The 71684-nt window shown below is 47.4% G+C and overlaps 1 protein-coding gene across 4 annotated transcripts; it reads right to left on the bottom strand.

Moving 5' to 3' along the window:
• Positions 1 to 19519: 19519 nt before the first annotated feature.
• On the bottom strand, positions 19520 to 64732 carry Wscd1 (WSC domain containing 1). 4 transcript variants are annotated; one of them, XM_074047122.1, is made up of 9 exons: positions 64594 to 64732; positions 54581 to 55223; positions 49140 to 49254; positions 47550 to 47734; positions 44477 to 44598; positions 33150 to 33309; positions 32176 to 32340; positions 29520 to 29720; positions 19520 to 28224 (listed from the first exon to the last, which is right to left on the bottom strand). In XM_074047122.1, exons 2-9 carry the CDS (start codon positions 54996 to 54998, stop codon positions 27872 to 27874), a joined length of 1719 nt encoding a protein of 572 aa, XP_073903223.1. In that variant the 5' UTR covers positions 54999 to 55223; positions 64594 to 64732; the 3' UTR covers positions 19520 to 27871. The 4 variants fall into 4 exon arrangements, with proteins under 4 accessions (XP_073903223.1, XP_020040167.1, XP_020040168.1 ...); XM_020184578.2 differs by lacking the exon at positions 64594 to 64732 and adding an exon at positions 63359 to 63535; XM_020184579.2 differs by lacking the exon at positions 64594 to 64732 and adding an exon at positions 61681 to 63055.
• Between the last annotated feature and the right edge of the window lie 6952 nt (positions 64733 to 71684).

The following is a 71684-nucleotide window of genomic DNA, read 5'->3' as shown; positions in this document are numbered from 1 at the left end:
CCAAGAGTGTGGTTTTGCCCTCATGGTCTCAGGCTGACTGGATTTTCCCTGCATACAAGGAGATGTAAGATGCCATCTCTCATGAAATTTTGTATTGCTTGTGGTAATGTGAACCTCATTGTGTTTCCTTTATTTATTGTATATATTTTATTAGCATACATTTGTTGTACAAAGGAATTTCATCATGCACATAATATACTTTGATCATATTCACCCCCTTTCAGAGTCCCTTCCCCCTTCCCTACCTTCAAAAATAATTTATTGCTTTCACTATTCTATTTTCATACATGCAAATAATATACTTTTATCATATTAACCCCCCATCACCCTCTCCATTCTCCCTCCTGCTAGATATCCCCAAACAATCCCCACTTTATATTCGTGTCATATTTTTAGGTGTAGATTCTACATATGAGAGAAAATATTTGAAATAAGATGCAGTCTGGATTATTTTGCTTAGCATGATGATCTCCAATTCCATCCATTTTCCTACAAATGACATAATTTCATTCTTCTTTATGACCAATTATAATCCATTGTGTACATATACTACCTTTTCTTCATCCATTTATCAGTTGGTAGTACCTAAACTGATTCCATAACTTGGCTATTGTGACTAGTGCTGCTATAAACATGGTGTGTAGGTATCTCTGTTGTATGCTGACTTACATTTCTTTGGATATATAGCAAGATCTATTTTTAATTCTTTGAGGAACATCCATACTGATTTCCGTTGTGGTTACACTAATTCACGTCCCCAACCAATCATGTATAAGGGTTCCTCCCCGCTGTGCTGCCCCACAGCCTCACCAGCCATTTTTGTTCTTTGTTTTCTTGGTGATAGCCATTCTGATGGGTGAGATGGAATGTTGATGTCATTTTGCTGTTCATTTCCTTTATGGCTAAGAAAGTTGAACATTTCTTCATGTATTGATTAACCATTTGTACTTCTTTTGAGAGCCATTCAATTAATTTTCCTTTATTAATTGGGTTGTTTGTTCTTTTGGTGTTTAATTGTTTGAACTCTTTATATATTCTGGATATTAATCCTTTGTCAGATCAATAGGTTGCAAAGATTTTTCTCCCATTCTACAGGTTGTATCTTCACTCTGGTATTTGTTTACTTTGCTATACAGAAGTTTTTTATTTGATGCAATCCCATTTGTCAATTTCCTACTTCTTTAGCTACTAGACACCTATTCAGAAAATCATTGCCTATGTCTGCATCTTAAAGTGTGCTCCCCATGTTTTCCTCTAGTAGTTTAAAGTTCCAGATCTTACATTAAAATCTTAGTCCCATTTTGAATTGATTTTTATTCAGGGTAAAAGATAGGAATCTAGTTTCAGTCTTCTACATGCAAATATTCAGTTTTTTCAACCCCGTTTGTTAAAGAGGCTATCTTTTCTCCAAAATGTCTTTGGTACCTTTGTCAAAGATTAGATGACTAAATGTGTGGGTGTGTTTCTGCATCTTCTATTCTAGTTCACTGGTTTTTGTGCCAGTATCATTCTGTTTTTGTTCCTATGACTCTATACTATAATTGAAGTAAAATTGTGATACTTCTATCATTTATCTTTTTGCTCAGGATTGCTTCAGCTATTTGGGGTTGTTTGTAGTTCCATATGAATTTTAGGATTTTTTCCTATTTCTGTGAAGAATGTCATAGGGATATTGATGGGGATTGTTTTGAAATCTGTACACTTTTGGTAGTATAGACATTTTCACAATAGTAATTCTGCTGATCCTTGAGCATGGTAGATCTTTCCACCTTCTAGTGTCTTCTATTTTCTTCAGAATGTTATAGTATTTGTTGTGGAGGCCTTTATTTTTTTCATTTTTCTTTTATTATTCATATGTGCATACAAGGCTTGGGTCATTTCTCCCCCCTGCCCCCACCCCCTCCCTTACCACCCACTCCTCCCCCTCCCCCCAACTCAATAACCAGCAGAAACTATTTTGCCCTTATTTCTAATTTTGTTGTAGAGAGAGTATAAGCAATAATAGGAAGGAACAAGGGTTTTTGCTGGTTGAGATAAGGATAGCTATACAGGGCATTGACTCACATTGATTTCCTGTGCGTGGGTGTTACTTTCTAGGTTAATTCTTTTTGATCTAACCTTTTCTCTAGTACCTGTTCCCCTTTTCCTATTGGCCTCAGTTGCTTTAAGGTATCTGCTTTAGTTTCTCTGTGTTAAGGGCAACAAATGCTAGCTAATTTTTTAGGTGTGTTACCTATCCTCATATCTCCCCTGTGTGCTCTCGCTTTTATCATGTGCTCAAAGTCCAATCCCATTGTTGTGTTTGCCCTTGATCTAATGTCCACATATGAGGGAGAACATACGATTTTTGGTCTTTTGGGCCAGGCTAACCTCACTCAGAATGATGCTCTCCAATTCCATCCATTTACCAGCAAATGATAACATTTCGTTCTTCTTCATGGCTGCATAAAATTCCATTGTGTATAGATACCACATTTTCTTAATCCATTCGTCGGTGATGGGGCATCTTGGCTGTTTCCATAACTTGGCTATTGTGAATAGTGCTGCAATAAACATGGATGTGCAGGTGCCTCTGGAGTAACCTGTGTCACAGTCTTTTGGGTATATCCCCAAGAGTGGTATTGCTGGATCAAATGGTAGATCAATGTCTAGCTTTTTAAGTAGCCTCCAAATTTTTTTCCAGAGTGGTTGTACTAGTTTACATTCCCACCAACAGTGTAAGAGGGTTCCTTTTTCCCCCCGCATCCTCGCCAACACCTGTTGTTGGTGGTGTTGCTAATGATGGCTATTCTAACAGGGGTGAGGTGGAATCTTAGTGTGGTTTTAATTTGCATTTCCTTTATTGCTACAGATGGTGAGCATTTTTTCATGTGATTTTTGGCCATTTGAATTTCTCCTTTTGAGAAAGTTCTGTTTAGTTCACTTGCCTATTTCTTTATTGGTTCATTAGTTTTGGGAGAATTTAGTTTTTTAAGTTCCCTATATATTCTGGTTATCAGTCCTTTGTCTGATGTATAGCTGGCAAATATTTTCTCCCACTCTGTGGGTGTTCTCTTCAGTTTAAAGACCATTTCTTTTGATGAACAGAAGCTTTTTAGCTTTATGAGATCCCATTTATCTATGCTATCTCTTAGTTGCTGTGCTGCTGGGGTTTTGTTGAGAAAGTTCTTGCCTATACCTACTAACTCCAGAGTATTTCCTACTCTTTCCTGTATCAACTTTAGAGTTTGGGGTCTGATATTAAGATCCTTGATCCATTTTGAGTTAATCTTGGTATAGGGTGATATACATGGATCTAGTTTCAGTTTTTTGCAGACTGCTAACCAGTTTTCCCAGCAGTTTTTGTTGAAGAGGCTGCTATTTCTCCATCGTATATTTTTAGCTCCTTTGTCAAAGACAAGTTGGTTATAGTTGTGTGGCTTCATATCTGGGTCCTCTATTCTGTTCCACTGGTCTTCATGTCTGTTTTTGTGCCAGTACCATGCTGTTTTTATTGTTATTGCTTTGTAATATAGTTTGAAGTCAGGTATTGTGATACCTCCTGCATTGTTCTTTTGAATGAGTATTGCCTTGGCTATTCGTGGCCTCTTCTATTTCCATATAAATTTAACGGTAGATTTTTCAATCTCTTTAATGAATGTCATTGGAATTTTGATGGGAACTGCATTAAACATGTAGATTACTTTTGGGAGTATTGACATTTTTACTATGTTGATTCTACCAATCCATGAGCATGGGAGATCTCTCCACTTTCTATAGTCTTCCTCAATCTCTTTCTTCAGAAGTGTATAGTTTTCCTTGTAGAGGTCTTTCACATCTTTTGTTAGGTTTACACCTAGGTATTTGATTTTTTTTGAGGCTATTGTAAATGGAATTGTTTTCATACATTCTTTTTCCGTTTGCTCATTGTTAGTGTATAGAGATGCTAATGATTTTTCTATGTTGATTTTATATCCTGCTACCTTGCTATAGCTATTGATGATGTCTGGAAGCTTCTGAGTAGAGTTTTTTGGGTCTTTAAGGTATAGGATCATGTCGGGTAATGTTTTCTATAGTGTATTTTATTTGATTTTAGGAGCTTTTCATTTCCAACATTTTGTTTGTTTATTTCTCCACAATATCAATTTCCTTGTTGAATTTCCCCTCCATGTTGATGACTTTCTTGTCCAGATCTTGAATTGATTCCCCTATTGGTTTATCTCTTTTGGTGCACTTTTATCCTCTTTTCTGACTATTTTGTCTTTCTCTGTACATATTTTATTGTGTTCCTTCTCACTGTTATTTCTAATACTGTCATACCATGTTCTTTCTCCCTTTTTCATAACTTGCTTCTTCTCTTTTCCTTTTCCCATTCTTCTTTCTTTTTGTTACTTAACTTTTTAATACTTATACCATTAAAATTTGAAAGTCCTAGTTTATTCTATAAGTATCTTACTTACTTTCCTTCATGTTCTTGTTTGATAATAAGAGTAAACATAAACTTTTTTTACATTTAAATACCTAGTTGTTTTTTGTTTTTGAATTATTGATTTCTCTCCACTGAGTGATTCCCACCTCTCTCAGGCTCCCACCAATTTTCCAGCTTGGTGTTCCCTTGACTTGCACAATTTCCTTGTGGTTCAGTTTTGCATTGAGTCCCAACTCACTCCCCACACCTTGACTGGCATCGAGTCGCACTGCAGGCTCCTGCAGTGGAACTGGAAGTCACTCATAGCATACCAGCGTGGGTTTGTGATTTGCACTCTCCGCCCAAGTTTGTTTGAGTCCATGAATTTGAGTCCAAGTCCCAACTAGTTTCATAGGTCCACGCAGGTTCTCAGGGTGGTTGTTTATTTAGCCTGTGTGTGTGTGTGTGTGTGTGTGTGTGCAGGGAGCGGGGAGAGGAAGCTTTTGGAGTTTGGAGAAATAAAACTGCAGGGTCTCCCATTCTCCCCAGTTGATATGTTTGTCTTACACTCTCTTTAAATGACTCCCAGTGGGTTTTTGGGAAGTGCCAGGGGTCCCTTCTGTGGTGTTGGCCTTCTTTGGAGGAATCCGGATTTCCTATACGAAAGTTTGTTTTTTTTGTTCTCAGCATATGTACCTGTGACCTACTGGGGGACTCTCCCTTTGTTTGTATTATAAATCTAAAGTTTATTACTTCAGATTTCCCCTATTCTTTACTGTCTTCTATTGCCCTTCCTTGCCTTTCTAAACCACTAGCCTCTTCATGGAGTCTCATACTCAATATTTTGTTTCAGATTCCTGGAGACATAGGAAAGTGCTGGATTTCTCTAATCTCTCTTAACCTCTTCCTGAGACTCTGTCCTTTTATTCAGGACATGATGTCCTTACAGGTCCTATCTACCTCTTCTCAGAACTGAAACATGGACACAAGTCTATTGCAGCAAGGGTGTCCGGAAAGGTGAGAATGTTGTTGGGATGCATTGCCACCCAATGTAATACAGTGATATTTGGTCGGCACCTACCTGTGTTAACTTACTTAATTCCCTCAGCAGTCTTATGTTGTAGTTATTGTCACTAATGTAATTTTATGGATGAGGGACTTGAGGAACAAATATGTTATAAGTACTCTTAAAAAGTTTACAATGCTAGTAGGTAGTGGGGCTGGGAATGGCATGTTTATGTATCCTATGAGACCATCCGTAGCCAGAGGGCAGGACCACATAGTTACCATTTTGCTTACGTCCTTGTATCTCCTTGTATCACTTGGCATGTGTGGTTAATTGGCTTGAGAACTTATTGGATGCTTTATTGACATCCTGCAGGAATCTGTACTTGTCTGTCCTCCATCTCATGACAGTGGAAAGAGAGATGAGAAAGGATCTCCTCACTGGAATGCCACTCCTTTTTGGCCAAAGTCAGCCTGGACTTGTTTGACCTAGACCCGTTTCTGCCTATTGCCAGCACAGCCATGCTCAGCTGAGCACACAGGGACTTAACAAGGTCTGAATTGTTCCAAGGAGTGTTTGTAGCAAGTTGTAAATGGATTTCACCAAGCCCATTGCTGTATGTAATTGATGCAGCTGATGAAAAGCAATCATGGCCTGTGAATCATTTCTGCCTATTTACAAGTGCGTTCTATTTCCTATCTTCCAGAAGGGTGCACAAAGCATACTTTACAAGAAATGTATTTGATATTGACAAATGGTAAGACTGTCTTTCATTCCACTTCCTCACTGGCTCATGTGATCTATGAAAAAGAAAAAAGCAAGTTCCTCACCCACAGAGTGGGAGAAAATATTTGCCAACTATACATCAGACAAAGAACTGATAACCAGAATATACAGGGAACTTAAAAAACTAAATTCTCCCAAAACTAATGAACCAATAAAGAAATGGGCACGTGAACTAAACAGAACTTTCTCAAAAGAAGAAATTCAAATGGCCAGAAAACACATGAAAAAATGCTCACCATCTCTAGCAATAAAGGAAATGCAAATTAAAACCACGCTAAGATTCCACCTCACCCCTGTTAGAATAGCCATCATTAGCAACACCACCAACAACAGGTGTTTGCGAGGATGCGGGGAAAAAGGAACCCTCTTACACTGTTGGTGGGAATGTAGACTAGTACAACCACTCTGGAAGAAAATTTGGAGGCTACTTAAAAAGCTGGACATCGATCTACCATTTGATCCAGCAATACCACTCTTGGGGATATACCCAAAAGACTGTTACTCCAGAGGCACCTGCACATCCATGTTTATTGCGGCACTATTCACAATAGCCAATTTATGGAAACAGCCAAGATGCCCCAGCACTGACGAATGGATTAAGAAAATGTGGTATTTATACACAATGGAATTTTATGCAGCCATGAAGAAGAGCGAAATGTTATCATTCGCTGGTAAATGGATGGAATTGGAGAACATCATTCTGAGTGAGGTTAGCCTGGCTCAAAAAACCAAAAATCGTATATTCTCCCTCATATGTGGACATTAGATCAAGGGCAAACACAACAAGGGGATTGGACTATGAGCACATGATAAAAGCGAGAGCACACAAGGGAGGGGTGAGGATAGGTAAGACACCAAAAAAAACTAGCTAGCATTTGTTGCCCTTAACGCAGAGAAACTAAAGCAGATACCTTAAAGCAACTGAGGCCAATAGGAAAAGGGGACCAGGAACTAGAGAAAAGGTGAGATCAAAAAGAATTAACCTAGAAGGTAACACCCACGCACAGGAAATCAATGTGAGTCAATGCCCTGTATAGCTATCCTTATCTCAACCAGCAAAAACCCTTGTTCCTTCCTATTATTGCTTATACTCTCTCTACAACAAAATTAGAAATAAGGGCAAAATAGTTTCTGCTGGGTATTGAGGGGGGGGAGAGGGAGGGGGCAGAGTGGGTGGTAAGGGAGGGGGTGGGGGCAGGGGGGAGAAATGACCCAAGCCTTGTATGCACATATGAATAATAAAAGAAAAATGAAAAAAAAATCACAAAAAAAAAGCAAGTTCCTAATTACTATAGATTTTTGTACATGCTCAGATAATTGCTTTTAAGGATAAACAAGGGTATTTGTAAGAATGATCATTTTATCTCCATTGGTTTGCTTTAGGATAAGAAATATGGCAGGCACCCTGAGAGGTGATTATTTGTATACACATCTTTCACTCTTCCTTAAAAGGACAGAACATGACTCATCCAAATTTCTAGTGACCACTTACATGCCTCCCTTGCTAAGGGCCTAGCGCAAGTACTCATTTGGTGAATGTATGCACCACTGAATGAAGGAAGGAGTAAGCCTTATGGAAGAAATATTTTAAAACCCTAAAGGGAAAATCTTCCTTGTTTAATGTTGCAATGATGATTGAGGTTGTCTAATAGTTGTATTAACATTTGGACTCAAACTTGTGAGGCTGTATCAGTTAGCTAATGTTGCAGCAATGCTGCAAAACAAACACTCCCAAACTTAGTGGTTGAATATAAGTATTTATTCTCACAATCAGGAGCCGGCAGGTCAATTACAGTATGGATGATCTAGTCAGGCTCAACTGGATAGATTTGCTTCAAGCTGCAGTTAACTGAATCTGGCTCCAGGATACAGAATAGATTCAGGTCTATTTCACATGTTTCTTCTGGGGTCCAGTCTGAGTGGTAGCTCTTCCTGGCACATAATCTTTTCATGGCAGATCACCAGAGTACAGAAAGAGGAAACTCAGTTGAACAAGAACATTTCAAGCCTCTAGTTAAATCAAATTCGCTAATATCTCATTGGCCGAAACAAGTCATACGGTCAACAAAAAGTCAAGGGAGGAGGAAAGAACACTCTACAGATCATGGAAAGAGTGTGCAAGTAAAATTCTGTTACAAAGTAGTGAAGAATTGGAACCAAAATTTCTGTCTACCACAAATAAAGCCAGAGAGGTACAGAGAAGGGAAAATGAGAGGATAAACAGAAAATAAAGAGACATTGGGGTAGAGAGAAAGGGCGAAAACATATGCTACATTTATGTTCCTGAGTTGGCGTTTTAGTCCCATGAAAGGACAGAACCACCAGGGTAAACTCAGCCCACAACATCACAAAGATCCTCCTATGTAAAAATGACACAGTACTCACAAGGTGCTCATAAAAAAGGAAAGAGACACAGTTTTCCAAGAGTTTTAAGGTTCATGGATGACAGCAGTCACTAAAATCACTAAATGGAGGTACAGATGGATGGCAGGCATTGACTGTTTATTCACACCAACTGTGTGACTCCAGTCACCCCAGGCCAGCTCACTCCTCTTGCTCTGTCTCTGACCTCTGCTCCTGTCTCTCACCAGCATGACTTTCTCCATGTCAGAGGTCACGGGCCAGACCATCTCTTGTTTTAATTGTCTATGTCTTGGGACACTGTTGACCACTTCTGGAACTCCTGCTCTGTTAGATTCTGCTTTGTAATTTTACTTGCCCTTTCCACCATCCTCCATGAGCCTTTCTTCTCAGCATCTCTTCTAGGCTCATTCAAATTTTTGAAGAGGAAAATGTTGGTGACTGAATTAGAGAAAAGAAGTATTTGGCAGTAAACGGTCCAAAAGCCTTTGCCTCAGAAGTGACTAGAGCCTTGTGATAACAATGCCTGCTATGAGATGGAACATGGATGGTGAGCTCATCTGGAACCAAGTGCCACATTCACACAGTCACCCTGCCCCCAGGAATGCATGCAGAACAAGCTCCAGCCAACATTGGCCACAGCTTCCTTTCTACCTCCCTCTGACTTGCCAGGAGTAGGCTGTGTACCTGATCATCCGGATCTCCCATAGTCCCAGCATAGGTCACAGCACAGCAAATTGATGTGCTGTGCTTCTGCATCCATTCATCTTCATTGCATGGGTAGAGGGGGAGGCGTGCCCAGCCTTGAGCTAAAAATTGAATGTGTGCTTCCCCGACTTCATATAACCTTGGACCTTTCTTTCCACTCTGTCACTCACCCCTTTACCTGCTTGCCCCATCCCAAAATCATGCCCATGTTAGTCTGAGTAAGCCTACCTCTCAAAATGGCCATTTACCACCTCCCTGTCCCTTCACCATTCAAAGTTCAGCTCAAATGGAGCTTCTTCCAGGAAGCCTTCCCTATTTCCCCAGCAGGAGGTGACCACTTTGCTTTGGAACCCTTTTAGCCCTTCTCTGACTCTGTTCTGAAGCATGTTTTGTTGCTGCCCTCGTTATCACCATTTTCTCCTGCTTGCTGCTTACATACACACTTCCTTCCTGGATTGACTGCCTTCCATGCAATAGGGAGTTTGTTTCAAGTTTTGATTGACTCCAGTATTTAGTCAAATAGAGCAGGTCCTCAATTAATTGACAAATAGTTAAGTTACAAACTGGGGTGGGGTAAAAAATCTGGAAAAGTCTGATATATTCTTGAAACTCCCATCCCAAGCTTGTAGTTTTGAAAAGAAAAACAAAATCTATTTTTATTGAATCCATCTCCTCGCAGAATTGTCTTGTGTTCTCTTTCATTGGGCCAATTACATTTATGAAGATGAATTGCGACAGGCGGGAACCCACTTGCATGGATTACTCTATGTTAACTGTGTAATTAGCGGCCGGTGTCTAGAAGGGGAGTTTGTTAGATATTTTCCATAAGAAAAAAAAAGACATTATGATCCATAAAAAACAATGAGCAATGATAATTTCATTTTTATTGGTCATTTAAAAACATTCACTGATAATTTCCCCCATGCTTAATAGGCATATGTTTGCTTCCTTCAGAAAATACCCATAAACTTGTCACCAAAAGCACTGTTAGATAACTGCTCAGCCTTGCTTCCATCATGAAAGCTCTCGAAGATGCTAAGTGCTGAGTCCATCATGGGCATTTAAACAGGTGGTGCCAGTTACCCCTAATCAGTGGGTCTTTCCAGAGAGCCAGCATGGGCCAGGTCCAGCACTAGCTAACTGCTGCATTGCTGCATGGTTCTCAAGCCAAGGGAGTTTCATACCTGACAGGCTTTATCCTCTGGTTTGCATTTGAATTAGAAAGCAGTTGAGCCAGTAGCCCTCCCTGTTCATGCAGGATCCCGAGGCCCCTGGAAATTCTTTCAGGAGGCCTGGATCCCAAGGCCAGCCAAAGGTAGACACGTAGCAGGTGATGATAAATATTAACTACCTGAATGGATGACCAAAGACTGGATGGGTGGATGGGCAACGAGTGGATGAGTAGATGGGTGGATGGAACTGTGGATGGGTCTGTTGAGTTGGATGAGACTTGTTACATACAATCCCTTGAGGTTCTGGCAGACTTTGAGACCCTACTGCTCCTGGTTCTTAGCAATTCTGGAAAGAGGACCTGGGGAGGTAGTTCACAGCCTCTGGTGCCGTCTCTCAAGTTCAGAAAGAAAAATACTTTAGGAAATTGTTACAATCTTCCTAACTAAAAATTAAATCCTTCAAAGTGAAATTTGTTTTCTTTTTCTTCTTGGTCCTTTTGGATGTGTTTTCTTTTCCTTCTTGTTTCTTAGGCCATGTAACTCTGTTCTCTGGCACTTACTAACCTCAGTCCTCAAGGTTCACCTTTCTATTGCCAACTATAAGAGGTGAATGTGGGGATTAATGGCGGCCCTTCTGAGAGAAGTGTGTTGATCACTGGCTTTGGGACGTGCTGGTGTCACTTCAGAAACAAGACCCATCCATTCACTTGTGCTTTGAAGAGCTTGGAAGTCTGATAAACTTTCAGACATAGGGTGTGTGTGTGTGTGTGTGTGTGTGTGTGTGTGTGTAAGAGAGAGAGAGAGAAAGCGTATGTGTGTACACACCTGTGTTTGTATGTGTTCATGTCTGTTTCTGTGTGAATGTGCATGTGTGTATATGTGTGTGCTTATATGTAGGTGTGTATGTGTATGTGCGAGACAAGAATTGTGTGCATGCATTTCTGTATGTATGTGCACATGTCTGTATACTTGTGTGGGTATGAATGTGTATTTGTGTAAATGTGTAAGTTTGAATGTGTCAGAAATGTGAGTGTTATACACACATTTATGTGTGAGACAGAAGGTGTTTGTATGCCCATGTGTATATGTGAAAGTGTGTATAAGAGAGTGTGTGTATTGTCCCTGAGTGTATGTTATTCCTATGTTCCTAGAATTCTCCTTATACAGGGCAAAAGGGGAGAAGGAGCACATGGACCACTCCACGGCCTATCCCTCCTCTGAGCATCAGGAAGGCTGGGGCCTCCAGCAGGCAGGTGGACTGAGCCCTGTTTGTGTGCTGACCCTGGCTGAGCTCCAGGTGACTCATCATTTTCCTGAGTTAGTATGTCTGTCATATGCTCATCAGCACCCACAGCTTCTCTGGGACAGGGTTCTGTATCAGAACCCTCAGTTCCGCCAGCACCTGTAGCTCCTGTAGCTGCAGCTGGGTGTCCACCTTGCTGGGCCTGCCCACCATCCTCTCTTTCTCTTGTTTCCTGAGTCCCACTTGACTTTCTCCCATTCTCCAAACATTTCCTGCCTGGTGGCTCTCTGATGTTGTGTGGCAGCCTTAAGACTAGAGTGTTAATCAGTTTTGTTGTTGTTGCTGTGATGAAACACCGGAGAGAGTCAATTAAAAGGAAGAAAGATTTATTTGATTTTTCTTTGGTCTCAGAGGTTTCAGCCCGTGGCCACTGACCCCATAACTATGGGTGTAAGGTGAGCAGAGTGTCATGACAAGGTGCCATCAATGAGCATAGCATTCACCTTAGCTTCTCTACTGGGAAGCAGAGACAGACAGGAAGGGGCCAGAGCAAGATAAGTCACAGTGGATCACACCACCAGTGGTCTATTTCCTCCAACCAGGCCATTCATTGACAACTAGCCCAGTCAGGATGAACTCATAATGGATTAACCCATTGATGAGGTGAGAGCCCTAGGATCCAATCATCTTTCAACAGTACTACCAGCTAGAGACTATGCCTTCAACATAAGAACCTTTTGGTGGATATTTCATATACAAACCACAACCAGTGTTTACCCCTACAACTTAGATGTGAGGTGTGAATGAGCCCAGGCCACCTACCCCTGCTGTCCTGGGCACAGCTCTAAGGTCCTGTTTTCCTAGAGATAGTCAGTTTGTCTTGGGACCAAAAGGGTGAGACCTTCTTCTCCACATCCCTTGAGAGTGTCCTTGGAATGACACTTGCTGGTGTGGCTTCCTTAGTAAGTGTGTTGATGGAATCTTCCTGAGTGGGAGCAAGGCAAACACTGGTTAAGCAGGCTCACTGTCATTGCTTGGATTCTAGGACATGCCTTGCTTTAGACAACAGAATGGACAATTTTTCTTTATTTGTGTGGCCTCTTTCCTTATTACTCACTCAATCATCAATGTGTTTGCTGATTCATTGAGCAAACATTTATGGACACAGAATGAAACTAGTGGGTCACAATGGCTAGCTCAGGAACTGTCATTTGTCCTGCAATCTTAGGAACCCCCATTTCCACATCTGTTAAATATGAGTAAATGTGATATTTACCTCATGAGATTTGTTCTGGGGATTGAAAAAGTCTAGTTTTCAAGCTCTATTAAGACCCTATTAAAGTTAATCATGTTAGTTACTATTATTTCTGTTGGTGTTGTCACTGGACTACTACTTTGAGCCAAGTGACAAGTGGAGTGCTGTAGAAATGGGTGGATATGGAGTTTTACTCAGCCATTAAGAAGAATAAAATTGTGTTTGCTGGAAAATAGATGGGACTGGAGATCATGAGGGTAAGTGAGATAAGCCAGTCCTCCAAAGACAAGTATCATGTTTTCTCTCATTTGTGGAATCCAGGGGGAAACCAAAACAAAACAACTAAAGTCATGAAAGTAAAAGGAGGATTACAAGGCAGGTAGAAGGGAAAGGGAGAAGGTAAAAATGGGGAGTTAAGAGACAGAAACAGAAGAGTGAATAGTGTCAAAGAACATTATATGCATATATGGAAATGTCATGATGATACCCCTTACTATGTACAATTTAATATGTACCAATAAAAACGCACACACAAAAGAACTAGCTGAGTAACATGGTTCCTGCCCTACAGGAGCTCACAGTTCAATAGCAAAAATAGATACGAAGGGACACCAGTGGTAACCAGAGCCAAAATGATGGAATGTTGCTGTGGGGATCCCACAGAGAGACTTATTCTTACTGGGAGAAGAGAGCTAGCTTGCTGGAGGAGGCAGGTCCATCCAAGTCAGAACCTGAAGAATATTTAAGACTGAAATAGAGAGTGAAAAGAAAGGCACCCCAGGCAGATGAAAGAGTTGCCATCAAGAGTGGCTAAAGCATAACCAGAAGATGACACCTGTGGAAGGGAGGGTTATGTGGATAGGTTACTTGAATGCCAAGTCAAGTGGGGCCTTCAGGTTTTATTCAACCCAGGCTATGATCCATGCCAGGACAAACTAGAGCAGAACAGGAATGAACAGTTCAAATCCCTACCTTGGAAGGCTTAGAGTGAGAGCAAACCAAAGCACATCATGTATTTTTCACCACTTCTCCTAAGAGGATAAGAAGTGTATCATGCATCTTTTTTTTTTTGTAGAACCTTTGAAATGTTAGCTATAAATGGTAAAACACATCAATGAATTTCCCCATGAATATTTATTGAGATAGCACTTTAATACGAAGCCATTTGAAAAGTGATCCTCCAAGGAAAATGCATCTTTTGCAGTCATTGATTTTAAAGTATTTACTATGAATATACTTATTCCAGGAATATCACATACTGCTTTTTATTATTTGTTCTGGATGAAGCCACAGGGATTTGGCCTTGATGGTTTCCACAAGCTGAACAGGATGGGCAAGATGACATTCTGGACTACATTCAATTTCTTGTCTTTCTTGCCCTCGATTTGCTGGTTTCTGGCAAGTTTTTCGAAGATTTCTCTGGAGCTCACAAACAGCTGGTAAAGGGGGACAAAACTCATACCTCTCATAGGTGATTAGAGAAACCATGGATACTTGAGCTAGAAGGGTCTTGGAGGTCACCTTATCCAATGCCTTTCTCATATATGAAGATACTCTTAAAAATAATCTCAAATTGGCTGTCATTGCACAACCCTCCCATTGGACTGACCAAAGTTGAAAAGAGCAATTAACTCATAAAGCCTGTAAATATGGAGAAGAATAATCATTCACATTTCAGTGGAATTCATACTTACATTACTGATGGAAATATAAATTGTCACAGACATTTTAGAGAACAGGCCACCAGTATCAGTTGAGATTAAAACTGCATGTGTCTTTAAATTAGCAGCTTTACTTTGGAAATCTGTCCCACTGATTGCAAAGCACTAGTATATAAATGTCCATTTAGGGCAATGCTTGCTGTATCTTAGTTTATAATGATTCTTGTTTCAGCATCCAGAAACAGCCTGGATCTCCATCAGGAGGGAAATGGGTGAATAAATTGTTCCCTGATTCTGTAGAATCTGCATTTTTGATTGCTCACTTAATGATAGCGTGCACCTCCAAAACACAGATATTTATTTGCATGTATGAATACCTTAAGTGAAGGATAAGCACAAAATAGAAATCTTAAAGAGTTGAGGTAAAAATAAATAGAGATAAAAGTTTGAGTGTCCTTTTCCTCATGTCCATTTTGGAGATTTCCCTACTGGAGAATTTATTGCTGTCTTCTAAAAGAATGAATATAGTGTACCGTTTAGTAAAAAAAAAAAATTAAATTCTGTGCATTGTATGATCTTTTTTTTTCTTTGCAAAAACAAATGATGGACCTCTAAATTGTTATACCTACATTTATGGATACAGAGAGGTAGATACAGATACAGATCTTATCCTCAAAGTGCTGTTATGTATCTGTATGAGTACAGGGAATGGAGTGGGTATCTGTCACTACTGGTTACTATATCAGGGGGCTGAAAAGGAAAGTGAGAAAAGTAGAGGAATTGGGGAAAATAAGATATAAAAAAGACTAGCATACTGGAAATGTGGTTCAAGTGGTAAAACACCTGCCTACCAAGTGTGAGGCCCTGAGTTCAAACCCCATAGACTAGAAAAATGAGAAAATATTCATGACATAAATACAAAACTAAAAGTCTATGAGTCATATTAGTTCATACAGGTGAGAAGCAAGTTAGCATGAAAAGAGTAGAAAGCAGCATGGCCAGATGGGAGGAGTGACTTGATTAGGTGCACAATGTTTGTCTTGGGTTTGGGTTGTAATTTTAACATTAATATTAGCAGATACTATCCCATTCTCTGTGGATTATAAACTTCTTGGTTCTCTTCTCAGCACAACAGAGACTTCCACAGTCCACATGCATATGCCTGCAATTTCACATACCCAGACACAAGGTCTCTCAGGCCCAAACCCAAGTGACTGAAAGATAGAATATGATCTCCCAAGCTTAGGTTACAGGACTCCAGTGGTCCAGGGAGCTCTGCAGGGAGGTGGGATCATGAGGTTAAATCCAGGTGTTCAGCTAACCACCAATTCTGTGTGATAGTTCTCAGGAAATGGGACGGTATCCTCCAAAGGTACACAGCCAGTTAGTGGTAGTCATTTCCAGAACCAGCGTCCCCAGGACCCCAGGCTGGGTGATCTTCCTATTCCTTGGAGTTGCTTCATTCTCCACCTTCAAGGATTGGTGACCCTGAGATAGACTATGGGACTAATGCAAGCTAGATGCATGAAAATGGGGCATCTCTGTGGGAAACTGGGAGTAACTTATAGAGCAGGATGTGACTTTTTTGTTTTAGTTTAGTTTTGTTTTTATTGTGTTGGGTGCGGGTACTTTGTGGCATTTGTAAAAGCTCTTATATTATATATAATATATAATGCTTGGATTCACCCCTTCATCATTCTCCTTTATCTCCCCTACCCCAATTCCTAGACTACTTTCAACAGATATTTTTCCATTTACATACATGTGTACACAGGATTTGCACGATATTCACTCTCCTACATCCTTTCCCCACCTCCTCCCCCTCCCAATGGTACAAACCCTCCAGACAGGATCTCTTCCACCCTCCTGGTCTGCAGTCTCGTAAAAGAAAAAAAATGACACTTATGTTTATTTAATATAGCTCTACTGGGAGTTTCCTTGTAATATTTCCATGTAGAGATGTATTATAACCTGAATTCATTCATTTCCTCTATTTTTCTTCTTTCTACCTTAGTCCCCTTCTTATGGTGATTTCAACAGGTTTAAAAATTCTATATTCATTCTTGTATAGAAAGTATATCAACCAGACCTCTCAACTTCCTTCTTTTACCCACCCTCTCTTGTATATGACATCCCCTTAGCATGACATGGTTTTCATAATATTGCTTGTATGTGTATTAGGTCTCTATTCCACATATGAGAGAGAACATGTAGCTTTTGACCTTCTGAACCTGGCTAACTTCACTTAAGATGATGTTCTCCAGTTCTATAGGATATGGACTTTTAAAGAAGAATAGATAAGAGGGTCTCTTATTTCCATCTGTTGTTTTCTGTAATTAAAAATCTGCATAAAGTTTACATATGGTGTCCACAGACCAGTGAAGCTCTTGAACCTGCCATCTTGTGGATAAATCATTCTCTTCCTGTCCCTTGACCCTGAGAAGCATAACCAAACTCAGTCTCAGAGAGAGAGAGAGAGAATGGCCCTCACAGAGGGTCCCATTGTTTCCTGTGGAGTGAAGGTGGAGCTAAATCAGCTCAGTGGTTAGAAGGGCAGAAAGTAGCACCAGGTCCAGGCCACTGATCTAAACTTGGTGGTGCCAGGGATGGCCCCACTGCCCTTGGCTACTGGACCATTTGAGGAGAAAATTGAATAAAATCCTAACACCCTTTGCACATCCAGAAATTTGTCGTGGTAATTAAATGCTAATAAGGTGAGGGAGATTAAATGGATAGTTTCCTTAAAGATTATGCTCCACCACCCAAGGTCAGGTAGAAATTGTAAGTAACGTAGTGGCATGGTCAGATCACTCTGGCTGAATAAATGTCACGACAAAAGCAAGGAGTCGTTCAGCTTTCTATATTTGAATATCTCATTAGAGTCTGTGTCAGTTAAAGATGTATTGGGTAGCAGAAAGATGACATTTAAGGTCTCTCATGGTAAGCCAAGCCTTTAATTTTCTGATGGAGGTTAATGTGACTACAGAACAGGGGAAGCCTAGGCATAAAGTGAATAATGGATTATATTATGGAAAGAACAGGTTTCATGGGTAGGCCCATGGAGTGGCCATCCATAGTAGATCTGGCAGTTTCTCTACCTTCCTGATTCCCTGTCTGGCTGAATGTAGAGACCAGACAGTTCTCCTTGGTATAAAGAAGTGATGGCTGCAGTTGAACGGCAAGAGGTTGCAGAAAACAAGCCCTTACCCCAACAGTGACATGGGCAGAAGCTCAGCCAGATTATGGACTTGGAGAAGCTTTGCAAAGGATGCTGAAGGCCATGTAAGGTGAGGGCAAGTGCTTGCAGTTGTAGGGTAGACTGCAACTCTAGTGCAGGAGGCTCTCAATGGGCATATGGTAGGTAGCTTTGAAAATTACTGAAGTTCCTTGCCTTTGAGGATTCATACACCCTTGGGTAATCCCATCTCCTGGATGTGAACTGGGCTGAGTAACTTACTTCTAACAAATACAATAGGATAAAAGTGATGGTATGCCATTTCCAAGATGAGGTTACAGAAGGCTGTGACTTCTGTCTTGCACATCCTCTCTCTATCATATTGTCTCACTTGCCTACTCTGATGAGGCAACCACCATGTTGTGAAATGCCCTCTGAAGAGGCCCAGATGGCAAAGAATTGAGGGTAGTCTCTGACCAACAGCCAGCAAGAGTCTGAGGACCTCGTTCTCACAGCCCTCCAGGAAGTGAGTTCTGCAGCTGTGTTATGTGAGCTTGAAAGTGAGTCTCCCCAAGCTGAGCCTTCAGATGAGACTGTAGCCCAGTCCACCTTCTTTTTTATTTTTTTGGTGGTACTGGGATTTGAACTCAGGGTCTCATGTTTGCTAGGCAGGTGCTCTACCATTTGAGCCACTTCTCCAGCCTTTGAGCCGATCTTCTTGATTGCAGCCTGTGGGAATCCCCAAGTCAGAAGATCCAGCTACATTACCTAGAATCTCAAGTTACACAAACACCGAATTAGTAAATATTTCTTTTAGGTTGCAGCTAAGTTTTGAGGTAGAAGTGCCTAACTAATACAGTGAGCTTGAGACTTTACGATGCTTCCAGGATGGGAGACCCATGCTAACCAGTAGGCAGAGCTCTTCTGTATTCTCACCCTCACCCATCCCATGGAGAGGAAGACTCTTTCTGTACCTAACCTGGAGTGGGGACTTTGTGTTATGCATTAGAGACGAAAACAGAAAGGAGGGTTATAGTAAAAGAAAAAAAGTTTCGCTATTGTCTTAATGACTAGTTCTAGGCATGGAGCTGCAGAGTGGGAGGAGGTAGAGAAGCTGCCATTCCCCACCTGTCCTGAAGCACACAAGAACAGTGCCCATCTTCAGCAAGGACTGATGCAGAGCCAAGGAGTGTATTACAATATTCGACTATCTCTCTGAATATCCATGTACTGGGATTTTGACAGATATCTTGCCAATTTCTATTCTGTTCTCTGAGAGCTGGGAACAGATGGCTAGCCAAGAACTGCAATGGTAGCTCAGATCAGCTCTCCAGAATTTGGTGACTGCCATATTTCCTCCCATTTACATCTGCAGCACAGAGCAGTTATAGCTCACTGCAGTCTCTGAGCTATTCAGTAAACACCTGGTGGCAAAAATCAGCCAAGTGTCTTCAGCAACATCTCCTAAATAGGAAGAGCAAGGTATTCTTTCCCAGAATGATATTATTTTCTTGGAAAACTTTAAAAACCAGGTGATTTCAGATTTTCATCCATTGCTCCCATTCCACTAACATCTCTTGGGGCTTCCTGTATACCAGATCTGTGCTAGTGGATGTGGTTACAAAGATAAACACAAAATACCATTATTTCTCTGTCTCTACTGTCTTAAAAATCTAATGAAGGAAATACATAAATATAGCTTTTCAAATGAATCGAAAATGTTAAGAGAATTGTGTGTTGAATTTAAACAAAAGAAAACAAAGAATGGAAGGAATAAACAAAATTTATTTTCAGGGCATTTTATTTTTACCATGACTCTATCCATTTGGGAAGACCTGACCAACACTGGGAAACCAATCTTTGTGAAGTGAAAGACTATCTGCTGTGATATCATTTGTCAGGGCCTGTGTTGTGAGTAGGTTACAAAAATCATTCCTTTTCACAAGATTATGTAGGTAAATTAGGCAGAATTTTAGAATACCTAAGCTGTTTGAGGAGTTGGACAATTCTTATTTTAAACTTCTACTTTTTTAAATGAAGAAATTGAGATTCAGAGAGGGGAAGACATTTACCCAAGGTCACAGAACGAGTAAATTACACTTCCAGGTCTTCTCACTCCAAGCTAGTGTTTTGTATGATGCTCATAGGTCACTGACAGCATCAGAGATCTGAGTTTACACTCAATGACTTGGTTTTCCTGGTGATAGATTAATCACCAGGGATCTGGTTTTCATGCTGGCAGGTTAAGCAAGCAAATGCTTCACTCCCTAATTAACTCTACACAATACACAACCATGCTTGGAAACAGAAGGGGCCCTGGACTGGATCCCAAACTGTGCAAACTCTGAAAGATGGAAAATAGATGGAAGCTTAGAAGGAAGTCCGCACCCAGGACATAGCTGGGAGTTCTGCCCCAGAAATACAGTGCTTCCTACTGAGCAATGTGGAATTGGAGGGCAGGGCATGGCCTGGAGTAATCAATAGGGTCCCTAGTTAAGGCATCAGACTTAGGACAGCCAGGATGGGGACACCTGCAACATCTCCTCTCATCTCATGAACATACAATTCACTAAAATTTTGATAAAAACCCCAAAGCCATGAGACAGCAAAGTCCATAAATGGAAAAACTGAGACCCAAGGAAACCTAGTTAACAAAACAAACAGCCATAGAACACTAACAAAAGTGTAATTGGTATCTTCAGAGAGATTGGAAGGGTACCATATCAATGAAACAAGTTCAGGTGATCAAAAAATCAACTAGTGTTCTCAGGAATAAAAAATCCCCCAGATATAGTAATCAACAGGTGGGATGCAGAGCAGAGTACACAAGAGGAAGAGCAAGTTATTTGACTTTCAAAGTGAGGATTCTCCCAGAACCTGGCACAATAGGCTTGAGAGGAAGGAAATATGGAGAAAGAGTTCAATGTGAAACTAGATTCTTGTATTTCAACATCAGAGCAGAAGAATGCCATAATGAGAGATCAGACAGGAAAGGGAAGGCTACACTCAAAGAAATAATAATCAACAATGTCCTAAAATTGAAAAAAAGAAATCCAGACATCAAAAGGGGCACTCTGTGCTAAGCAGGATGAATTTTATTAAGAAGTACTGTGGTCAATATGAACTGGGGGCATCAGCCTTGAACTCATTCTTATGGCTTCGCTATAACCTGATCTCCCCGGATGGTGACACTTCAGAACATCCACTATATTCAATGCAATCCAATGGTCAGTTGTCCTGTTTGCTGGGCCTTTCCCTTATCGGTGTGGTGGACAGACCCAAAGTGATCCCTAGTGATCCTGCCTCCTAGCATTCAGCCTTTTTGTCACTCCCTCCCCTGCAGTGTGGTGAGACCTGTGACTTGCTTCTACCTGTACATATGGCAAAGGTGCAGAGATGTCCTTCCTGTCACTATGCTACATATGCAAGACTGTCCCACTCTCTGGCCTTGAAGAAGCAGATAGCCTTATGGTACACTGCCTATGGAGAGGGATACTTGTTTTTTTTTTTTTTTTTGTAGTACTGGAGGTCGAACTCGTTAGGCAGGTACTCTACTACTTGAGTCACTCCACCAGCCCTATTTTTGTTGGATATTTTTCAGATAGGGTCTCATGAACAATTTGCCTGGGCTGGCTTAGAACTTTGAACCTCCTGATCTCTGCCTTCTGAGTAGCTAAGCTTATAGGCATGAGCCACCAGTGGCTACTTTGGAAAGGGCCACTTGTTAATTAATGGTAGGGGGCCTGTAGGATTCAGAGTCTGAACTCTACAACCAAACATGGCTGAATTCTGTGAAGAAGTGAGCTTGGAAGTGGATTCTTCCCTCATAAAGTCTCCCTATGAAAACCCTGGTCTGGCCAACACCTTGACTGCAGAAAGGTGAGATCCTGAAGCAGAGAGACAAACTGACTCCTGACCCACAGAAACTGTGTGGTGATCAATGGGTGCTGTTTTAGGCTGTTCTGTTTGTGGTTGTTGTGCAGCAATAGAGAATGAGTTCAGGTGATTCTGTTGGGATCTGATTTCAATCCCATGGTGCACCTGGATGGCTAAAAGCAGGGAAATATCTGTGCTTAGAACCACTATTCTGCTCCACTGGGCTGCCTCAGGACACACTTCAAAGGTGTCCTGCCCTCCAAAGTGGGAGTGAATTTCTTTGTCATCTGGATATAGTAGCTCTGACTGCAGGAGGGATAGCGATCCAAGTGAGTTGATGACAAAGCCATGTGACTGGGATCCTGACACTTGTAATGTTCAGGATGTCCAGCATGTCATCAACAGGGCAGTGGTCTGTCAGCAACTGGAGCGCCCACCTGCAAACACAGAGACTCACAGACACATGCACACCGCTTTGTGGGCTCAGGCCTACAAAGACATTTGCCCACTGATACCTTGGAAAAAAATGGCCTTTCTGTGGTCTGTGATGTTTGAGACTCAGGAAGAAAACTCCAACTGCTATGGTTTGGATAAGTGTCCCCCAAAGGCCCCTGTGGCTTGGTTCCCAGCCCATGGCATTATGGGAGGTGGTGCAAGCTTTAAGACGTAGAGCCTACTCATGCCCCTGAAGGGTTTATTGGGACTCCGGCCCCTTCCGGTTCCTTTCTTTTGTTTCCAGCCATGTGGTGAATGGGCGTCCTTCCATGATGTGCTGCCTCACCACAGGCCCCAAAGCAATGGGGCCAATTGACTGTCGAAGGGAACCTTCAAAACTGTGATCTTAAGTCAACCTTTCCTAGTTTAAGTTGATTATATTGGGTATTTTGTCACAGCAATGGAAAGCTGACTAACAGAGCAAGTTAGGGTCCATTCCTTTGACTTCCCTTCTTCATAAAGTGATGTTTCCTCTGACAGGTGTCTCAGTACTGAAGATGCATGATAAATGGCCTTTTAAAAGTATACTCAGGTCCCCACCAAAAAGTATTTTGGCAAAGAATTAGCAGTGAAATGAGCCAGGTATGGGGGTTCATAGCTATAATCCCAGCACTTGGGAAGCTGAGGCAGGAGGAGCATGAGTTCCAGGCCAGACGAGGCTACATGGAGATCCTCTTTCAAAACAAAATAAAACACCAAAACAAACAAAAATCCCAAAGCAGTGAAATGAACAGAGTGACTGCCACACAAGCTGAATGTGCACACTCATCAAATTCTTGAGTGGTAAGGATGCAGTGCAGAGCAATCAGGTGGTCTTAGTGCAAACAGCCACATTCCAGTCCTAGCTCCAACACCCATTCTCACACACGATCTTATGCAACACCCTTCCCCATGCTGAGTCTGTTTTCTCACCTGTAAAACAAAAAAGCTAAACTTTGGCTAACTCGGTCTCAGAAATGAAATTTTCTCTTCTACCCACATGGAAATAATAACGTCCACCTCACTGAGACACACGTGCCATGCCTGTGGAGCTCTGTGACCCTAGGAACCCTTCTGCTGTTGATCATCAGTGACTGCATCTTCAAGCCATGGGTCATCACCACTGATGTCTGAACCTGAAAACAGGCCCCAAGTACTAGGACCTAGGTAGATGGCCATTCAGCAACCTTCCAGGATTCTTCTCATTTTTGTTTGACACCAAGATCCCTCATTTTATAGAATCCATTGTGTGTATAATTTAGGGTGAATCTGCCCATATTTCTGCAGTGTTTCAGCATAGTGCGCATTCTCAGGAGGTATGGAGAAGTCTATCTTCAGCCACAAAAGGGGTAACTGTGGACAAACACACTCCCATCAACCTCCTCTGGTACTCACCTTTCTCTACATATTATCAAGAGACCATGTATTATGGTCAGGCATTCCAAGGAGAGCTAAAGATAGGGGCGACATGCACAGCTTGCTTTGCCCTCCGTGTTTTGGTTCAGTGTGGGTAGAGGGAAAGATAGATGAGGGGAGCTCCCAGTGGCTTCACCCACTTCTCCTCCAATGGCACCAATCCTGCTCCACCCAAGCTTGCATGTCCCATCCTGCAAAAATCACAGCTGTATGGTTAGCCATGTCTACCATTCTTAGAAGGCAGTCTAGTGCTTATTTGCTGTCATTATCTGCAGTTCTTTGAAGAGGTTTCACTCCAATCCAATAGTTTAGCAAAGAATTCCTTCCAATACCACATGGTATTCTCCATGGAAAGCATTGTACAAAAGAGTTCATGCATTCACAATCATTACACCTTGTTTTATCGGGCCTCTCATGTGTCAAGTAGAGATAATAATCAAATAACTGTACCAAAGGGTTGATAAGGACTGAATGAGACAACTGATGGTTTGGGCCGAGCATATAGGAGGAATTATTTTCTCTAATGGTATCTGGGTAACCTCCATGTACTGACTAACTGAGCAGTTTCCCATGGAGAATTTCACAAAGTCCCATTCCTGTGAAACTCACCTCCCAATCTCACCAGGTCATGCATTACCTGACTTCCAGCTTTACCTACATCAGCCATAGACAGAGAACACAGAGCCCCAGGGCTTGTCAATCCAAGCCTTTTTTTTTTTTTTTTTACATTGCTCTGGGCTGTAAGTAACAGAAGCCCAACTCAACTCAATTTAAACAATAAGGAGACTTTATTGGCTCATGTATCAAAAAAGTCCAGAGGTAGGGGCACTGTCAGGCAAGGCTTGACCCTGTATTCAACTGTCATCGAGGACTTGCTTTCTGCCTGTCCACTTTCCCTTCTGTGGTGTTGGCTTCATGTTGAGAGTGATTCTGTCATGGTCTGAAGGTGGCCATATGGAGACCTAGGATTACCTGCCTCCTCTTTCAATCCAGTTGGGGAGTTATAGAGGTGCTACTCAGCATCCTCAGGAAGTCTAGAAATTCCTTCTGGCTGTGAAGACCTAAATTAGTTCACTTGGTCTTTCCTGGACCAGACTGAAGCCAGAGAGGTGGAATGTGTTGTTGGCTTAGTCCAGGCCAAGAATTCTACCTCCAAAAGTGGTGAGAGCCAGCAATGCCAGGTCATCTGAACCCCCAGCAGAAACAAGGGGCCCTGGGAAAGGAAATGAGGGAACAGACACTGGGGATGCACACACCACTACCAATTTATCACTCATTGTATGGATGAGACAGACCAGAGAGGAGAAAAACCTTGTCCAAGATGACAGCACAGCTGGGGCCACACCCAGCCCAGCCAGCTGCAGACTCATTCACACCACACTTCACTCCTACCTTGTTTGGGCTGATGGACTCAATATAGAGCCATGATCAATGTGAAGTCAGACTAATTGATTTCCCCCTAACCCTCCATAGAGTGCTTTGGAAGCACTGAATTTCAAACACCTCCACCAAGTTTCCCAGGTTAGGAAACCAACCTGGGCTCCAAAGATTCCTGCAGCTGCAAGGATCTTAGTACTCTTCCCCACTTTGAGTCCACTAAGAACTGAGGAGCTCCTGCTACTTTTAAGAGGAAAAAGTGCATTCGGATGTGCAAACATTATTGCATATTCATGCACTCAAAATCTAATTTTAGCTGCAAGAGGCTCATTAAAAGATGCTCACATAATTAAGCATCTCTCTTCCCAGGGTTTGGGAGCCTGTCTATTCTTTTCTCCCATTTACACATCACTAGGATTATCAGAATGTGTTTAGTTTTTTAAAATTATATATTTTGGTTTTTCCAAATTGACCCACAACAGGAGATAAAATCCATGAAAATTGCATGTTTTAACAGAGGTTTGGATAACTCCGTAGCCTTGCTATTAAAGTTAGAATCTGTAGACAACTAGGGTTTTGCTGTTCTATTCTAGTCAACTCCTGATGCTTTGATTACAGGTCTGCCCCACAGACAGATCAGCCTTTACACTTTGGCTGGTTGGGACAGTATCCTCTTTACTGAGAAACTGAGAGCCTCAGATGAGACCTAAGTAGAAGAGAGCCAAATAGATTTTCCCCAAAGGACAGGCGAGGCCAACAGCTGCCACAGGGCCTTTGCACTTCTTTGTCTGTCCAACACAGGAACCACAAGGCCATGTGGGCTGACAGGAGATGTGGCCCTTGGGCATCTGGCAGCAATGAGTGTATTGAGTCAACTTAGGGGAACCCTCGGGCTGTTGCTCTCCCAAGACTCCTGGGGTTTGGAGGAAGTCCAGGGGGTCATGCCCTGCTACAGGACTGGTCAATTCTTCCTCCACACCTTTGTCCTCTCCAGTCTCCATTGCTTTAGTCTTCTCCCCTGGGGTCATCTGGAAGTCCTGGGAATTGTGATGACCTGTTCTCCCCGTTTCCTCATCCCAAAGCAGCCTGGCTCAGTCTGAGGGGCAGTCTCCCAGATGGCCATCCCAGGGAAGCCCTCCGAGCCTAGCTAGGGTTATCCCAGTCTGAAGAAGCCACAGAGAGGCCCAATCGCTACTTCCCCTTGCCAGGGCTGGTGTGCAACCCGATCTCCACTCCCTGGCCCCTGCCAACACACACACCTTCACACCTTGGCCACTGTGAGCCCTGCTCCCAGACTGTACCACCATCCTGTACACTTGAGTTTCCTGGTCTCCAAGCCCAAGACATGCAGCACAGAGCAGTCCAAGAAAGGTTGCAGCAGCTCTTCTGGTCTTAGTGCTGAGCACTAAGTGGCACACAGAAAGAATGGATTCCAGATCTGTGCCCCACCTGTCCTCACTCACTCCCACCCCTCCTCCCACTTCACAGACACAGAGACACCCACCCTACACTCAACTATCTACCTACTTTGCAAGCACACCAGCCTCTGAGCCTTTGCACATGCTGTTTTCTGCCTGGACTCTCCTTTCTCTCTCCTTTGTTGGGATAATACTTACAGATTCCTCAAGAAATTGTGGTGAGGCACTTCCCCGACCCTGAGCACAGTGGCTATGCCCCCTGAGACCACACAGCACACATGCTCCTGTGAAGGGTTTCTCAGGCCTACTTTTGAGAGTGCCTCCCCACAAGACAGTGAGACAGGTGGAGGGGGCAAGAGGGACCTCTTGGATCTGCTTCTCCCCAGGGCCAGCACACAGGAGGTGTCAGGGTCTGACTGCCTTTCCCTTTGGTGGAGGAAATGGACAAATGAAATGCTGCTGGCCATAGAAAGAGACAGGGAGGGCTCTGACACTTAAGGGGTGGGCAGAAGCTGTGCCACAGCCTCTTCCAAGGGTCACACAGCACTTTCCTCATGACCCAGTGGGGGGCCCTACAGGGAGGAGCTTGACCATTTGTGGGGGCAACCAATCCCAGTGGTCCCTTAGACATATCCTCTAGGACCTCCCATAGCCCCCACTCTATTGGTATATTGGTCTCCTCAGATCTCAGGCTTCCCTGGAGGTCCAGTCCTGGCCCTCATACTCTGCTTCTGGGTCAGGGTGTGAGTGTGAATCCCCAGCTTTCCCAGAGACAACTGAGAAAGAAACCAGGCAGATGAGTTGGAAGGGGTGGCGGGCCTGTGCACAAGGCTGGAGCCACTGGTTCTGAGGTCACTGTGTGGACCAGCAAGGTAAGAGTCAGGTTCTTTGCCCATTACAGAGGAGATAAAGGCAGAGCTGCAGAGTTTGAAGTGCTTGGTAGTCACAGCACACACATTTATGGGATGTCAGAGCCGCATGGCCCAACAACAAGCGTGTTAGCCCACCTTCACCCACACCATCCTGGCTGCCAGCCCGGCCTGGCATTCCAGAGTTAAGGACCCTGGTGAGCAAACTGACACTGTGGATGAACACAGGAAGATCAGGACCTCTCCCAGCCCTGGGCGTCTGTATGCACGTGCATGTGAGAGAGACAACTGTCAAGCCTCTGGGAGCACAGAGCCTCTGTGGGCCCTGTGTGTGTGCATCTGTGTCTGGCTGCATTTGCAAGGCTCGGAGTGTCTGGCACACCCTCTATGGGTGGCTTAGGCACATGGAAATGGGCACTGTGAGTGTGGAGTGGCATCTAACATGTGAGTGTCTGGCTAGGAATGCGTGTCCATTAGTGTCTGTCCTATGATGTGTGTCTGTCTGGGCTGGCTTTGCATTCCGGTCTCCCTGCACTGGAGACAGCACACGAGTGACTCCCTGCCAACTGTGCACAAGTAGCCATGACTCTCAGGTCCACGGGACAGTGCGTCGTGTCGAGCAGGAATGCAGCCCTGCAGCGTGGCTGCGTCTTTTAGCAGGGGTGTGTGGCCCCCAGCCAGTACCTATCATCTGGGAACATACTCCCGGGGCAGCCCAGCCCAGTTGTGGTCACGCAGAGCCTGGTCCACTGTTCGGATATAGCCATTGATCAAGTCCTTCATCTCAGGAGTGAAGGGCTCTGGATCATGAGGGTGCCGGCCGCGCCGCCGGAAACTGCCCTCCTTGTTGTTCTCCACGCAGAGCAACCGCTCCTCGCTCACGGACACGTTGAGGAAGGCCACCATCTCCCGCAGAGTGGGCACCAGGCTATGCCGCAGCTCCTCATAGTGCACCACCAGCAGTCGCTTCCCGTACTTGAGCCAGTCTAGGACGTGCGAGGACCACCATGAGGCATAGCTGTTCACAAAGTCTGGCCACTCTGAGGTGGGGAAAAAAGGGCCACAGTCAGTGGCCACCTGCAGGACTGCTGGCCCCACGGGACCTCCTCAGGAGAGGGACTTTGCTAAGGCTTTCTACCTCCACTGCCCATGGCCAGCCTGCCTGGATCCCCATGGGTGCCAAGCTCTGAGGGGTCCTAGGTCTGCCTAGACGGTGACCTTATGTCCTCCTATTCTTTCACTTTCCCTCCCTTCCTCTCCTCTCCCCAGTTCTCCTAGAACTATACCAAGCAAAGACAAATGTCGCCTTCTGTGTGCCAAGAATGGGTTACCTCTCCTGTGTGCTAGGAGATTCTTACCCTCTGGAACTGTTCCTGGTTAGGGAAGGTTGGGGCCATCATGACACAGCAGGATAAGAACCACTGGACACCCAAACATGGCATCTCTGTCCAGATGAACCACCAGCATCTTGACTTCCATCCCTAGCCACTGTGCATGTCCAGTGTTAAGGAGTAGGCAACAGCCAGGGCTTTCCTCTACCCACTGCCTGGGGCGGATCTCCTTGGATCCCCGCAGGGCAAGAGCCTTCCTTTGGTGGCTGATAGTGTGTGCACAGGTGTAGGGCTGGGTCCTGGTGAGACAAAACCGCTGCATCCCTTGGCTTCCTGTGCTGAGCCCTTTCATAAAGCTAAGCAAACGTGGTGCTTGATGGAGGTAGGTGTACAGTGCCTTGGGAGTTTGATTGCCAATTTGAATCTGTGACTTTTTTGGGAGGTGGTCATAAATGAAGGGATAGATGGGAGCAGCCTTAGCTTCTGCATATGATTTACTCCACAGATGCCTTTTCCAGAATATTAAGAAATTAATTTTTTTTTTGAGGAGGAGATATATCTCCAGCCAGGCATGGTGGCGCACACCTATAATTCCGACAGTCAGGAAGCAGAGGCAGGAGGTTCATGAGTTGAAGGCAAGCCTGAGCTACATAGCAAACTTTGTCTTAAAAAAGTTTTCATAATTGAACTACTGATACACATCAAATGCCACAGCTGACTTCCTCTCACCTTCGCAGTGACTATGAGATGGGACCATCCTGGTTACTAAGAGGAGAAAACTAGACCCTGCTTGCCAGGGCCACAGAGCTTATAAAAAGCAGAGGAGGCTCTTCCTCGGCCATCGGGCTTACATTCACATAAAACATGGCAATGTGTGGGCTGAGCAGGCCTGGAGGAGATGGGGAGGAAGTGAGCTCAAGCCAGGAACAGTAGCTGCAGTCTCAGGACTGTGTGTACTGATCCTGCTGCACCTTTGAGTCCCTGCCTGGCTAACCCCTGTTTACCTTTGCTCTTCCAGTTGTGGTCAGGTGCGTAGCCCAGGTGCCCGGCGCACTTCCTGTTGAATTCCGCCACCAGGGACCTAAAAGGGTTCCGGATCAGCAGGATGGCCGAGTCAAACATCTCGATCTCCCTTCGGCCACTCTCATGGGTCTTTACGCAGATGGTGCGCCGGCTCCGCCAGTGGTCCTTCTCACCCTTGAACCCTGTCCAGGAGGAAAAAGGGGCTCCTGTGGAGGAAGGCACTCCTTGCTCCTACACTCCTACATGGGCACTCTCACTTCCACAGTGGCAGAAGGTCTGATGCTGTCCTGTACTTTGAGGGAAAGCCAATATCAAGCTTGAGAGGTCCCATGGAGGGAAGGCAAGGTACACTGGGAGCATCTATGGATGAGGCTCCCATCCACAAGAGCAAGCCCTGTTCCACAGCAAGTAAGAGCAGGAGGTATTCAAGAATGGGGAAAGAGGGCATCTGCAAGAGATCAGGCAAGTTGTCTCCTAAGCACCCCAGAGGTCAGGAGGCAGAGGGCCATCCACACATTTGGGTCTTTTCATGGAGATAATTTTACATGGGCATGGCAGATAGTCTTGTCAGTTAACTATACCTGCAGCCCAGCTGGATCAAAAGACTGAAACTCATATGGGCATGTGACTTGCCCAGTATCACACAGCACGATGGAAAGTGCCAGAGATCTACACATATGCCTCTGTGTGTTCCTTTGAGGCCCCCAGCTTCCACTCACCTCCCACAGCAGGGATAAAACCCCACCATCAGGCTCAGCTGTAAGCAGCTGTAGCCCCACCCTCTGACCTTGCACCATGTCCTGTCACAGGCTCCACAGCAGGCCTGGTCAAGGCTCCTCCACAGCCTCTGAGCCCAAGCCTGAGGACCCAAGACCCAGTGTCTATGAATGGAGACGTGCTCCCACTACTGCTGAGAAGCTTGATGACCAGTGGCTGAGATGGCCCTATTCCACCTAGCCAACAACAGGTTGTGGGCTCACTATGTTGGACTAAAGTCAGCAATGAAAGATAAGAGTCAGACTCTGACTTTAAGTTACCATCTAGGGGTGGAGTAGCCAAGTGCAGAGCATAGGGTCTTATGGGAACAAAGAGTAGGGGAGACTAGACAGTGGGGTTTCATAGAAGGCTTCCTGGAGAGATCTCACTGAACTGAGACTCCAGGCCACATCTTAAGACAGCTCACACTATCCAGCTCTGAAACAAGCTCCACAAATGTTCCTGAGCTTGTCTTGGGCAGGTCCTTTTACTGTGAATAGCTGGGGAGCATCTGTGTCCACAGTGAGCAGCCAGAGCCTCTCTGATGTCTCCTGAATCTGGAAGTCTCAGTTTATTCAGTGAAACTCATCACCACCATGTGCCAAACCCCGAAGCCTTTGCTGTGATTCATTTGTCAAACAGCCAGGAAACACCAGGAAAGGAAGAATCCAGCCAAGGGTTGAGTATGCTCGAGATCCAGTCTTCGACAGCCCTGAGACCCACGGTGTGTTTCTCATGCTGCCTCAGCTGCTCTGCCTCGCAGCCCAGACCACACTCACCTACCACACCAGGCTGGTATTTAGCACTGGCATTGCCTTGTGAATTTCCAGTGCATGTGAGTCATCACTGTGTCAGCTCCCGGGTCAGTGGCTACATCTAACTATACTGGAAGGCTCAGGCTGCAAGGCCAGCATCTCTGAGGCATCCCAACCCTAACAGCTGGCTACTCCAGTCTTTGGGCCCCTCAGAGACTAAAGCACCCAGCTGCTTGAATAAGGCTAAGGTCTTCTGGATGGATGAGTGGGTAATGACAGCCTGGGCACAGAGGATCAGCCGGATCCCCACATGGGAGGGGCCATGTGCTTATCTGGCCACTGTCTGCCCATATGCAGGTGCTCCCAACCCTCAAGACTCCCAAGGAATATGGGTCTGCATTACATGGACTACCATGGCTTTTCCTCGACCAGACCAAGATTGTCACATGTGATTTCAGAACCTGGAGTCAAGCTCAGAAAGTCTTTCTCTAGATTGTCTGATAGTAGCATCTTTTCCTAAACCAAATTCTGGGTAAAGAATCCAGAGAGAATTCTGTGACACTTGACAACAGAGAAATACATTTTGCCAAATTTAGATGTCACTTGACTCATCTGAGGTTCTTCATTCTTAAACAGTGCACAGACTCAAGACATTTAAGTTAATTTACTTGGCATAATGAGTCCGTTTATTTCTATAAGGAAACATTAGAAATCATAAAACTCTTGAAGATTTTTGGACCTATTTAAAGAAAATTGCATTTTGATGAGTTACCCCTTGCATTAAAAAAAAGAAGAAGAATGAGCAGACAGTCAGATCCACCCCCAATGACTAAGGGTTCTAAAAATTAAGGAAAATTGAATCTGGAACAGGATCTTCCTGCTCAAGAAGTGCTCCTAAAAGTGCAGCCGCCCCACCCCAACCTGCCCCATAAGCTTGTTAGAAATGCACATTGCCAGGCTGAGACAAACTGAGCAGTCCCTGGAGTTGGGTGGCTCAGGAATATCTGTTCTAGAGAGCCTTCAGGTGATTCTCACAGTCACGCAAGTTTGAGTCAATCTCCTTGTCACGCAAGTTTGAGTCAATCTCCTCTGGGAGCTGCCACTGAATCCCACAACCTTGACTTACCTTTATTGTACAGGGTTCCATCAAAGTAGTAGCTCCCTGTATAGAAGCCAGTGGCGTGCTCGATCAGGTGTCTTGCCCATGTGTTCCCGGCTCCTGGGAAGCTTGACAAAGCCACAAACACCTTGGATTTGTTGGGCAGGAACCTCCTGTCTGTGCACCGGGTGTCTGAAAGTCCAGAAGCACTACAAGGTTACCATCTCCATCATGACCATCTACTGCTGGACTCCCCTTCCTCCCCATCACACATGAGCACTGATGATCCACAGTCCCATTAACAGGTGGGGAAACTGAGGGCCAAAGAAGGGACTTGACACCTGGTACCTTGGCTGCCCAGGTTTGTGGCTGGCTAAAGAAAGCCTGGTAACAAGGTCTCACATCCCCAAGTGCAGGAGTTGGGTAAAATCAGGGGCTCTGTGGACCTTGCTCTCTCTCTGTCTCCTGGCCACAGCCAGTCTCCATGGCTCCCAGTATAGCACAATGAAATTCTGCATGGGGAGGTGGACAGGGCTATGGTAGGGCTGAGCAGTGCCACATGGCAGGGTGAGCCAGGGCTGTAATCAGAGGCCAGGAAATCTAGGTCTCATCTCCCCAGGGGCTGCTGCAAGAAGGCCAGATCACAGAGGACAGCGCTAGTGGAGCACTCCTTCCTACCTGCCTGTCCTCACAGCAATCCCCAAGTCAGCTGGGGATGCTCACACAAAATGTCACACAAAGGGGACACTAGGTCACAGAGGCCCTGAGGCTCCCTTCCTTGTCATGGCCCTCCCTCTGCTCTTCTTCTTACTTCACCATCCTCAGAGAGACTCAGATTCTTCACAGCAAACCTGGCCTCACCCTTCTGTTCTCTCTACCACCCACTGGGATGCCTACCCACCAGGGACTTCACACAAATGCCTTCTCCGCTCAGGGTTGTGCAGCCCTGGAAGCTGTTGTGACTGATGAACCGATGCCACAGTGGGCGACACAGAGCTCACCTTGCACGGGTGTCTGGTAGACCTCGCAGTAGTCCATCAGCCTCTGTGCCTTGGGGACCTGGCTGCACAGCGAGCTGTCCACAGCATCCCGCAGGTTGAACTGGGGGGTAGGGTAGGCACAGTAGCACTCCCAATCCCGGAGGACTGCCAAGGGGAACTCCTACGGGGAAGGAGAAGGGGAGGCACGATGAAGCCTGAAACTGAGTAAGAAAGGTCTACACCCTAGCCAGCAGAGCAGGGTGGGGATCCACATGAGTAAGAAAGGTCTACACCCTAGCCAGCAGAGCAGGGTGGGGATCCACACAAGAGAGCCTCTGTGTGGGATGGAGAGGGCTCAGTGAGTTGACACAGGGCTGCTCAGGACTCCCTGTGTCATACTGTTAGCATCAAACCTTGAGCTCTGCAGCGACTCAGAGCCCAAGGAAGGAGGACTCCAGTCCTCCTTCACCAGCCTCCTCCCTGGAAAGAGAGTAAAGCTGACGATTGACCCTGAAGTGCCACTTAAGGCGGGCATGGATTCCCATGTCACTTTTCCAAAGACAGAAGGGGAGGGGAAGTGCAGACCCTGCTCCCATCCTGGGTGCTTGGAATGATAGGGGCTTCCTACAAGAAGAGGGGCCCCACCAGGCTGGGATAGGGGTGGTGCCTCACCCTGCTGGCCTAGCCAGCTCCCAGAAGTCTTTTAAATGGGTTCTGGTTCCCCTTTGGGAAGGCTGCACCATACAGTACAGAGCTGGGCACTGGCATCCTGAAGATGTGAATGTGAATTCTGACTCAATTGTGGGGCAACCTTGCCAAGGTGCTTAATCTCTCTGAATCTACCCATTGATGAAAGGTAATAAAATCCACCTTGTAGGTTTCTGGTAAGGGCTAGATGAGATGCACTCAAAGTGCCCCGTACGAGGCGGGACACACTGTAAGTGCTTCACAGAGCACTTGGCCATCCTCAGCCTCCTTACCCTTCGGGCATCAGCCACAGATCACTCAGAAGTGATCTGGCCACCTCCCCTGTATTTTTGACCACCAACTATGCACCAGGCAATAGGCACACTAAGTCTCATTTCATCTTGACCTCTCCCAGGGTCCTGCAAGACAGAGAAGCAAGAGCTCCTGGAGCGTGAGGATGAGGGAGGAGACTAAGCATGAGAGGAGGGGGCAGAGGGTGGAGGACAGTGCTCATTGAGAAGGGAACCACTACACAAACCTTTTTATTTTTTGCCCACAGCAAAATATCTCATAAATAAATAAAGGAAATCAATAGTGTTTCCTGTGCATAGCCTGGTAAAGCTGAGGCTCTCAGCACTCACGTAAGACAAGACAGTGTTACAGCAGAGCGAGGGCGATGCAGAGCCTGAGGGATGTGGCGGAGGTGGGTGGCTCAGGAGGGTCATTGTCACCAAGGCTGGCTATTCTTGCAAGCATGGCCTATCATCTCTGCCTGCCTAGTGGCCCCCGGATGAGTGTGCCCAAACTCCCTCGTCCTTCAAATTGATGAGGTGGCCATGGCAGGCACCTGGGTGGGAGTTCAAGAGACTGACAAGCCCTCTGTATTTCCAACCAGATTCCATGCCCACACCATTCTCAGAAAGTGAGATCTGTGGCCTGACCTCAATCAGCACATGCTGGCTTTTCTGGAAGCAAGTTTTCCTGCCAATGTGAGTTGGTGAAAGCTACTCTGGGGACTCTATCCTCTGACCTTTTCAGTTCGTCCATCCCCTCTCAGGAAACCTTTGCCCCACATCAATGTCTTCACACTGAGCAGCAGGAACAGCAGCCTGGCCCCCCCCACCCACCCCCAAATTCCAGAGTGCCCCAAATTCATGTTGAAGTCCTAACCCCAGGGTCTCAGAATGTGACATTTAGAAACAGGACCTTTACAGTGGTAATGAATGGGCCTAATCCAACATGGTAAGTCCTCTAAGGATGGGGGTTAGGACGGACAGCACACAGACCTAGAGACAACCACGTGAGGACACCGGGAGAAGATAAGAATCTGTAGGCCTAGGAGAGAGGCCCAGGAGAAACCAACCCTACTGGCACAGAAATCTTGGACTTCAGCCTCCAGAACTGACGGAGAGTACACATTTGCTCTGTAAGCTGCCCAATCTGTGGTACTCTGCTGGAGCATCTTAAGCAGCCATGACAGTGGCTCTCCTGCAGTCCTGTGACTATGCTAGTCAGGCTCCTACCTCAGGGCCTTTGCACCTGCTGCTCCATTGGCTCTCTTTCCCACTTATTTTCTTCAAGTCACTTTCTCAGTGAGGCTTTTCCTGGTCACCCTTTTCCAAGTTGCAATGCCCTTCCACTGTCATGGACACATCTTGTTCCTTTGCTGTGCTCTCTAATTCTGTTTAACAAATCCCTGGCCAAGATGCTGTAATCCCAAATGTACAGCTCAGCTGGTGTTGAATGTGGAGACAGGCAATACATCCAGCCCAGCAGAGGCTCCTTCCACTCTGTCAGCATCCCTCCCTCACCCAAAGCATCCATTATTCTGACCTCTATTGCCACAGATGAGTTGTCTCTATTCTAGAACGTCATATCAATAGAATCATCTGGTATTTTTGTGCACCTGGCTTCTTTCAAAATAGGTGTTAAATCCGTCCACGTTGCTTTATCTGTCAGTAGACTATTCCTTTTCATTGCCATGTAGAATTTCACAAGAGATGTACCATGTGTTGAATCATTCTTGTCGAATGAATCTGGGCTGTTTCCAATGTTCAGTCAATATGAATAAAGATGCTTTAAATATTCTTGCATAAAACTCTTGGTGTATGAATGCTTTTATTTTTCATGGGCAAACACCTACAATTTCTCCTCATTTTTTGCCACTGCCCTTAGCATTATATGACACTCTCTGTATCTTATTTATTTGGTTTGTTGTCTGCTTCTCTGCACAAGAACGTAAGCAGGGAGAGGATTAGTGTGTTCTGTGTGCTATGCTGCACCCTCAGCTCCTAGAACAGTGTCTGCTCAACAACTGTGTGACAGATGAACAAATGAAGAATTGAATGAAGGAGCGTTCTTTCTGGATTCCACCTTCAATTGCTGCTGGCAGCACTGTGGCACATCGTTCTGCTGGTCATGGTCAAGGGGACCCAGGGGGTGTGGGGCAACATCTAAGCAAGCAAGCCCTCCCCAGCATGGGGAGCCTGGGCAAGGGCTCTGCCGTCCTGGAGACATCGTGTTCAGAGGACGACAATGTCCCCAGCACAGGCAGCCAGCTCGGAGCTCACAGGCTCTGTCTCCCTCCCCAGCAGTAATGGCACTGCTGCCTCTCACAATCTTATATCCCAGGGCTGCAGGACAGGCTGTCCCCACCAGTGACCCGAACCTTTTTGCTTCCTTGAGTGGATTAAACTGTCAAGTTTCCGGGTGTTTGCAGAGCGACGGGAGAGCTGCAGACAGTAATGTGGTTTTATTTACAACATAACCGCTTCAGCAACATCACTGGATTCTGAAAACACAGAACAATTTTCAGCCCCTTGGGGATTTCTAGGACACGATTTCCATAAAAATTAAATATTGATGAATCTTATCTCTCTGCCAACTTCCCTGCTCCCCCACCCCCAACTCCAGGCTTCAGAGAGAGAAAAAGAAAGAGCAGAAAGAAAGAGGAGGGGGAAAGCCCAGGAAAAAGGGAGGCAGACAGAAGGTAAGTGCAGACATGGGAATGTTTGAATCACAGGGAGATGGCCAGGTAAAGGCATGTCCCATCTGATCTTACACCTAGGCTTGGGCTCAGGTGTCTGGGATGGGGACCCAGGTGTACTGGGGCTGAGCCAGACATGGGTGTGAGCATTCAGCAGGGACTGGGTCCTGTAACAGTAAGGGTAGGGTTCTGGGCTGCAGGGATCCACAGGCCAAGGCTCAGCCTGTGGTCAAGGTGGAGTGAGGACCCAAAATGGCCCATCTGGGCTCCTCTCCTTCATCTCATCCTTCCTTAACCACCATTCTCAGGAGCTCCAGGATCACAAAGAATTTCAGAGATCACAGAAAGGGAAACTGAGGCTCAGTGGCAGGCAGCCAATAGCTCCAGCTACCTGTCTGCCAGGTGAGTGGGCACAGAGGCTAGGCTTTTGGACCCCAAGCCAGGCTTTGCATCACCACCACAGTTTGACTCCTAGGAGACAGGGAGGCAGGTAACCCCCCAATTGAGGTCTGCACACACTCTGCCTCCAGGGCACATGTTTCACTCCAGTCCACATCTGGACATCTGAGACACAACAGGGAATATGGCCCACAGAGGCGGCCATGAGGACAGACTTCTGCTCTCAGGGCAATGTCAGCTTGAAGGACCAGTGACTCCATAACTGAAAATGAGGGCTATGGGGCTTGGAGAGGCAGCCTCTGGGAGATGGAAACAGCCAAACCTTGATACCAGGACCCCATTTGTGGATAAGCCCCTGGGCACCTCCAGGCTTGGTTTTATCATGTTTTTTTTTTTTCACTGTGGGATCTGAGCACTGAAATGCTTGCTATGTGCCTTGCAGGGAGTACTCAGCAGCATGGCTGGTCTAAGCCAGGGGAGAACCAAAACTCAAGTCAGAGGCTTCAACCTCCTGGGGCTCTTCCCCAAAAGGCCTGACTTTCCAGTCCCTTTTGGCATGCCCAGCCTTACGATGCCGTTGGCTCTGGCACACACTCTAAACACATGCTGGACTACCTGTCCTATAGACATGAGGAAAGGCTTGGGGCAAAGATCAGAGTCTCTAGGCCCCTGTGGGTGGGCCTCTTGGGTGGGACTTTCACAGACCGGAGCCCACAGGCAAAAGATCTGCCTGACCCACTCCAAGACACAGTTTCCCATCAAAGCCAGACACCACTAGACCCAAGAGCGTTGAGAAGCTACATGACTCAGAACCACCATAGCATCAGGAGCTCAGGTCACCTGGATTTCCATCTTCTTGGAAATTTTCCATTCTGAGAAAGGACTGGTCCCACATCTTAGGCAGTTTCTCTAGGGGAAGCTGAATGATAGAGATCAGAGTAATCACCATCTGGAATTCTCAAGAGACACTCGGAAATATAGTTCACAGAATCACTGAATGCTCAACACATAGGTTAAGGTATTTCTTCTGCACTGATCCCATCCAGCAGATGAGAAAACTGAGTCTTGGGGTTATGGAAATCTGGTCAGGATCACAAAAAGAAAAAGTAGCAGGGCAGAGATAGGAACCCAGGTGACTGTGACTCCAAATCCTTTTTTCAACCAACTTGAGAAGGATGGGGGTGGGGGACCCACTTGGAAAATGGATCAAAAGTCTTAAAAGGAAGCACACAAAGGTACAGACTGTTTGCCTCGCCATACCTGCTAACATAGCCCAAGAAAATCATTATGGACATGCTCAGAGGTTCATCTTCATGGATGGTCATGGCATAGAAAAGAGAGGAAAAGAAAAAAACAGGAAATAGTGTAATTGTTCACCAGGAGGGGATAGAAGGCCACACAGCCATAAAAGGCACAGTGTGGCAAAAGAAAATGTCCAGGACATGTTAAATAAGAGGGAATGGATGCAAAAAGGAAAGATTTATAAAACAAATTCACTATACACACGCCTAGAATAAGAAACCAAAAAGCTGCAAAATACTAGTAGCTGTGGTAAAAACTATGGAGTTCTATCTTTATTTTTGCGCTTGCAAATTTTCTAAGCCAGATGTGTATTACTTTTCTAACCCTCAAAGAAACAAACAATTGCTCTTGAAATCACATGCAGGGTCCACATTGCAGATTCTCTATGGACTTTTTCTTGGAACTCCAGTCACTGTTGGAAAGACTACACATTTTGGCAAAGGGGAAACTCTTCATACCAAGGTAGAAGTTCACAAAACCCAGACTCTCATAGACCCTGCCCTTGCCAAAGACATGAGCTTGGCATCACGTGGAGACACAGGTCTACCCAGCACAGGGAGACTCCAAGTGGATTTAGCCAGAGCAGCTGCCCAGTCAGAACAAAAGGGCTCCACATTAGAGCCTGTCTTCCAGGTTCATGGTGGACTGGTTAGCTCTGCCACTAAATGGCCAAAGGAAAAAAAATCTTAGAAGGAATGTCACCGGGAAAATATCCAGGTGCTTTTCACTCTGCATGCAGAACTCAGACACCTAAAAGAGGCTAAAAGAAAACTTGCACCCCTGCCCCATTCCTCTGTCAACAGAGCCCCAGCAGCCACCAGGAGGATGAAGCTCATCTGCCCCGGCATGGCTGTCACAGGTCACACCTCAAAAACCTCTGTGCTGACTCTAGTGCTAGACTTTACTCATCAGCCCATTTCAGAATGCTGGCCTCCACAAATGGTCCATCTACTTGCACACAGACACCAGGCTTCTAAAGTAATTCCCGATCTGAACTGGTAGCCATGCAAACATCCAACCCCCCTCTTCTCATCGCTCTTAAAGCTCAAAGACAAGGCCATGGGAGCTTGAAGCAACTGGGAACCAGTAGGCTTCCTTCTATCACCAATACCATCACCAGGAATCAGACAAGATCATTTTCCAGGTTTTAAAAGTACATTACACTGGCAGAGAATCAGATCATTAAAAGGCTGATATTGCCCCAAAATGTTCTTTTTTGTTCAACTACACTTTTGGAGGTCTCCAAATCCATTTTCACTAACTAGCAAAAAACAGTAGGTTTTAATCTGGGCCACAAATAAGCCTGGAGGGGGGTAGCTCAAAAGTGGAGGTGCTGCAGGGAGGGCCCCCCCTGATTCCTGCTTAAAAGCCCCATTTCTCTCATCAGCTGCTCCCTATAGCCCAAATGCCCAGTCAGCCCCAACTGAGCACCTGATACCCTACTCCCAGGCTTAGCTCTGCTCCACTGAATATTTTGTCATGGGCATTTCCCCCATAAAATCTTCAATGGAAACATTTTCAATGGCTGAATTCTATATTAAGAGTCCACTGTATGGCCCTGTCATAATTTAGCCATTCCCACATTCCCAACTCATAGGATGTCTGACTTATTTCTCAGCCAAATAAGGATGAATTGAAGCTGCCTCTGAGACAGCCATGCAGTAGTTGGACCCCAGGTCTTTCCAGAGAGGAAGCTCTTGGATGTGGAACAGGAAAGCACAGCCAAGCAGACCAAATGCACTTCTCCCACCAGCCTCAGTGAGCAAGAGAAGAGAGGCACCATTTCCTGCAGAGGCCAGGGATAGGGGAGCTTCTGGCTGACTCCCCATCCTCATATCTCATTGCTGGGATTCAGGGTGGGTAAGGTGGGCCAGGCCTGGCCACTGCTGACCAACTCTCTAGCTGTTCTTCTGGGCCATGGCTCTCAACTAGGGGCAATTTTGCCCTCTGGAGACTGGTCAATGGCTGGAGTTTGAATTGTCACCAATGAGGGGGAAGTTGCTACTGGCATCTGATGGGCAGAGGGCTAGAACACTGCTAAATATCCTACACTGTACAGAGATCTTAAACAAAGAATTCTCCAACTTGAACTGTCAACACTTCCAAGGCTGAGACCCTGCTCTGGGGCAAAGCCAGGACCCCACCAGGAATCTGTAGGGCTGAGGGTGGAGGGGTTAACTGCCCAGCCCAAGGCAAGGGAGAAGGCTGGACAGTTTAGGAACCAAAGACAACCTCATGACACTGAGCTCTATTCTTACACCACCCGGAATCTCTAACTTCAGAGCCAAGTCACAGGTTGAGTTGTGTTAGCTTTGTCCGGTGTCTCTGAGGGTGACCCTGAGGAATGTTGCCTTCCAAAAGGACCCATGCAAAACTCCTCTTCCTCACCGGCCAGATCTGCTCCCAACACCTCCCATAGGCCTCATTATGCTCCTGGATGGACCCTACATCTTCTCGTGTGGATTCTGCTCCCATGGCATCTCTCAGAACCATTATCCCCTTTATTATCTCCACTCTCTTCCTGCTCCAGAACATCTTGCCTGTAGCTGTAAAGTGCCAGGCCAGTCGGACCACACCCTTCCTACCACACCATCCGTAGCACCTTCTGTCACTAAAGAAAAAAAACAAACCTCTGAACCTTAAGGCTGGCATCCAAAGCCCTCTACAATTGGTTCCCATCATGCCTTTCAAACCATCCCTCCACTCTGGCCAGACTGGGTTGTTTGCTTACCACCTTGTTCCTGCTCAGCAGCTGCCACTCCTCAGTTCCCTCACCCACCTCTAGCTACAACTCTTCCCTAAGTTGTAGCCCTCTTCTCTCCAAGCCTCCCCTAAGAGGGCCACTGCTTCAGGCCTGCCTCTGCCATGTTCAGTCACCTGAGCTGCTGCCTTGGTCCACTGCCCAGCCATGAGCTCTACATTAGGAGTAGAAACGGGTCTCGCTCACTGCCTGGCTCTGCTGACACCTAGTACACAGTTTTACTGTAAACAGCAGCACGTGTGCTTTGACAAACCCCACTAAATGTGTCTCATTAACACCCACTTTCAACTTTAAGGCTAGAAATGGAGACGGTTTCTACAACCTCAAAATCCTGCAGCTCAAAATAATGGGACTCCAGGAAAACCCACCCTTCCAGCCCATCTGACTACCCAAATGGGGTGGGATAAGGCACAAGCTGACAGCAGATTCCCACGCTGTGTGCTCAGAGGGCCATTTCTGATACCCAGGACACCCTTTTCACATGATTCGAACCTGAGCGATTCCCAGATGCATGTGCCAGAGCTGAGCAGGTAACTTGTCCTTGACACGTATTACGAAGGGAGTCAGACATGGTACTAAGATGCAAAATGGCTTAAGATCCAAGAGCCTGCTGGTATCTTTGGCACATTCACCCTGAGAAATTGCAACCATCTGGATTTGTGCCAGGAAATAGGAAGAAGACTGAAAAAGGCAGTTGAAGACTTCCAATTCTCTAAGTTCTTGTCTTGTAACCAAAGGCAGAGTTCTCTGGGTTATGAAGGACTGCCCAAGGTGGAAAGCTACCCCCAGAATACTGGGGCATCTGCCTAGGATGTTGTCTTTAACCCCTTCCCTAGAAGGAGGATTAGAAGTGTGGCTTCTTTTCCTCACACACTGCTGGAGGGAAGAGAGTTCCCAGGGGTAATGCTGCAGAGTTAGCCAAAATGACAAAGATCCACATTCATTAACCCAGTGTATTCTAGGAGGGTTTTTTCCTTATAGGTTCAATCATAAAAAATGGCCAATGATAGTCAATGCAGCATTGCTTGTAAAAGCCAACTAGTAGAAACAACCTAACTGCGTCTCAGTAGGGATTGGGTAGTAAATTATAGGTCATCTGTGCAATGGGAAGAAAAGAGTGAGACCACTTTATGCACCAGTATGGAACAGTCTCTAAGATGGATCGTCCAGGGGAATGGGTTCAGCTCAGAAGAATGTGTGGAGCCCATCACCGTCAGGGAGCTTGCAATGGCCTAGGCAAGGATGACGCGGCTTGAATATCCCATCTCTAAAAGTGGCCATGAGAAGCCAGGACCATGGGTTGCCTCAGGCAGGAGGCTGGGCAGAAGCGACTCAGGAGGGAGCTAGCTTCCCTGCTGTGCCCTTTGGTACATTGTCACTGTGCTTGGTGTGAACATGTGACCCACTGAAAATGAATTGGAAGCTTTCAGGATCAACAGCCAGGATGACTGCCTGTTCTCTTTTCTCTTGTTTCTCCTAAACTTTCTGTCACTCCCTCATCAGCATGTGAAAGAGGTGGTGACTGGAGCTGGGCTGTGTTGTGTGTGCACCACCCCCTGCAGCAAGCATGGCTCTGAATGGCTCCCCTGGCAGAGCTGCTGGGAGGATTAAAGCAGTTCATCAATGGGAAGGGTACCCAGACCAGTGCCCAGCACATAGCAGGGCTCTCCAAGCTGTGACCAAGGGAGGCCTGCTCTGTGACAGGGATGTTCCTTTGATTTCAATGGTGTGGTCTCCAGTCGGCTGGGAACTGCAGGTGCACTGGACACCCTGAGGGGGCAGTTTGTTCCCTGTGGGCATAAGAAAAAGGGGCTGGAAGCTGAGCCCTTTCTATGTGGTACTATTGCTTCCCTTCAGAGCTCTGGTCCCAGGAGGATGAGAGGAGAACAGATCCCCAGGACAGATGTCAGCAAATCAATAACATGCTTCTGAGCTGGCTGCACTGTCCTGCAAACCCGATATGCAAGATATCCTTCGCAGTGGCTTTAGAAATGCTGGTGACACAGCAGAGACACTTCAAAGGATGCACTTGGGCAAGAGGAAAACACCTGTAAATGCTTTTGTTTCCCCTTCACTCTCAGAGGGAAGCAACTCCAGAGTAGAGGAACTCAAGAATCAGGAAGCTGGAAGAGGGAGGCCCCCAGTGCAGGGGGTGGGGACAGAGGATGCACATCACAATCTCACTTGCCCTCCTCAGTCCCACCCTGTACCCTTTGAACCACCAGCAGACCGTGCAGTTAGCTGAGGAAAGTCCAGCCCATCAGTACTGACTGCTTGAGCTCTCTGCCTAGTTTCCTCACCTGCCAAAGGTAATCATAGCACCTTTATCCTATAGGGGAAGATTAAATAAGTCACTATGTACAAAGTGCTTGGAATAGTACCTTGCATGGAATCCAAGATCAATAAATGTTGGAAAAAAAAATAAATGTTGGTATCTCCACAGACTGGGCCCTCCTCCCTCCGTAGCCCTGCCTTATTATGCTGTCAAGGACCATGGCACCGCCAGGCAGCTGCGCACTAGCACATCTGCACACCCAGCCCACTACCACGTAGGCCACTTGTAGAGTCATGGCATCCAGCCCAATATAGAGACCAATGACCCTGGTCCAAGGCCTCAGTACTCTCTGGATATGCAGAGAGTCTCAGCAACTCACTCCACACACTGAAGTCCCGCTTTTTGCAATCCCCCACCTGCCCTTGGCCAACCTCTTTCCCAGAACAAGCATGCTTTGCAGGGACAGTGGCTTTTGGTGTCCACCCCAGACCTTGCAGAGTTACACCCCCCTTCTCGATCCAGGCTGAGCCAAAGGAGCAGGTGTGATGATGGTCTCTGTAGCCAGATTCATGGCCCAAAGTGGTGACAACAGAATATCCATCAGCTATCCCTTTTTTGCATCTAAACCAAGTCAATTTAGCACCTGACACCCATGCCAAGAGTTCACACATCTAGAGAGGCACATTCCTTTTAGTTTCACAAACTTCTGGCAATTCCCCATCCAGCCTTGAATTGTAGATATTGTCTACAAGTTCCCTGCATCCTCTGTGGCTCAAGGATTGGCTTTTCCCCTCCCATACACAACTACTCAGCTCCCACCCAGGCTGCCAGAGAGGATGTGTGCAGCCCAGTGTGGGCACCTACCCTGCTCTGGGGGCTACAATATACACGCACTGGCTGTAATATTAAAATGGTTGCAATATTATAATGGTTCTTACTTTCTGGGAACAAAATCCTGAGCATGTCTCCACAGTCACGTTGGCCTGCATTACGGCAGTGGAGAAGGTGTGCGTGACGTTCTCTGGCAGTTGGAAACACCCGCGGTAAGTGGCTGTCCGCCCTGTGGGAAAGGAAATAGGTTTTTGGTGAGAAATGGTGTCTGTAGTTGCTGGTGCCTGTCACAAGGGAAAACACTGGCTTTGGATCCTGAGTCAGGTGTAAATACACACAGGGTGGGGGTGCAGCAGAGCGCAAATCAAGGAGGACAGACTGGGCGCAGTCAAGCCTTGCTCTGGAGAGGAGCCAGGCTTCAGGATTACGTCACCCAGGGGTCACCAACAATGGATAGTGGCTGAAACTGCTGTGCTTAAGGTTCATTTCTCCTGTCAGTTCTCTGGAGATGGTATCTGTCTGTCTTTCTTTTCTTCCACAAATGTATATTGTCCATTTACTATATGCCAGATTCCACAGTAGGCAACCTGAGAGGTTGATATCCTGGAAAACGCTAAGTTCTCTGAGAAGATGCATGAAGAAAGAATCTGAAATCCTGCCCATTCTTCCCTGTTGTGCTGCTGGAGTCGAACCTCCCCTTTACTTCTTAGCAAGGTTGGCCTCTCTTTGATCTTAACTCCCATCTGGATTCTAGGAATATTCCTTAAACCTGTATCACAAAGGAAGCTTCCTGCCAAGTCATTCTTCAGACCTTCTGGTAGAAGAGCCCAGCTCCCTTGATGCTGAGCAAATCTTCTGGAATATTCTAGTACCAACTGCTCAAATTTCTTCCAGATTCATTGGAGTTTCTTTATCGGAGACATGCTGATTTTCACTCCCATGCTCCTTTATGCATAAGGTCTCCTAGGGCCTAGCATCTCTTCCCCGCTCTCTCCACCTGCCACACCTTCTGGCCATCAGAAGAAATGCTTATCAGCCTAAGCCATGGCAGGAGGGCACTGTCCATGCAAAACTGGCAAAGCAGGGCCAAACTCTGGCTCTGGAAGCTCATCCTGATTGGCCACAGCACCAGCTGTCTGGGAGTCAGGGCACAGGCTTAGCAGGAAAGTAGCCTTGGCAGACTAAACAGTTGGGCTTAGGGTTCTCAGAGCCTGGGGTCAGATACTGCCACTACCTGCAGATAGCTGTGCAACTCTGGTGCGTGCAGACTTGGAGACTCTGTTGCTTCACCTATATATTGCCAAGCTCTGAGAATTGTGGGAGCACAATGCACTCACATGTCAGCTCCTCAACTCACTACCCCATGCTTGCCATTGATGTGATGGGAAGGCTGAAGGTGGTGACATGTGAGACTGGGCTCATGAGACTCCTTGCTGTCATGTGGCATGGCTAGGCCCCTAAAGAGCAAACATCTGGTTGGATTGGGTGCTTGGCCAGTTGCTAGGGTGGAACAGATACTGGAGACACAGGTGCAGGAGCACATGGCAAAGGGAGAGTCAAGAGGACAGGCAAGACACAGGGAAGGAAGACTGACCAGCATCTCAGGGAGGACAGGCCACAGGGACAGCGAGGGGAAAGGAGGGCTCCAGAAGGGACCATGGACAGATAAAGTTGTGTCCATGAGTCAACGTGCCTGGGTACTGAGTTGTGCCACCATTCTCACTAGTAGAGGGAGACGGCTACATCTGGTCACCCTGTGTTCCCTGTGACCATCTCCAACCCTGACACACAGCAGGTGCCCATAAATGCTGAGTACTGAATGGACAGAAGGAGAAGAGGTATGAGAGGGCATAGTGTGACTTGCAACAGGTGAGCCGTGGGAGGAGATCACCTTGGCTGCCACTAGACATTGCTGATGTGACTGTCAAATAGTAGGTGTCACCTAGTATAGCCTGTTCCACAGCCTTCTCCTTCACTCCCCAGGTGAGAGGCTAACAGTCACTCAAGCAGAAGAACAATGCCAAGGGGAGACACTGATGAGCCATTGGGGGTAACCTTGATCCCTGCCTGGAAGCTCCTTGTGCATGTGCCTGGTAGACAGAAACTGCAAGTTACCATGGGTGGTCCCCAGGTCACCTCTGACAGAGACTCCATCAGACTGGCTCCTTGAGAAGGGAATGGGAAGACAAAGGTCAGCCCCACAGAGCTCCACAGCCTGCCAATGGGGCAGCCTGGACACTATTACCAACAGTATCCATGACTTCAGGTCTGGTGGACTCAAGATTACAGGCTGTCCCTTAGCCAATGGAAAATGGAAGCAAAAAACTTGTGTCTAAGAGTCAGTGACAAAGCAGATAGGAGGACTGTCCAGAATCCACACACAGGCCTGGTCCTTCTCGAGGTCAAGAGTGAGGGATCAGGGGTCAGGCTAATGTTGTTTGAACCCAAAGAAATAAAAGACCTAAGAAGCTAGCATCAGGCAGCTCTGGTCCTCAGGAAGCCCATGCAGACGTCCAGGTGATAGGGCAAATCTCATGCCAGGTCAGGACCTGGTTCAGAGTAGGTGGCAATGAGCATCTCTTGAGTTAATGCCTTCCTAAGTGAATTCTTAAGCTGAACGGTTTATTGTCAGTGTCTCTGCCTCTGCTGGCCTGTTGCTGCATCTGGACCCTGACTCCCAGACACATCTCGTCTGAATGTAGGAAGCATCTGAGTGTCTCTAGCTCTTAGGGACAGACACTCAGGTGCTCTTCCTGCATTCTGACCCCATTCACAGTGGCCACAGTGGTTCTAAGGACTGGGCTTCTGAACTGCTTGGAAAACTCATCATTGCTGGGAAAGCCCACCCAGACACCCCTGTGCAGGCTTAGCATTTGACTGGACACCTTATTCCCTGAACTCTGTTCCATTCTTGAACCCATCCATCAGCCCCCCCAAGAACCCTGTTACTAAGACCATGGAAAGAGGAACCAGAAAGGTGCGCCTAGTTATAAACTCAAGCAATGAAGTCTTTGCTGGGCCCTATTCCCCACCCCCTGCACTGTGCCAGGGGCCCATCTGGTGAGGTGACAGGGAAAGAGGCCACAGGTTCTGCCTCACATAGTGTGAATGAGGGGCTCTGGTAGGAAAAGGCAGAGCACAGAAGGCCTGCAAAGCTCGGGGACATGCTGGCATACTCACGCTTCCTGGAGCCTGGCTGCAGTACGTCCACACGATAGACAGAGAGCCGATCCCCAGCCCCGCATGCTGTGCCTTTCTCCCCCTTGCACTCCTGGTTGCACTCCTCCAGGCTGGTGCGAGTGGCTGGCAACCGATTCCCGCAGTAGCACTCCGCACCAGCCTCCAAGCCAGCGTAGACATAGGACCTGCAGAACACCAAGTTTGGCTGAGTCCTAGAGCTAGGTCTGTGGACTGGCTGCATAAAGGACCATATCAGGCAATTGCAGCTGGATCTTGGGCCAGGAGAAGGGTTGAACTCAAAACTGGGGTTCAGACTGGGTGAGGAGGCAGTGGCTGTAGCCATCAGTATATGGCTGGCCTAAGGGATCAGTCTCCACTCAGAATTATAGGTCACATAACAAAGTTTAGGGAACAGCTTTTTCTCTGTAGTCTGGTCTCATTGGTTGTCTCATCAGGCCCGAGCTTTGCCCCCAAAGTGCCTTGCACAGCACAGAGTTACCATGGGGCTTAATCAGTGGTGTATTGGGAACCTGGTTCTCAGTAAGGGACAGAGAGAGCATTGATACATAGTGCTTGCCGTGCTGTGGTGTAAACACCCTCAGCTGCAGAAGATGTCAAGCAACCGATGGCCTGAAGCGTCTGTTACTCATCACTACGTTAGGCATGGGCCTACTGCATGTCCCTACTGCCACAGCCATTTCTTCTCCTCCTTTTCCCTAGTTGTAACCAAAGCTGTAGGAAAAGGAAGACTGGAAACAGAATCTGTGATGTATCACATAGGATCACAATTACAGAAAGTGGCCAAACTTCCTCCTCAATGGACCCCAGTGTAAAAGCCGAGATTGACAACCCCACAAAGCATCTGGTCCCCATTTGGCCAGGTACAAGCCATGAGACGCTGAATGTCACTTGCCACCTCAGTCTCAGTTTTCTTTAACTGTTAGGAGACTAAAGAGAGATTGTGGCATCCAAAACATGCGTGAGTAGCACCTTGTCCTTTCTTTCTCCAGCCTCAGTTTCTCCATCTATAAAATGGGGAAATTAATTGCTACCTAGTAGAAGTTGTTGGGTTTTTACATGTGAAAGACTCTAAGGCAATACAAGTAGATGAGTAGTGCTGCCTGCCCCCACTGTTTCACCTGTCTTCCGCATGTGCACATGTGCACACACAGTGGACTTGAAGGCCTGATTGGTAGGGACCATTTTTTGGCACACTACAAAGGTCTGATAAACACTAGGTAAGCTGGCCATATTAGAAAAAGCAAACCTTGTTACAGACACAAGCTAGAAAAACTTTTCATAATAGAGCTGGACAGATATAGAGAAATCCAGGTTAAAGCCTTTATTTTAAACAGATACATAAACTGAGGCCCAGGAAGGAAGAACTTACCAAAGGCACATGGTGAACACCTGTTAGAATGGGATTGAAGATTAGGTCTCCTGACGCCTGCCTAGTGCCCAAGCCATCTGCTGATGAACTTTCTTCTGGAGGCCAGGGACCTGACCAACTGAGATCTAATGTCCATGACAGCCACCTGGCAGCCAAGACCTCATTTTCAGGGATGACAACAGCGCAGGCCCAGCACTCACCGCTCAGCACAGGCGTCCTGGCAGTGGGACACAGTCATCTTTCTCAAGTCATAAAACACTGCCCCCTTCAGAGTTCTCTCCTGGCCTTCATCACTGAAGCAGCCGAGGTAAGTGTCTGTGGGAGGGAATCACGGCTGAAGTCAGAGGCAGAGGGAGGGGTCCAGACCCTGGGCCCCCCACAAGGACCAGGAATCACCAGCTCTTCCTGGCCCAGGCACCTCTTGAGGAAACAGAGGAATGAGAGCTGCCGTCCAACTTCCCCTCAGCATGGGAGCCAAGTGGGCATGTCTTGGTTATTTCCTGCCTCTTTCTTAGTTAATGGATGACCCCTGTCCACTCGGAAAGCCCAGCCAGGAGCCTGGCACCAGCCTGAGAACTGCTTTCCTCCACACGCCCAGCTCCCTAAGCTTGGATCTGGTTTTTATTCATTACTATTAGGGGTACAGTAATTGAATACATGTGTACAATGTGCAATGATCAATTTGGGAGGGTTAGCTTTTCCATTAACATTTAAAAAAATCTTTTATTTACACGTGACAATTGGATAGTTTAATGACTTCTTGTGGGCCCCACCCCGCACCCTCATCTCCACCCTTCCTAGACTCAGAGAGGCCCCTCGGTCTCCATGAAGAGAGAGAAAGTTCTTTATCTAGAGAGAAAGTTCTGCTGCCTCCACTGAGTCAGAGACAAGACAGTGGCCAGGGAAAGCTGGAAGAGCTTTCAAAAGGGAGGAGCTATTTAAAAACAAATCTGCAGTATGTCCTTGGAGTGTGTAAGCACAGTCTATCAGAGTGCAACACAAGTGTCCTGTGTGGGAATCAATGGGACCAAGTGACCGCAGAGCCTTCTTCAGTCACCTGTGCCTCATACAGGCACATCCCTGGATGGTAACACTGAGGGCCCAGTCCACAAGGCAGTGGCAGTATTGACCCACCATGTATGTGCCAGCCCTGCCCTGTCCCCTTGAGGGAAGGAGATTCTTCACTGAGAAGCTCAGAGAACTTGAGTACAATGCAAACACCACACCGGGCATGAAAATGTCACATGTTTTGTAAATGTGTTTTGAAGGAATGGCACACTGAGAATTTGCAAACATGCCATCTATGTTCCCCAAGCTGTGAATGCACACCCACAATTGCTGTGTGGGGATCTGGATGGGGCACCTGTGATAAAGCTGCTGTACATCAACCTGAGAAATGTCTGCACTCAGCTGCTCAGTGCTTCAGAAATGCCACCTGTAGTGCTCGTGGCACTACTGGAGAAAGTGAGCTAGCTGTCTCTGGCAGTGTCATGCTCAGTGTTCAGGCAGCCTGTGAGACTATGCTTCTTACCATCTAGGGCCCAAGAGGCCCAAAGACTCTCAGCTTGGAGGACAGTAAGGCTGAGGAAGGGGTAAACAGCCACCTCCTTTCTGAGGTCACCTGCACAGAGGGATGACCATCAGCACACATGGCTACGCCTGGCATGCTGTCCACAGGCACCTGCTGCTCCCCCAGCTCTGCCCACTGGGGAATGTTTCCCTGCCATACTGGCCTATAAGCTTCTTTCTCCTATGAGCCTCAGGACTACTGCATCCAGCTTGCACTGCTGTAGAAGGTTTATGCCCCCAGTGCAGTGGGCATGCATTGCTCTCCTTTGCCTGCCAACATGATAAAGGAAAACTAGCATTTGAGAAATTTCTGATGTGTCGCTCAGCAAAGAGGAAAGTCTGAAAGTCCATTTCAGCTTTCAGTTAAACACCCAGGCAAGAGAGCAGGCAGGGATTGTTAAACATTTATCACCATAAGTGGGAAGTTAACCACGAAGCTCCATAGGTGACCAGGCTCCAGACTTTCCAACCCTGAGATGGGCACATACACATTTCTGAACAAATGGACAAAAACAGCCTTTGGGAATGAGTTGACTTGGGTCAAATTCTGGCTCCACCACCACCGTGAGGCGTGGCCTGTGATGAGCCTCAGCTTTTCCACCTGTAAAATGGAGACACAGCACAGTGCTAAATCCACAGGCTGTTTGTGAGGCATCCATAAGACAACATGTACCAAGTGTCTACTGCAAGGCTTGGCACAGCAAGTGCTCACCAGTGATAATTTTTATTGTTAATAGCTCATTATTAATAATGACAATTTCTAAATGACTTTACTTCCTAGAAACTCAAATTCTTCATCATTAAAATGGCAAGAGCACTGCTTACATCAGAAGGCTGTTTGAAGATTAAATTAAATGAGATGACAGATGTACATCTATACAAAACAATGCCTGCTACATAGCAGATGTTCAAATAAGTAACAGCTATTATTATTCTGATCCCACACTCTAACCTGGGACCTAGTGTGAGGATGGATCAGTAAATATTAGCTGAATAATTAGCACATTAATGACAGAGACAAAAACAATGGTTTCAAGCAGGCAGGCTTGAGTTCTTTTCAAAGCAAGGAGTGGCTAGCAGTTAGCAGCTGGCTGCTATGGACTGACCAGGGTGGAGAGGAAGCCTGCTGGGCTGGCCTGGGCTGGTCCTGTCTCTGGGTGCAGCCAGGGCCTGAGACAAAGGTGGTTCCTCTGGCTTGTGAGGAGCAGATGAGCCCTTTTATCCTGAAACATAACAAATGGCTTTTCTAACTCACTAGCAGAGGGGAGAATGTGCAGAAAAGAAAGACCTTTCCAGGGATACGCTGGGACACATCCCAAGGCGGATTTATTACTTTCGGCTGGAATGGAGGCAATGTATTATTGTCTGACTCCGCATCTGTTCATTTGCACATCAAAGTGGACAAGCCGTGAGGCTATTAACGATGGCTTTGGAGATATTGGAATGTCTTTGGAAATTACTATCAATAAAAAACAAACTGGCTATGGAGAAGTTACTATTTTTCCCCTAGTAAACTTACTGACATTTTATTCCGTTATGGATGCTGTCCAAGGTATAATGAAATGCTGGGTGATTGATGGAGCCTCCCGCAGCTTCTGAGGCTTGGAGGATCCCCTTTCAGGAGGATGGCGGGCTGCCCAGGCCGCAAAGAGATGCTTGCTTTGTCTGTGGTCCCAGCAGCTGGCCTGAGGGCTGCACCATGGCCACTCTCCACAGTGAGGCCTGCCTGGCTGTGCGGGACCATGGAGCCCCAGGAGGGGAATGAGAAGGGGAAGGGGGCTTTCAGGCCAGTGTCCTGAAGACCTCCAACCATGCTACAACTCAGCTTCCACTAGAAATACCTTCCATGTTCTGCAAAAAGAGTAAATTCCTCCTTAAATCTGGGACAAATTCCAAATGTTTAATAACCTAGGGAAGAAACAAGCATTCAGAATTGGCACCTTTAGGCACTGGAACTGGATCCTGGATGCTCCCTGCTGCTTCAGGAGTTAACCTTTTCTTTGCTGAGAAACAGGGAGAAGCCAAAGTGCAAAGGCCACCCCCCCACAGGCTGGGGGAAAGGAACTGTCAACAGATATGCAAGCTTGATAAAGAGATAATGTTAGAAAATAGCTGGGGATGTCAGTCCTGCCTACATCTAACTACAATCTCTCCAGCTTTTACTGGAGCCCTATCCATCACCACTTTATGCTATAGGAGGTAACTCATTGGTTTTTTTGGATATGCATATACTACTCCTAGGGCCACCATTGGTCACCCACAGCCCTCTTCTCTGCTGGTCAGTTATAAAGTTTTCTCCTATCTAACAAGTCTTCAAGCCATGTGCCAGATCTCTAACATCCTGCAGCACTGTTGTGTGGGGACTATTTGGGCACACATTTGATCCACCACCAGGGCACAGGGACAAGCACATGTGGAGACTCAATCGGTGGATCCTGAGGGTGGGTGGGGAAGAGTGAAGACAGGAGTCAAGGTCAACCTGCCCAAGGTCACAGAGTCAACAAGTGGCAGTAACCAAGAGAGTAGCCTAGGTCTGTTCTCCAGGCCTGTGTTCTTTACATAGCTTCCTCTCTGGAAACCCATGTTGTTTTCTGTCACTCACTTGCACTTCACTCTAAATAAACTGTGTTAGCAAAGCCTAAAGAGAGATGTCTCTATGCCAGGAGGGGAGCTCGGCTCCTTTCTCTTCCCTAGAATCTTCTCATCATCCTCAGAACAGAGCCAAGGGCTGGGGACGAAGCCCGGTTCTTGTCTACATCCCAAGGTCCTGGGTTCCATCTCCAGCATTGAAATCAATTGGTCAACAGGTGAGGAAGTGTGTCAATATTTTAACCCCTGATGAAATGGCATTGTTTTTGTGCCCTCCCTAGCTCAGGAGTGATGCCCCTTTTGCCTCATCTCTTTCTATATTCTGCCATTCTGTATTCTAGGTAGTATTCTACACAGTCAGGAGAGGACCTTCCCTGGTGACTTCGTGTAGAAGGCTATAAGCGGTAGTGATAGGAATGCTGAGAGCCAACTAAGCTCAGTTACCATGGGACAGCAACTTCAACTTGCTCACCAAGCACCTGGAACATTCATGGGCCTTACATAGAAAGTCTGAAGCACTCAGCACAAAACAGCAGCAGCTCAGCACTAGACTGTCCTTATGAAGGCATCCTGGCAGGGTGACCACAGCTGATCCTGTTGTGTCCCCCGTGTCTCCAGACCTGGCTCCAGCCCCCTCCAGTGGTGACCTGCTTCCTGGCTCTTCCCCTCTGGTCTCACCTCCTCCCTCTGCCAGTGCCATTACACTGCAAATCTCTGTGCATTTAAATCCTGGCTTCAGGGTTTGCCTCTAGAGACCTTCAAACTACAAGAATGACCTTGGTGATTTACTTAACTTCCCCATGCCTCAATTTCTTCACTGCAAAATTGGGGAACAATAATAATAGTGCCTTACGCAGTAGATTTGAAGGTGCATAGTCAATGCTATCTGGGTTAGCAATAACAGCTGCCAGTTAAGAGTCTCAAATAATGTACAAGTTCCTCTCTCCTGGTGGTTCTTGGCTAAAGTGTACATCAGGATGACCTGGAGAGTGTATGAAAACAGGGACGGCTGGCCACTACGACAGACTTCCTATCTCGCTAAGTCGGGGAGACTGACACTGCTCTGGTAGCCAGCTCCCATGGGTAGTGCTGCTTCTGCTCTGGAGCCACAGTTGGGAACTGCTGCTCTATGCGGTCACACTCCTCATGGTAATCCAGAAAAGTCAAGTGACACAGCCAAGGTCAATCAACAAGATATGCCTGAGCCCTATTCAAACTGAATAGGTGGAGCTCTAGGTGACCAGCTCACACATCTTGGTCTTGAGCCTTGTGAAATTCCAGCTGGTGAGTGAGCAAATTACTGAAGAATTCCACATCCCAGGTCTTTCCTGTCCTGGACAAAGCAAGGTGTTTAAAGGCTACCAGCCTGTACCTGTACGGCTACTTTCCCAGCTGCCCCACAGCCAGAGAAAGGGGACACCAAACTTGTGATGGTGAACAGGGCTTCTGGGAGTAGCTCCCAAAGATACAGCTGAGCACATACCTTGGTTGCGGGTGGCTGGTCCAGGGGCCTCAGGGCCCAGGGTAGGTGGCCCCTGAGGATCACTGGTGAAGTGGTGGAACCAGCGGCGCCGTAGTGAGCTGCGGTTCCTCCGGGGCCAGCGGAATCCAGGTGGAACCCGAGCCAGGGGGTTCCGTGACAAGTCCACGTCCAGCAGCAGGTCTGGGCTGACACGGGGGTTGTGCAGGGTTCTGCCATCCAGGAGGTCCACACCCAGTGCCACGGTGGCTACTGGCAGGGCCTGCAGGGTGCTGGGCGCACGGGGGCTCTGGGGGAGGACCACTCGGGCCCTCTGCAGGAGCAGCAGGCTGCCAGCCATCAGGTAGGCTGCTGTGAGGAAGAGCAGCAGGAACTGCGTTCTGCGGAGAAACTTCTGGAGTCGGAAGAAAGGTCTGGCCATGCCCCTGGGCGGCAGGGCTCCCGGCTAGAGCCCAGGGACGGCTCCTAGCGTCCAGGCAGGAGGGAAGCTGGGGTCTTCGGAGGCATCATCCTCGCATCCTGGCTCCTGGTGCCTGCCTGTGCTCTTCTGGGCTACGGGTGTGCAAAGGGTACCATTACTTCTCCCCAGCAGCCACAGGACCGGGTGTCCCAATCTTCCCCATCACTACGCTCCCATCATGGAAACCTGGAAAAGTACAGAAAGAACACTTAGATGCAATAGAAGGGTCTGCCACCCCACCTCCATCACTGATTTACCAAAGGGACCACCTGTACTGAAGGAGCTCTGGAGAGGCCTAGGCTCAAATCCCAACTGTGTTACTGGCCAGCTGTGTGACACTGGGAAAGTTGTTTAACCTGTCTGGGCTGCAGCTTCCTTGTCTGTAAAATGGGATGACACCCTGCTCTTGAGTAGTAGTGAAGATCTAGCAATAGCAATAAGCAGGGGGAAGAAAAGCAATAGCAGCTTTGTGCTGAGACCACAGATGTGTCAGGCACTCAACTACTTTCCCTCTCACCAACCCAATGAGGTAGACATTACAATATCCCTACTTTACTGATGAGGAAATTGGCAGGTGGAGGCAAAGTTGACAAACACAAGAGCCAAGATTCTGAAGTCTCTATTCTGATCCTGTCATCTTGGCTACTAGTTGAGACGCCACCGCCTAAAAGTGCACCTGATGTATACAGCAGGTGCTCAATAAATGCAAGCAATGAGCTGACTCCCAGGGATGCAGTGGGGCTTCAGGCTATGATCTGCAAGAAGCTTCTGGGGGGGTTGGCTGTTGACTCTCATAAAGACAGGGGTCCAGTGAGGGAGTGGGCCTCAGGGTGTTTCCTGCCAGGGCCAAAGGAGCCAGTCAGCATCAGAGGCTGGGGCACCTGGTGTTGTGGGGAGGTTTGAGCAGCTTTATGGGGTGCCCTCTGCTCCCCAGGTCTCGGCACTCACTTTGGGCTTTGGTTCCCACTGGCAGTGCCTCTGAAGTGCTCTGTTAGGGTTGGCAAAGGGCTCTGCAGCTGCCTTGGGCAGGACTGCTGTGTGAGGAAGGAGCTGAGCACAAGGACAGGATTGTCCCCGAAGAAAGGCCCCTGAAAGCATGACTAAGCCACAGCCCGTAACTAACATGGCCTGGGACCCCCGCCAGGCCCGCCCAGCTGCTCAATAGCCACTCTGTGCGCGGGGGACAGACGGCTGGGTGTGACAAGAAAGACAATGTTTGGGCTCTGTGGCCAGGCGGCCCCAGAGAGGCTGGAGCCCAGGAGAAGACTCAAAGGGCCCTGGCCAGCCTGTCCCTTCCTGAGGACAGCCACAAATGAAAGTGGAATCAAACTGAGAGGTGAAGCCATTTCAGATAGTCTCAGAACCTTTCTCTTCTCTCTGACCTGGTGTGTCTGCCAGGCCCACCCCAGCCAGCGTCCGATTTGTAAAACCACAGAGAAAATCCCACAAAATCCTGACTGATCTCTCTGCCTCCTGCTTGGGCCCCTCCAATACATCTTCCACATGGCTACCAGGGCGATCCTCCTAACACGCAAATCTGATCACAGCTCTCCCCTGCTTAAACCCCTTTTGATAGCTCTCCTAGACTTCTGGGATAAACTCCAAGCTTCTCAGCGTGACATGCATGGCCCCATTTGTAATCCAGCCTGTCCAGTCCTATCTCTTGCCAGACCATGGGCTTCAGTGTCCCTATGGCACACACACGTGCACACATACATACACACAATGGCCCAACAAAGCTATCCACAACCATAGCATGCTGCCATCCTCCACCCCTGCCTGGTGACATCTACCCACGGGTACAGATTCCTTGGCCCCCCATAGCCTATGCTGACGATTAGCACTGTCTGTGCACTTTTCAATCATCCTCAAAGGACTCTGATCAACTCATGGGTACGAGTGGGTTCCTATTCGTTTTTGTTACTGTGGCCCCCAGTCTGAGGCCTGGCATAGTGGCTGTTCAGTGATCTTTGTTTGAAAACACATTTTCTTAATGAATGAAAGGATAAATGCATAGGAAACTCCTGATAGCAGAAGTCTGTTCCTTTGGGGTCTGAGAGCAGCCAAATCTCAAATTCCACTCATCCAGTGCTGGGGATGAAGGCCGAAATGTGGGAGAGATGCAGCAATGTGGGGCAGCCAGAGGATGCAGTGCTGAGGGACATGCAAGTTACCAAACGTCCTGAACTTGAGATGGCTTCTTTCCTGTGCTGCAATTCCATGGAGCAGGGTTTCCAGGTGTGTCTGCAGAAGGGTTTTAGCTAAGGGAGGCTGGGAACCTATCAGTGCAAAATTCTATAAAGTCACAGATGAGGGGTGGCTTGTCTGCTGTGGAATGTAAGTTTCCGGGAATATGGAACACAAAAATGGATAATGGCCCATGGTTCAGAATTTTGAAGGCAGAGTGTGGTGTGAATTCCATCTGTGTTTCATGGATGGAATTTGCATACATGATACAATAAGACTGGTAGGGTGAGGCGCTGTCAGGACTAAACAGTCAGGATCTGGTCCCACCCAAGTTCCCCAAGATTTTCCAAGTTCTGCCTGGTGCTCCCCCTTCCAAGAGTGGCCTCCTTGTTCTAGGAAGGTGGCTGTTGAGTACTATGAAGTAGATGGCCCCTTACAGGCCAGAGTGCCACAGCCCAGGGGTCCTACAAAGTAGGCTGCCATTTCCAACTCTTAAACCTGCAAAGCTGATTCCCAGGCCAGATCATCTGCTGAGGATGTGCTGGGCTGATCTCTTCCCACTAAATTCATATCTGTCAATCTCCCATAATCTCCGACAGCCTCTCCAGGGCCCAGATCATGCCTGATCTATCTCCATGCCTCCAGATCCCAGTACACGGTAAACACAGTAAAGGTTTATTAAGTGACTGAACCCTAGAGGCTGGGAGTGGGGACTGGGACACTTGGAGTATCTATACAGGGGCTCACAGCCAAGCCAAAGGTAAGTCGGACAGCAAAGCCAGCTGATCCCAGGGCAGGAATCTGGCCACTGCCTGTCTGCACTGGGCCTGTAGGCCATCAGCTGTGCCCACAGAATCCAAAGCCAGCAGGCCATCATTAGAGCAAATCTGCCTTGGGCAAACCATTGTCAGGGCAACGCCTCAGTTCATCTATTGGGCCTTGCTGTGGGATGGAACCAGGGAGTGGCTGTGACCCTGCTGTTATCCACAGACTGTGGCATACACTGATTCTGAATGCAAAAGGGGCAAAAACTATTAGCTGGAGCACAGGCCTGCAGCAGCTGGGTCCCTGGTAAAACCACGCTCTCTTCCTTCCCCTAGATCCCTCTCCCAGGATGGGCCCAGTATCGCCCTATTGCTTCAAGCACCTTGTACTAAAATTGCTGTCAGCAATCACTTTATTTCTCTGTGTCACCATGGCATTAGCAAACAGGTTAGATGGGTGTATACTCCATGGACATAGGTCATTTATTATACACAGCCTGCCAAGGTAGAGGCCCGGCACCTCCCCCTACCCTTACCAGGCATTTGAGAGCTGTGGTCTATCCCTAAACCTTAGCAGGGTGAAGCCTGAAGTCCAAGGTCAATCAGGGCTAGCATTCAGACCCGGGCCACCTGCAACCAAAGTCCATTCTGTGCCACCTAAGCTCCCTATCTCTCCTTGATGCAGCTCTGGCTTTGCATGAGACAAGATTTATTCTTGAAAGGAGTTAGTGTGCCTCTGTCAGCACTTTTGTGGATTCATGCTGGGCCAACTCCTGGAGATGCTACATAAGGGATCTCCTGAGCCAGTCCTCCCAGACATGCTGTGTCTGGGGAATTGTCCCAACCTCCCAGGTCAGGCTGGGAACAAAGCCCCTCCCCTTCTCTGGAAGGCTCCATCATGTCCCTCTGAGGAGCACTGACCAAATGCACCTATCCCAGAACCATGTGAAGTGCTGGGTTGTGGACAGAGGCCTTTTCCTACCCCTGCCCTGTCAGGAGGAGACATTCAGGCTGCACAAAAAGTGCACACCTGCTACCCTGCTCAGTGTGTTTTAGAGACGATGAAGTTACTCTGGAGCAGAGCAGGGCCCGGGGAGGTAGACTCTGAGTATGTCTAGGGAAGGAGGGAAGAATGAAGTCTCAGACAGGGAGCAGGAGCCTGGAGCAGGTGGGCCCCAAAGAGGAGGAAGTGGAAGGCCAGGAGTAGCTACCTGGGGGTGAAAAACTAAGGAGTAGCAGTCAGGGCAGGAGGCGAGGCAACCCCTCCAGCTGACTGGGTCTAGACAGCAGCCACTGGGCTCTGCTCATAGGACTCCATCTCCACCACCTGGCTTAAGAGACAACAGGTGGTAGCAGTGGACAGAATGACCCTAGATGCCCCTAGGGCCGCTGTAGCAAGGGTTGTAAGCCTCTGGGGACTTCAGAACCACTTGCTCTGGGCAGGGCAAGCACCCAAAAGACAGAGAACAGGGCCCAGCAGGCTGTTCTCCAGTCAAGATGGGCACCTGTGTCTCAGGAGCTCAAATTCCCCCGAGTGTCAGTGAGGGAGTCCTGCAGGGTTCCTCACCACCCCTTCCTCCTGTCCCCTCTCCTAACCTCTGCCTCTGCCTGCTCAGACTCAACGCCAGTCATCTGGACTCCATCCCAGTTCCAAGGGGCTGTTTCCTTCCAGCAGCTGAAGAAAGTCATTTTTCTAAGATCAGGAACTAATGTTGGTACAGCCTGCAACAGGTCCCCAGGGCTTGGAGGAACAAATCCAAGCTCCTTAGTGTAGCATTTAGTGGCCTGTTTTGGTCTAGTCCCCCTGACCCTCCTTCAGATTATTCCTTCCAGAACCTGTGTCCCAACCAGTGTCTCCGGCCAGTGTGAGATGCTTCAAGTCCCCTCAACATGCTTTTCTAGCGCCAACGATGGCTGTGCCCCACGTTACAGCTCTGAAATGCTTCCCAGACATCAAGGCTCAGCCCCAATGCCACTTCCTCCGTAAAGCCTCATGACCCCTGGAACAGAACTGCAACCCCAGCAGTGATAGTCAGGCGTGCTGCTGCTGTTACATGTGGTTAGCTTGAGTTCTACCTTGAGACAGCCTGCCTGCTAATGGTCCTACTTCCCCTTTCACCCTGAGCCCCTCGCAGGCACAGGGAATACCTCTGCCACCTCTGAGCCTGCAGCCCTCACTCCAGAGTTCTGCAGCCCTGGTCTTGAAGGCTGAGAAAGGGTGCAAGGAACCCACTAAACACAAATCTGGTTGGCCCTTGACAGAGACAGGGTCTGGGATAAAGGAATAGGGTGGGGGGGGTGGTCCCTGTCTTTGAAGAGGCAAAGATTTCTTGATCTTTAGAACTTGAGAATTTAAGAGAAAATTAATATAAAATGTTTCTAAACTGGCATAAAACATAATAGCTAATTAGCTTAAACATGTTACACGGTACATGCAAATCGAACATTAATTTGTACTGCAATAATGTACACAATTACAAATGTCAACCACAAATAATAGTAATAATAATAATAATAATAATAATAATAAGGATCAAAACTCCATTCAATGCAAAGGGGGAAAAATCCTCCCAGCAAATCCACTGCTGAAGTTCATATGAGTAATAAAATTTTACACATACATTAGAGATGGCCAGGCACCTTCACGTGCTATCAAGTGTGTTGACTAAATGAGCAGACAGATGAACAAATGAATGAGTGATCTTCCCACAAATGTACAACATTACTATATTATGAACCATTAGCCCCATCACAGTGATGCAGAATGAGACCAAGAAAAGACCCACTGACTTGAACAAAGACAATGAGCTAATCACCCCTGACTGCATGACCTTCATTCCTCAGATGGGGGTCCTCCTAAATATCATGCTCAGGCTGGAGCTGCAGAGATAGGGCACCTGGGAGGGCAGGGGCTGGCATTTTCCCTTTTGAGTTAGTTGATCCAGGGCCCATTCCATTCTTGACCCAGCCAATCACAACCTCTTCTAGGCTCAATGGACTACCTTCTGTCATTTGTTCTCGTTTCTTCCACCGGGTGGTAGCTCCAAGGGCTATCTTGGGCCTGGCTCAGAGTGTAACAGGAACAGGTGTTCAAACTCCTTTGAGGGATTTTGTTAAGTCTGAGCAAGTCACCCTTGTTCTTCTTTGGATAGATGTCCAACAAGGAGAGGGACTCATGCTATGGGAGGGGACCCAAGACACCCTGGGCATTCTTGTCCTCAGAACCCTCAAAGTCCCCTCATGCCAAGGCAGCTACCCTCTTGGGAGGGGCTCATATCCCCAGGGGTCTCCTGCAGCTAGGGAAGGGAATCCAAGTAGAGGGTGGGGCTTACCATTTATCAGGAGGTGCACCTCATTGTACAGCTTACAAAATTAATCAAGCTGTTCTTCCATCCACTTCTCCTGTCCACACTGGTAGGCGGTACACATGCAGAGCTCCTCCCTGCCTGAAACCCCTGAAGTGGCATACTTGGGACAATTTTTCAGGCCATAGTTCAACATGGTGATTATTGAAGCCAAGGTGAGGCAAGATTACTGGAAGCAGTAAGAGAGCAAGACTATGAGGCCCAGGGAGAAGGTAGTGGAAGGACATGGTCCCTCACTCATTCCCCAAATGAGCAGGGCTGGCCCAGCCTGGCCCCAGATGTTAGGACCCAGCTCAACTTCTGATACTGTGGATGACTTTTACTCACATCTCACAGATAAAGACAGGTCTGAAGTCTTAGTTGTCCTGAAGTCCTTGGTCTTGACCTCACTGAAGCTCAGAGTGAAGATGGGGAGCCAGAGTCAGATGGGAGTGTTAGCTCCAAGGCTCACTGTTTCACTTTGCAGTGCTCAGGCCGGGACTCAGGTTTAGCAATAGGCCAATTGGTGATCCACACAGGAGAAAGGACAGGTATCCCATTTTCCGCCTATCCAGGCTGCTCTCCACATCTGACCAGACAAGCTGCAAGCCACAGGACAGCACCACCTAGGGCTCAGTGCCCACTGAAAAGAAGGATTCCCTCACCCCAAAATACAGTTCTTCCAGAGAAGCTGTGGGAACTGTCCTGTGAGGTCTGGGGCTATAGGTGAACACCAGGTGGCTTCCTATGGAGATGAGGCAGCCCCATAACTGGCTGAGCTGTCTTCAGTCACTGTACAGAGGGAAGATCCTCACCAGAACTCCCAGGTCTTGCAGTTACCCCCTCCCCATCTTCTCATGGGATTTGTGAGGGCCAAGCTAAGTGTGAGGGTCATGCTTGGGGAAAATGAACCTGTTCCACCTCCAAGGAAGACCCCCACTACTGTCCTGGCCCCAGCCTTGCAGCCATCAAGTAGGGGTGCTACAGACAGCAGGGAGACCCTGCTTGAGGTCTCCTGTAGCTCTTTCACTCCTTACTTCCTGTGCCTGGTAACCTAGTAATTCAGAGAGAGGAAAGAAAAGCCCCCCACTCTCCATTCCAACCTCGGGTCCCAACACAGGAAGGCCTGGGTGCCTCTTTAAACAGAGGCACGCTATTCCAGCTAAGCGAGAGATGAGGGCACCTGACGTGACAAAAAGTACAGTGACATCCCGAATCTTCCCATCTACAGAGCAGCCTGGGAGGGTGAGTGTGTCCAGAGGCTGGGCCCCAGGGAAGGGGTGTGGGGCTGGAAGCAGGACACCAGCCCTTCTACGGATCAGCAGAGGGGACAGAGGTCCCCCTCCTGGCCCTAATGCCCCACTGGCAAGCCAGCAGGAGCAGATACCATTCCTGGAGCATGACACTCAAGATTGCAGTCAGCCAGGTTACCCTGAAACAGGGGATCCAGCCAGGGAGCTCCTAAGTATCAAAGAAAAACGCAATGAACAGCGTTCAGTGGTGAGTCTCGGTCCGCACCTAGGAAGATGCGAAGCTGCACACAGGGTAATATTCTGAACAAAATACATTTTTCTATTTTGCCTCTGCCTCTGTTCAAGTTCACCAAGAGACAGGAGAAAACCCTCCGCTGACCGGAAGCCTGGCTTGGTAGCAGAACGAGAGAGGGAGCTGCTTCTGGTGAACGTCTCAGCCAAGGAGGAAGGCAGTGCGCACCCCAAATTCTGCACTCGCCCCCTCTCCGGACCCCGAACCTGTAGCCCGGACCCGGCGGGGAAGAAGACTCGCGCAACCGCCTCGCGCACCCGCGCCGGGCGCGGTGGTTGAGAAGCGCTCCCCCACCCCACGCACACGCTCACACTCCGCTGCCCCGGCCGAGCTCCCGGTCCCCCGGAAGGCGCCCCCCGCCAGTGCACCCCGAAGCCGAAGCAGGTGCAGCCCCGCCGCGCTCCCAGCGCGTCTACACAAACTTGTTCGCTTGCGCAAGGGTCCCGGCCGGGGCACCCGCCTCCCCGGAGACAGGACTCACCCCGCGATCGCGGTCGGCTGGGGCGCCCGCACCTGCGGCCACGCGCCCGCCTCCCGGGCGCCGAGCCCGCAGCCCCGCAGTGTCCGGAGCCGAGTCGCCCCTGGCGCCCGCAAGCCCCCGGGCCCGCGACGAGTGACCCACGCACCGGGGCCGGCGCCGCCGCCCAGCTCCCTGTGGCTGCGGTCGTCCGGGCTAAGCCGCGGCGGCGGAGCGTGCGGGCGCCTAGCCGGGCGGCTGGCGTGGGGCGGGCAGCGGGCGCGAGGCGGGCGGCGGGCACCCGGTCTGCACATGCTCACTCGCGCGGCCCGGGGACAGCGGCCGGCCGCCTCCGGGTCCTAGAGGCGCCGGCGCGCACGCCTGCTGCTCAGCACTAGGGAGGGGTCGCGGCTTCGCTGGCCGGGGCCCACACTCTGCCCCAGCCCGCGAGACACGCACACGCGGAGAGCCACACGCGCCATTGCCCAGCGCAGAGGTTGACACTCGCTCTGACAACACACACACGTACACTCACCGACAGCCTTGCCTAGGAGCCTCACATCAAGGCGCTGGGGGGCTTACACACACACAAACGCACTGGGCGCTGCCACACAGGAGCACACCGCCACACACACTCAGATGCAGACACAGCGACAGACGCACACTGTCTGATACAAATACACACTGATTCACCAGATACCCACACTCACACAGCTCCTTGGGTTCGGCCCCACTCACTCAGAAACAAGCTAGGACACTGTGATAGGCACACACACACACACACACACACACACACACACACACACACGTTGCCACACAACCCACTCAGAAACAAGCACATACTAGAACTCATATAGTATCTGAGGCAGTCCCACGTGGAATCACAACCCCACAGACAAAACACAATATCTCCCTGCATACTCAAAGCGCTGCTTAGCACACTGCCCCACACTGACACAGAGTGACAGACCTACTCCTTGATACTGTCACTGTCGGAAGCAATGCCACACATCAGATGGATCCACTGACAGACACACTTGTACAGATTGGGCATTGTCTCACAGGTACACACACACACACACACACATACACACACAGGTGGGCAGGTGCTGGGCTGTCATGCAGGTTTATACACAATACCTCTCTTTCAATACAGGCTGGATCCAGCCCTAAGGACTTGCCCCACCCCTGCTCCCCAGAGTCCCAAGTCACAGCATGTACCCTGTCCTGCCAGGTGCACCAATGGGCCCAGTCCTCACCCAACGTTGTCTGCTAAGATGCTCCCAGAGGCTGGGGATAGAAGAGTAGAGACTGCAGAAGCAGATGGCAGTGGCTCTAACCCCGTCTTCCAGAAAGGAAATTTTATGCCTCCAACTTCCGCTAGGGGCAGAGCTGCTCAGTCAGGCTTGGAGGAGCCAGCTTCAACAGGTGCAGGACAGCCAGAGAGGATTAGTTGGGGACCAGTGGGAAGGCTTCTTTTACGTCAGTCAAGGGTCATCCAGCTGCTGCACGGACTTGTTTAAATTTGCACACCTAGTCAAACCAACTGCAGAATTAAAGCACAGTCCATGGCCTGGGAATGACAAATGAGCTCTCTAGAGCACTGGGGAACCTGATTGAGGATATAGATAGTGAGAAATAAGAAATTAATTCTGTGTTATTCCAGCATTCCAGGCCTGCAGAAAAGCCCCATATTCTCTCTGAATAGGCATATTTATATTGCTGTTATCAACAACAGTAACCCACAGTGCACTTTTACAATGCCTTTTGGTTTTCAAAGCTCTATCTAGGACTAGCTACATAATTTGAAGTGTCCAAATGCAAAAGGAAAATGTGGACTCCATGTTTAAAAATTATCAAGCATTTCAAGACATAAAGACAGGACATAAAACCAAATGCAGGGTCCTTCTGAGGACAGACTCCTGGGCCTTGTATAGGTCTCGTGCCCATGAAGCATCCTACATAAAACTGCCTTCGTGTGCCTTGACAGATGAAGCTCTTGCCACCAAAAGCAGAAGACAGTCTAAGGTTCACAGCAAAGAGAGCCCTAGGGAAGTCAAGCCCAGTTCCTCTGGAATACAGGCATTGCCCCAAGCTGCCGTGTGGAAGGGACAGGCCACCTTGAGCAGCAGCCACCTGAGACAGAGGACTCAAGTTGAAAGTCCATGTGACATACACCAGGAAGGAGAGGAGCCTCAAAGAAAGAGCCGGATGTCCCAGTGCACCTGCGAGGATGTGTCACCCAGCTTCTGCCTGGAGAGACAGGTAGGCATACCTGTGAACTCCAGCGAGAGATACTAAGAAAGGAGGTGCATGAAAGGAACCCACAGAGCAGTTGAGAAGGGTGTAGGAAAGGCAGCTTGGGTGTCAAAATGGCCAGGAGTACCTTAGCTTTGGGATGAAGCAATGGTGATAAAGGGTATGTGGAGGCCACCTGAGCTAGGTCTGATGATAGAGTCACCCCAACCCAAGCCAACCCCTGTCCCCAGTTCTTCTCTCCACATTGCTGGGACTCACGGATAATCGTTTATATATCACCACCATCCATATCCCAAAAGCAACTGGGAAGAGATCCTAATGTCACAAGGTTTCTTATGGTGGTCCCACCATGGTGCTGACACATGCCCAGTTAATACTGAGTACTACACTCTTTCTTCCTCTCCTGCAAGTCTGTGGCTGAGAATCAGATCTGAGCTCAACTTACTCCCATCTCTCTGTGATTGCTCTTGACTTTATCTGCTCCTCCCTTTGTGGACCTTAATTATTGGATCCCAAGTTTTTACATAGCCTCCTGACTTCATGACATCTGTATTCCTTCCATCCGTCTTTCTTTCCTTCCTTCCTTCCCCTCCCTACTACCTCCCTCCCTCCCTCCTTCCTTTCTCATTCTCATTTACTCACTGGGCAAAATACCCACCATGTGTCAGATTTTTCATTGAGCTGTGGAGACTGATAGAAAGAACAAGTGCCCTCCAGGAGTCACCAGCATGGAGAACTGGAGAAGAAAACAGACCCAAAGTTGGAGATGGCCAGTGTGAAAATAAAACAGCATCTGCCACAGAATCAGGACATAGCATATCTTAGTAAACACGACACCTGGATGAAGGTTCTTTCTTCCTTTGCCTTTTCCCCTATGATGCTATGAACAATTTGATGTCTGCTCGTGCAGTCACACTGAGGCTGGACTCAGCACTTCATTGAGCTGTGTATATTTACTTGCCTTCTCTTGTGAGTGCTGAAGCCACTTAAATATACCTTTGTAAGGATGCCAGGGATACAGATGGTAATTGTACCCCCTGCCAAGCTGATACTGCAGACACACAGTGGTAAGGACTGTGGAGCAGGGCAGAGAAAATCTGTACCTACCTGGGATAGAGATGCCCCCTGAGCACTGGCTGGGCTGGGAGCAGTTAGTGCCAGAGGAAGTTTTAGGAATCCAGAGGTGACAGAGAGACCCCAGTGAGAAAGTCTGAGTTCTCTTTCTGTCAGGACTTGAACAGGCTGTGTGACCTTGTGCAAAACTTTGTCCTGTAAGTCCCGCTCTCCAGTTTTGGCAAATTATGTCATTTCTCCCAGGAGTCATTTTCTGTTTTTTGGTTTGGTTTTGGTTTTTTGTTTGATTGGTTTTTGATGGCACTGGGGTTTGAATGCAGGGCCTCACGCTTGCCAGAAATCAGAACTGATAACACAACATTCATCCTGCAGCCTATGGACCAAGAAGTAACTTTGACTTTCAAGACTTACTATTTAAGAAGCATTTTTTATAAGGTTGTAGCTGACCACAGTTAGTGATCCCACTGATGGATATGGGCAAAATTCATTGAAAACCTTCTGGAAAGGATCCACCATTCTAGATACTGTTAAGGTCATTCATGGCTCATAGGAGGAGGTCAGAAGGTTAACATTAACCAGAGTTTGGAGGAAGGGAGTCAGCCCGCAGGACTTTGGGACTTCGGGAGAGGAAGGAGCTGCAGATTGGCAGAAAAAGCAAGACAGCTAGAAATACAACGTGGCCTGAATCTGTGACCAAATTGCTATGTCTTGTGGCCATGGTTTAAGTGGATGAGCAAAGAAAGTGGCTTCTCAAGATGGAATCGACTCCTGGAAAGGATGCTGTGAATACTGCTGCAATGAGAACAAAGATTTAGAATATGGCAGAAATCAGTTGATATAGCAGAGTAGGATTTGAGGACTCACTCCAATTTTGAAAGAAGGTCTACTGTGTATAACAAGATGTCATTTTCTTTCCTTTTGGTGATATGAAAGTTGAAACTCAGGGCCTCCCTGTTGCTAGGCAGGTACTCTACCTCTTGAGCCATGCCCCAGTCCCTTTATTCCTTAGTTATTTTTAGTATAGGTCTCCAGTTTTTGCTCAGGGATGGCCTTGGACCACGTTCCTCCTACTCATGCCTCCCTCTTAGGTAAGATTACAGACATGAACCATCCTGCCTGGCTTACTTGTTGAGCTGGAGTCTCACCAACTTTATCCATGGGCTGGCCTCAAATTGTAGCCTTATCTCTGACTCATGAATAGCTGGGATTACAGGCACAAGCCACCTCACTTGGCCTAAAATGTAATTTTCTAATCTGCAAAATGGGGAAAGTGTTTTTCTTCCATGCCATAGTTTCTAGCCCAGAGTATATATTTAATAAATGATAACTATTTTGATTCTTAGCACAGAGTCTAATAACACAGCAGGTCCTTTCTCTTATTGGCACAGAGGCAGCAACCATGTGGTTCTGAGGAACAGAAAACATTGAAGGACCTCCAGGTGCAAAAGTGGGTTAGTGTAGATATGGAATCCATAGGTCAGTTGTCAGCTGGAAGATATGAGGGCTGTGGTGCAGCAGGATGGCTCCCCCACCTACCTGGTATGCACCAGCCAGAAGACTGGCTGCTTCCAAAGGAAGCACCTCATCTTTGCCCTGCTTTTATGAAAGTTCCTTGTAAGTCAGTCATCAAAGGTTTTGAACTTGTATGTCATCTATATTAAGCCACTGGAGCCCTTCAAACATATAGGGTGGATACAAGAGGACACTCTGATAAACTTCATTTTGGAATAATTTAAAATTTACAGTCCATTTGCAAAGAGAACACAGGTTTCCATGCTCCTTATTCATTTTCACCATGGACAACATCTTCCCTTGCTATGGTACTTTTGTCATAACAAAGACATTGGCTGACATTGGGACATTGCTGTTAACTAAACTCTAGACTGTATTTGGGCTTCATCAAGTTCATTATTAATGGTCTCTTTCTGCTCCAGGGTGCCACACCGGTCTCCATACTGCAGTCTCTTCTGGTTGTGATAGTTTCTCCTTCTTTCTTATTCTTCATGACCTTGACAGTCTGAAGGAGTACTAGCCAGGCAATATGTCCAGCAGGCTTGTTTCAAACAAGTAGGCCTCTCACACTAGATGGTTGTTAAGCTGGTGGCATCAAGTGACCACAGATGCTGTCTATGACAGGGGCATGAGACCTGTTAGCCAAGGTCCAGGAAGGGAAAGCTGATCAGTGTCCTGAGGAGAGGCAGAGAGAGAAAGAAGCTGACATGGAAGAAATTCTAATGTGATAGGGGCTGGCTGATGGCTGGTGGCTGGAACAAAATGCTGGAGAAATGCAGTGTCAAGTTCCAAATGTGCTGCTGATGGAAATCCAAGGCACATCTGGGATACTGGGGCCACTGTGTATTACCTGTGCTGTCCCTGTTCCAGGGTATCCCCAGGTGGGCCACTTGAGAGAAAGAACCACTCTTCCCTAGCTCTGCTCTCTTCCTTCAGCCCACATGAACAGGTTAACCACCAACTCTCCTTACTTTAGCCCAAGACAAAACAGCACACTGAGGTCAATGAGCGCCATAGATACTCTGTAAGCATCTTTTTCAAGCCAAATTGATCCTTTGTTTAGAAATATTGTTTAGGGATTCTGTTAAGGGACCTAAACTCAGCTACACTGTTCTTTGTGGCATCTTAGGATCGTGAGCCAACCCTGTGAGGGGGAAGAGCACAAAATAAAAGAGAAGCCAGGGTCCTCAGTGGTACCCCTGAGCCACTATGCCAATGGAGTACCCCTGATGTAACTCTGAATACATGTCAGAATTTGAGGTCTGTTTGTATAGGGGGAAATCTTACTTATTTGTGATTTCTTCCCTACAAATTATGGTCCCCCAATACCCAGCCTAGGAGCGTCAATTCTTAACAAAGTTCTAATGACCGAGTAAGTAGAGCCCTGTAGGAGTCACACTTCTGGAGGGATGGGTGTGCTAGTAAGTGGATGATGGGAGGGAGTTGAAAGAGTGAGGTTTGTGTAGATGGGTACAGTACTGGTTGGGTGAGTAATGGTGTGACTAGATAGAATGACTGCACATCCAATGGGAGCAAGAAGCTTGTTTTCTCCACATTTGCTGCTGATACACAACATCCTGAAGAGGGGTTTCAGACAGTAATCTCAATAAATATTCATTGATTAGATTAATGACTGGGTTGATAGCAAAGAAGTTAGAAGTGTTGGATGGACGGGTTGATGAGGAGGTAAAGGGTAAAGTGGGTGACACATAGATGGGTAGATTTGTGGGTGAAAGGACGGGTGAATGTTTCCTCCTACTGCATAAGAAATTTCCACAATCTTTGTGGCTCAGAACAACACCTCATAGTCTATGTACATCAGAATTCTGGGCACAGCCTAGCTGGATCTTCTGATCAGGGTCTCATCAGGATGCAATCAGTGTGTTATCTGGGCTGTTTTCTCATCTGGAGGTTCAAACGGGAAAGAATCAGCTCCCAAGTTCATTTGGATTTTTGTAGAATTCATTTCTTACTGACAGTTGGTTGGGGGTGGGGCAGACTTTAGTTCCTAGAGGTCACCCACAGTTCCCTCCAACATGGCTGTTTCCTTCTTTAAGGCTGAAAGAGAATTTCCCACTGCAGTGGGCTAAGACAGTTTTATGGAATGTATCATAATCATGGGAGAGGTATCCTATAACCTTTGCCTATTCTACTGGTAGGAAACCAACCACAAGTTCTGTCTGCATTCAAGGTGGGGGGGGATAGGGAATTCTATGAGTGGGTTCACTGGCGGTCACCTGCAGTGGCCAACAAAGGGTTTGAAGGTCTACACAAGGCTTTTGAAGAAATGCCAGGCCTGACATTGCCAGCTCTCTGAAGCCCCTCGCTCACTTGCCCTTCTGGAGTGCAGCCCAGGGAGTGGTGCAACTCTTGTGCCTGTTGGGTGCTAACTCACACGTGTGAAGGGGTGGCAGAAGATGTGCCCCCACCCTTCAGCTTTCCTTCTCTTTGAGCTCCAAATAGCACTGTGCAAGTAGTCATCCTAAAAAGTCCTGGTTCCTCATTTGCGTATCTGGGGTCTGCCCTAAGCAGGGTCTTCTTGATGTCTCCAATCTTCATCCTACCTAAACTCCTGGCTATGTCCTGAATTCTGCCCCTACTGTGTCCACACATCAGGGTATCTGCAGGCCAAGCACCTCCCTCTGCTTCCTCTAGTCCTCCTCTCCTGCCCTTCCCACCTCTACCTCTCAGAGAGGAGTGCACTTCCAAGTCTCCTATTTCATGGACAAGGATACGGCTCCCACAACTCTCCTTTCCCTCACCGCAGAACAGTCTGGATCTCCAGCCCTCCTGTACCTCTCCCAAGAAGAATCTTTCCTGAAATTCCACACCCTGTCTCCTCCTTCCCTCATCTGTCCAAACACTTGTGTCTCCACAGCTCTCTCCTTGCACCCCCTGCTTCCGCCACATGGAAGCCTTCCCCCAGTGCACCTGTTCAGTTGACCACCACTCACATTCCTCCTCTTGTCAGATGTGTAACCATGCTCTGACTGCCTTCACTCCTTCCGTGGCTTTGTCTCTTGCAGTCTGCCTCTTATCCACACCACACACCAAAAGAGCTCTCATTAGATGCCAGAAACTTCCTCCTAACCTCCAGGTCCACGTGCAGCATCTTCATCCTCACCCCATCCTCTGCCATGTACCTTTCATTTGCAGCCCTGGCTCTAATTTCCTTGCCTTCCTCCCCCTCTGCTCCCCATCTCATTCATGGTGTCCTCTTTACCCACTCACCCCTTAAAGATGTTCCTGAAAGTCCTGTCCCTGGCTGCTCTGCTTGTTCTTCCCCTCTAGACCCTGACTCTGCTCTGCTTTGACTTCTACCCTCAGACTCAGCTGTCTTCCCATTGTCTCTCCCTGCATTACCCGCCAGCTCCTGCTGTCTACCACCTGACAGTGCATCTCCCTTTTCCATCTCAGCCTCTTCTGCCCCTGATCCCTCCCTTGGGTGATGGTTCTACCATCCAGCAAGGATGTGAGCTAGACATCTGGGTGTGGCCTGCACATT

The sequence above is a fragment of the Castor canadensis genome, chromosome 11 (genome assembly GCF_047511655.1).
Source record: "Castor canadensis chromosome 11, mCasCan1.hap1v2, whole genome shotgun sequence".
In the NCBI taxonomy this organism is placed as follows: domain Eukaryota; kingdom Metazoa; phylum Chordata; class Mammalia; order Rodentia; family Castoridae; genus Castor; species Castor canadensis.
Note: the sequence above shows the minus strand (reverse complement) of the source record. Positions and strands in the feature narration are given on the sequence as shown.

Coding starts and splice junctions, on each gene's coding strand:
- Wscd1 (XM_074047122.1), bottom strand. CDS start 54,998: ATGGCCAGACCTTTCTTCCGACTCCAGAAGTTTCTCCGCAGAACGCAG. Junction 32,341..33,149: donor CTACCAGACACCCGTGCAAG/GTGAGCTCTGTG, acceptor CTGGACTTTCAG/ACACCCGGTGCACAGACAGG. Junction 28,225..29,519: donor CCACAACTGGAAGAGCAAAG/GTAAACAGGGGT, acceptor TCCCCACCTCAG/AGTGGCCAGACTTTGTGAAC.